At 53.9% G+C, this 60,948-nt stretch overlaps 2 protein-coding genes and 1 long non-coding RNA gene across 13 annotated transcripts, besides 8 other annotated features; 2 read left to right on the forward strand and 1 right to left on the reverse strand.

The window, feature by feature from the left end:
- Positions 948-1,057: a silencer, noted in NCBI's record as "silent region_19601". NCBI's record gives its function as "represses an Ori minimal core promoter by ATAC-STARR-seq in GM12878 lymphoblastoid cells {active_cell/tissue: GM12878}" and the evidence as "EXISTENCE:reporter gene assay evidence [ECO:0000049][PMID:35858748]".
- LOC101928087 (uncharacterized) lies at positions 15,409-17,461 on the forward strand. Its single transcript, NR_134305.1, has 2 exons — positions 15,409-15,701; positions 17,252-17,461. It is a non-coding gene; the product is annotated as an uncharacterized LOC101928087 (long non-coding RNA).
- Positions 20,495-46,780, reverse strand: JRK (Jrk helix-turn-helix protein). 10 transcript variants are annotated; one of them, NM_001279352.2, is made up of 4 exons: positions 46,745-46,780; positions 41,291-43,333; positions 35,635-35,757; positions 34,273-34,893 (listed from the first exon to the last, which is right to left on the reverse strand). In NM_001279352.2, exons 2-3 carry the CDS (start codon positions 42,869-42,871, stop codon positions 35,668-35,670), a joined length of 1,671 nt encoding a protein of 556 aa, NP_001266281.1. In that variant the 5' UTR covers positions 42,872-43,333; positions 46,745-46,780; the 3' UTR covers positions 34,273-34,893; positions 35,635-35,667. The 10 variants fall into 10 exon arrangements, with proteins under 10 accessions (XP_011515657.1, NP_001266281.1, XP_047278333.1 ...); XM_047422377.1 differs by adding an exon at positions 43,858-43,913 and having other exon boundaries at positions 34,273-35,757; XM_047422379.1 differs by lacking the exon at positions 46,745-46,780 and adding an exon at positions 45,029-46,492.
- Positions 38,451-38,971: an enhancer, noted in NCBI's record as "H3K4me1 hESC enhancer chr8:143743050-143743570 (GRCh37/hg19 assembly coordinates)". NCBI's record gives its function as "activates a minimal SCP1, AML or CMV promoter by ChIP-STARR-seq in naive H9 embryonic stem cells {active_cell/tissue: H9 hESC(naive)}" and the evidence as "EXISTENCE:reporter gene assay evidence [ECO:0000049][PMID:30033119]".
- Positions 38,972-39,489: an enhancer, noted in NCBI's record as "H3K4me1 hESC enhancer chr8:143743571-143744089 (GRCh37/hg19 assembly coordinates)". NCBI's record gives its function as "activates a minimal SCP1, AML or CMV promoter by ChIP-STARR-seq in primed H9 embryonic stem cells {active_cell/tissue: H9 hESC(primed)}" and the evidence as "EXISTENCE:reporter gene assay evidence [ECO:0000049][PMID:30033119]".
- Positions 43,693-44,549: an enhancer, noted in NCBI's record as "H3K4me1 hESC enhancer chr8:143748299-143749154 (GRCh37/hg19 assembly coordinates)". NCBI's record gives its function as "activates a minimal SCP1, AML or CMV promoter by ChIP-STARR-seq in naive H9 embryonic stem cells {active_cell/tissue: H9 hESC(naive)}" and the evidence as "EXISTENCE:reporter gene assay evidence [ECO:0000049][PMID:30033119]".
- Positions 46,437-46,726: a silencer, noted in NCBI's record as "silent region_19602". NCBI's record gives its function as "represses an Ori minimal core promoter by ATAC-STARR-seq in GM12878 lymphoblastoid cells {active_cell/tissue: GM12878}" and the evidence as "EXISTENCE:reporter gene assay evidence [ECO:0000049][PMID:35858748]".
- Positions 46,827-46,976: an enhancer, noted in NCBI's record as "active region_28065". NCBI's record gives its function as "activates an Ori minimal core promoter by ATAC-STARR-seq in GM12878 lymphoblastoid cells {active_cell/tissue: GM12878}" and the evidence as "EXISTENCE:reporter gene assay evidence [ECO:0000049][PMID:35858748]".
- Positions 46,977-47,126: a silencer, noted in NCBI's record as "silent region_19603". NCBI's record gives its function as "represses an Ori minimal core promoter by ATAC-STARR-seq in GM12878 lymphoblastoid cells {active_cell/tissue: GM12878}" and the evidence as "EXISTENCE:reporter gene assay evidence [ECO:0000049][PMID:35858748]".
- Positions 47,110-59,538, forward strand: PSCA (prostate stem cell antigen). 2 transcript variants are annotated; one of them, NR_033343.2, is made up of 3 exons: positions 47,110-47,381; positions 58,140-58,247; positions 58,734-59,538. NR_033343.2 is itself a non-coding variant. In NM_005672.5 (3 exons), exons 1-3 carry the CDS (start codon positions 57,352-57,354, stop codon positions 58,943-58,945), a joined length of 345 nt encoding a protein of 114 aa, NP_005663.2. In that variant the 5' UTR covers positions 57,308-57,351; the 3' UTR covers positions 58,946-59,538. The 2 variants fall into 2 exon arrangements, 1 of the variants encoding a protein (NP_005663.2); NM_005672.5 differs by lacking the exon at positions 47,110-47,381 and adding an exon at positions 57,308-57,376.
- Positions 58,053-58,699: an enhancer, noted in NCBI's record as "H3K27ac-H3K4me1 hESC enhancer chr8:143762658-143763304 (GRCh37/hg19 assembly coordinates)". NCBI's record gives its function as "activates a minimal SCP1, AML or CMV promoter by ChIP-STARR-seq in naive H9 embryonic stem cells {active_cell/tissue: H9 hESC(naive)}" and the evidence as "EXISTENCE:reporter gene assay evidence [ECO:0000049][PMID:30033119]".

Below are 60,948 nucleotides of genomic sequence, written 5' to 3' on the forward strand. Positions count from 1 at the left end.
CCATAGTGAATGACCGAGCTGCGATTTGTACTCAGGCTCTCCTGGCCCTGAGGCCGCCAGTCCTCAGCCTGCTGCCATCTGCTGCTCCCAAGAGCCGGGCCGGTGTCCTCAGGAAACCCTCTGAGCTGACCGTGGGGCAGCCAGTTGGGGAGGCTCAACTGGTGAGAAGCCTGGGTGGTCTGCATGGGCAGGACCAGGGCCATGTGAGCCCATGTCCCTCTGTTGCATCTTGGTCCTAAGGTGCATCCGGTGGCAGATCTGGGGCTTGGGAGGGCATGGCAGGCTGAGGGGGCTGCAGAGCCCTGGGCAGGCCGGGGGAGCCCAGGGGTGGAGAGGCAGCTGGCAGAAGCGCATCCATCTCTCTGACACCGCCTGGTCACTGCACGCTGGCGCTGAGCCTCTGAGCAGCCTGGGTGGTGGGTGGGTCAGGGAAGGTCAGGGTGGGGTCAGCACCCGCCCTAGCCACTGGACTTCTCTCACTGTCCCTGGAAAGGGTACCAGGAGGGGCCTTCTCCTCTCCCTTTTTCCCTCTCCCAGGCCAGTGACCTCTGAGGCCCCAAAGGGTCAGGAATTGCTGAGATCACAGAGGAGGGGGTGCACCAAGCCTGCCCTCTGCTCCCCACTCCAGGGACTATGAAACTCAAATGTCACAGAGTCCTCTAAAAATGCATTTGTTCCTTCCTGGGCCAAGTCAGACTGGGGATCAGATCCCCAGTGGAGAGGCAGCACCTGAGGGTGGGGCCCGCCCAAGAGAAGAGCAGGGTGCCTCAGGGGCAGCAGAGGAAACTGGGCTGCGAGTTCAGGCTGGGTCAGGGCACCGAGCCGGGCAGGGGCTGCTCTGCTCACAGCTGGCAAGCCTGGATCCACGTGCAGGTGTCTGAAGGAAGGGCTCTGGGACCCCCAGGCCGTCCTCAGGCTCCCCGGCCTTTGGCAGCTTGGGCTGTTCTCCTGGGCCTGGTCCTGCCAGCCCTCCCTCCGTACTGGGTCCAGGGCTTAGCGGACGCCTTGAGGCCTGCACGCCACCTGCTGGCCGCGCCCCGCCTCGCGCGGTCTCCAGCCGTCCCTGTCTCCCTCTTTCAGTGGTCCCTGTCTCTCCATCTCTCTACCTCTCCCCCCGCCCTGTCTCTCCCTGCCCCTGCCTCGTCTTTGTCCTGCCTCTCTGTCCCGCTCTGTCCCCCTCTGTCGGTCTCTAACCCTTTCTGTCCCTCTGTGGCTCCAGCCCTCGGCCCTCCCTAAGGACAGTGGCCGTTCTCCTCACCCCAGAAAGAGGAGGAGTGGAGAGGGGAGGCCAGGCCCTTTCAGGGCATCCAGACGGAGGCTGGGCCCACAGACTGTGGATCCCAAGAGGAGAGGGGGAGCAGGTGAGGGCCAATATGGGGGCAGTTGTCTCACCGCCACAGACACCCTGTCCCCAGAGCTGGCGGTCAGGGAGAAGGCACAGGGCGGGAGGGGTGCATACCCCTCCAGCTTCACCCTTGGATCCGCACCCCACCCCACAAGCATGCCCCACTGAGCTCCAGAAATGTGGGCCTCTCCACACCCCTCAGCAGCCTCTGCAGGCCCCAGACCCACTCCTGGAGACTGAACCCCACCTGAATGTGCCCCTTTCCTTTCCAAAACCTCCAGGACTAAAGCCTCAGCCCTCCTCCTGCCCTCCCTGCCTGAGGGAGCTGAGAACAAGCACCTGAGTGGCTTGGCTTCCACCCAGGCCTCCCCTGCCCTGACAGCCCCGCCCCTCATCCCAGGGAGCTCCTCCTTCCTAGAGCCCTCAGTCTCTCCCCAGGGCCTGCCTGGCACCCACGGTCTCCCTCAGATCTGAGATGCCCCGTTCCAGGGTCTGCACAGGCCTGGGAGATCTGGGGATCCTCAGGGTGGAGGTCAGGCTCCCCCAGACACTGAGCTCGGCCCTGGGAAGTCAGGTTTTCCATATGCGGGACAGAGACCCAGAGACTGACAGAGAGAAGGAGGTGAGATGGGCAACCGGGGGCAGCCAAGCGGCTTCTCAGTGCCCAGGCGTTGCCTGTCCCCCAAAACACAGGATGGAGACACGGAGACCCCAGGGCCCCCAGTTCAGCCTCAGGAGCCCTAGGAGCCCACCCTTGCCAGAGGCGGAAGGCTAAGGTATGCACATAGCCACTGGTGAGTGCACTGTTGCCCAATTTTCATAAGCAGGAGCTGCTCCAGGAGCCATGAATCTCCCAGGAACCCTGCTACTGGCCGTGGGAGGGGTGGGCCAGATTCTAGATGCCATTCTCACCCAGAGGCGTGCTCACCAAGGTCTACTGCTCTCCCACAAGGGGCTCAGGCTCTGACCTGAATGCTGAATGTTCCCACATGAATTGCCATAATTATTGTCACAACCACTTCCTCCAACCCCACTGTCAGTCATCACCTCCATCACCACCATCAAAACCACCAACTCTCCCACCACCACAACTATCACCACTACCACCACCATCACCCCCTCAACTGCCATCAACAGCATGGCCTCCTCGCACTATCACCACCATTGTGATCACCACCACCGCCACCATTATCATCTTAATTGCCATCAGCACCATCACCACCCATCTACCATCATCACCATGGCCTCCCATCACCACCACCCCACCGCAGCCCCTTCCACCACAGCATCATAACCACACTCTCCACACTACACCAAACCACGAGCAGCACCCCACGTTCATTCTTCACCAACATTTCCATCCAGGAACTCCGTTACATCCCCACCACACCCACCATCTTACTGGTAAACTTCCTATCATCATCTCCACCTCTACCAACCTCATTTTCTCCCCCACTACCCCAGGCAGTCCTACCACCACCAGCAAAACCACCACTTCAACTATTAATCAATGCAACTGTCATAGCCAGCACCACCAAAGATTTCCATCATCACTGTGTCCACTGCCATCAACCCATAATCGTGACCTCCCACTGTCACCACACCACAAACGTGACCTCCCACAGTCACCACCCCACAGCCATAGCCATGACCTCCCACTGTCACCTCCCCATAACCATGACCTCCCACTGTCACCACCTTCAAAACCATGACCTCCCACTGTCACCACCTTCATAACCATGACCTCCCACTGTCACCACCCCATAACCATGACCTCCCACTGTCACCACCTTCAAAACCATGACCTCCCACTGTCACCACCTTCATAACCATGACCTCCCACTGTCACCACCCCATAACCATGACCTCCCACTGTCAACACCCCATAACCATGACCTCCCACAGTCACCACCCCTATAACTGTGACCTCCCATTATCACCACACCATAACCATGACCTCCCACTGTCACCACCTTCATAACCATGACCTCCCACTGTCACCACCCCCATAACCATGACCTCCCACTGTCACCACCTTCATAACTGTGACCTTCCACTGTCAGCGCTTCATAACCATGACCTCCCACTGTTACCACTACTCATTGTTATTCCCATCATCAACATCTCAGTCACCATCACCACACCACAGTGCTTGCCACTTCCCCCTCACTACCACCACCTTCATTATGTGAGCACCCCAACTCCAGGTTGCTTTCTGGCTGACAATGGATTTTACTGATGAGGGTAAGGCTTTGAGTGTAAGGTATTGGGTTCAGATTCCGGTCATAGTCATTATTGGCTAAGTGTCTGTGGGCAAGTTTTTCAATCCACTTTCCTAAGGCACAGAAAGGACAGGATATCCCAATTCAGACCTTGTTTCCTGTAATAGGGAATCCCTGAAAATCATATTGGCTGCCTAGCTTTCCAGAGGCAATGGATTAGGCTGTGAGTCCCTGCAGCCCCATCTCCTCACCCAGCCATGTGGAGGGTCTCCCAGAGTGCATGGCTCATGGGATGGCTTAGTTGAGCCAGCAATCAGAATGATGATGCTCTGTCACCAAGCCTCTGGAAGATTCCACTTCGTTTCAAAGATCAGATGAAACCCCAGCTGGTGAGCAGCTCCTGCACCCAGAGCTGGGTGTGGAAGACCCCGCCACACTGAAGGCTTTTCAAGCTTGGCCTTGGAGGAGACTTGCTTCTAGCCCATTTCTTCAAACAAGCTGTCACTAAAGAGAGAAGTTTCTCTTTCTGGGGCTACCAGTGCTGAGGGGTCTGATGAATTTCGAAGTGTTTGCTGAAATAGCCATTTTGTGTTCTGACTTCTGACTCTCAATCTTCTCGGTGTGAAGTTGCTGAGCAACAATCAAGAACCTGCCTGTGCTGCAGTAATCATCGCAGTGGTGACAGCGCCCACCTGGCAGTCGGACAGCAAGGATTAGGTCAGGCAGAGCCTGGCACACAAAGCGCTTGTTCCACGTCACTCTTCGGCTGTTATTACAATGATTATCATTGGGTATGGGTTTGCACTGGCCCTGGGCTGGGTCTCCTATTGAGAAAACTCCACAGCCCTCAAGCCTCTCCCAGCCCAAGCAGGCATATGGCACAGGCAGACTGGCAGGAGGTTATGGGGGCGATGAGGAACACTTCAAGGGTGCTGCAGACCATGTCTGTTCCTGAGGCTCCTCCTGTGTCCGCCAAGGGCCAGCTCCAAGTTCCTGCATGGAGGATGCCCTCTGACTCAGACACATTTCCTGCCCTGGGCTCCCACAGACCTGGGGCACCCCTGAATGCTCATTGTGCCACCAGCCCGGGAGCACCTTGAGGGCATAGACCATGCCCTGCTCATGCCTGAATGACCAGCACCTGGCCCAGCCCCCACCGGGGATACTCAGTGAGCCTGCTGGGGGGCAGGTGCAGGTGTCATACCCATCTACCTCACCAGGGGCGAGAACAGCAGCTGCCCCACTCCCAGGCTGCTTTGCTGAGCCTCTTGCCAAGTTAGGGGGACCCAGAACCACCCAGCCTGAATCTGAGACTTAGCCCTGGCTGAGCTCTACTTCCAGGATGGTGAGGGAACCCAAGAGTCCAGGAGCAGTGGTGGGCAGCAGCAGCTCAGCCTCTGAAACCCACGCTTGTCAAGCTTCCCAAGGACAACACTTTTTTGCCCTTCTTGTTTCTAATTAAAAAGAATTAGTCAGCAGAGTGGCATGCTTATGGACAGTGCCGAGTGACATTACTGCATGGCTTTATTCATCAATGGGAGGGGCAGATGCCGTCCTACTGGAGACTGGCACAGAATCTTGTTCTCTGCGACTATCTGCTTGGAAGCCCAAGCCACCTACCAGCTGAACCAATGACTCATTATACTTTTTTCTGACTCCTTCTCCCTCTCTCTCCTTCTCTCCCACCCTCCTTTCTTCAGGTTTGGCTGGACCCGCCAAGAAAAGGCATCGTGCAGAAGCACTGTACAGGTATTGGACCCCCTCCCCCTTACAGGTGAGCCTGCTGAGGCAGGGAGGGGCCCCCAGAGAGGAGGGGGCAGAAGTGGGCACAGAATCCAGGAGTGTGACTCCTCAATTAGGGAAGAGCCTGCCACACAAGGTGGGCTTGCCCCAGACAGAGAGGTCCCTGGGAAAGGGAGGTCTCAGGAGCAGGGACTCAGCTTTGAGCTCAACCTGGTCACTTTCCCTCTCTGGCCTCAGATTTCTTCAATGGACACTGGGAACATTAAGCCATGTCACCTGCCCAGGGTACAATCTGAGGACAAGTGGAACATCCAGGAATGGGGTTGTCATCTCCACTCCATCCTGACTCTGGAGAAAACAACACTCTCTCTCCCACAAATGCCTACAAGAGGCCGGAGAGACGAAAACTGCCTTGGCAATGGGTCATACCGGCCCTCAGCCCTGGTCTCTCTTTCTGGGCTGATAGGGAGGGGCCTGAGTCCATTCCACAGCCTCCATGGAAGGCAGCCTTTCAGAAACTAAAGGGAATGTCCCCTGCCAGCCCACAACAGCCCCGAAGAAGGCATGGTCTAAATCTGTAGACAGTCAGCTAAGCCAGTTTTAGGAAGAGCTGTCAGTCCACTTGTGGCCTCAGAGCCTGACAGTCAATAGTCACTACCATCATTACCACCCATGACACCCACCTGGCCAACGCCCTCATTGCCTCCACCAAAACCAAATGTCACCACCACCACCAATTCCAACACTGACACAAATGCCCTCAATTACCACCCCCAACCTATCACCTTTGACATCACCATGATGGTTATTACTGTCATTACTCTCACCATCATCATCACTATCCCAGATAATGATATCATCATTGTCTTCACCATCATAACTATTACCATCATATGAGCATCGGCATCGCCATTATCATAATCATTACTATCATTATTATTGATAGTGATATCACCATCACCACCATCACCATCATCGTCATCACCATGACCATCATTATCTTCACCATCATCACTATCACCATCATCATCATCACCATCACCACCATCACCATTATCATCACCATTGCCATCATCACCATCACCATCATTATCTTCATCATCACTATCACCATCATCATCACCACCATCACCATCATCATCACCATCACCATCATCATCACCACCATCATCATCACCATGATGGATAATAATATAATCATTGTCTTCACCATCACAACCATCATCATCATCACCACCACCATCATTAACACTATGATGGATAATATCATCTTCACCATCATAACCATCACCATTACTATCATCACCATCACCATCAACACCACCACCACTATCATCATGATTGCCATCATCACCATCATCATCACTATCACTGTCATCATCACAGTCATTACTATCACTATAATTGATAGTGATATCAACACCATTATTATTAGCAGCAGCAGCATCACCATCACAACCATCATCACCATCATCCTCATGAGTTCAACAACACTATCATGATTATCACCATTTTTACCACTGTCATTCTCATGACCTTCATTACAACACCGTCACCATCATTGCTACCATTAATATCACCTCCACCTCAACACGATCATCATCATTATCATCGTCAGCGCTAGCATGGTCATCTTTCCCATCATCATCTTCATTAACATAATCCTCATTGCCCTCACTTTTATCTTTATCATCACCCCATTACAATGAAACTACAACCCCCGTCACTTTCAACACCAATACGCTCCAGGCCCAACTTCCCATTGTGGCCATACTCATCATCTGTGTAACTGTTAATACCATGATCAGTGTAATCATTCTCCCATCTACCCATCTTACCTACCCCTAACCTTCCACTCTCCCATCTAGAAATTCATCCCCCACCCAGCTTCTGCCCCACCCACCCATCCACCCTCCTAAGGCCCAAGAATGGATAAGCCCAAACTGCAGTCCTCCTAGAATCTGACATGAGCAGATCTTTAGGGCACAGCCCTCCAGGGGCTCTAGAAGTGTGCACCAGAGACTCTGGAGCCCAGAACGAGAGGTCACTGGTGCTGCTGGGGTCTCAGGACAAAACCTGAGCGACTCCTGAGGAGTGGATGGGGAGGTGATGGGCCAGTGGGCAGCTGTGCAAGCCCGGAAGACTCTGTTCCTTTCCTCTCTGTCCAGGCAAGGGTCAAGAGGCTCTGAAAGGAATACATCCCTGGGATCAGAGATGGGATGACTCTAAGGTGTGAGGTCCCAGGGAGTCAAGCTCCTCTGCCAGACCCTCAGCTAGTGAGTCGGATTCCTTGCTCACTCTTAGTTTGCTTAGCAAGGAGCCCTCATGTTGATTTATCTTTTTTTGCTCAACAATGCTTTATTGGAGACTTCCTTTGGTGACAGGGGGCATTGGGGAAGTCCATAGGTGACTCATCACACCTTGATGTTGAGGAGTTCCTGGTTTGTTTGCAGGTGAACTTTGCCGGATATAGGAAGTGCTGAGAGCTGCAGGGGTCCAGGGATGGCTCAGCCTCAGGGAGGGGCAAACACCCTGAGAACTGGGACACCAGGGAGTGGGGAGCTGGGCAGGGACCTTCCAGCCACCTCACAGAGAAGAAGACTGGGGTCTAGGTGGGTGCCCCGAAGGAGCCCCATCAACAGTAGCCTCCTTCCAGTGTCTCTAGCACCCAGGACTCCCACCCTCTGCTGGCATTGGTGCTCCCAGCCTGGTGAGAGCAGGGACCCAGGTCCCTTGATTCCAGCTGTGATACAAGTTGGGAAGCAAGTCCCCTTCTCCACCTGTCCCCACACTCGCTCTCTCAGCCTCCTCCCAAGGAAAGCCCACCTCTTGCTCTGGCAGAACAAGGGTGGAGGGCCTGGGTCTTCAACCACGTTGACCATGTTTATTCTGCTCAGGGCCTGGCTCGATGGCTCGATGCTACTCGCCCCCCACCCCTACCCCACTTCCATTTCTGCGAGGGGAGTGCTGGGTCCAGCCCTGAGCAGAACAAACTTGGCCATGTGCAGAAACATGAGACACCCACGAGGAACCATCTCTCAGCACCATTTCAGAGGCAGACCCCAGAGGGAGACCACTCTCATCATCCAGGATCCTGCAGAGCGATGGTCAACCCTGCCAAGAACAGCCACTGTCTCAGGTCAGACTCCCTGGAAGGAGAGCATACAATGGGGCCTTTTGTTCAAGAGCTTTACTAAGGGAGTCTCTCAGGAGAAGCAGAACCGGGAGGGGGGAAGAGCTCGGCAAGGCTTTGTTCTTAGCCAGAAGCCAGCTTCAGTTGGTCTCACAGGGGGCTCTGGGGCATGAAACCACTGAGTGAATGCCCCTGGAGGTGGAGGGTGGCCTACCCGATCCCATGCCAGTCAGTGCAACAAATTTCCCAGAACCAAGGAGTGCCAGACAGCAGGAACTGTTTGTACCCTCACTTGGTCTCTGTGATCAGGAACTCAGAAGGGGCTCAGCTCAGGGTGGCTCTGAGCTACAGTAGAGGTGCCAGCTGGGCTGGGTCATCTGAGGGTTCCACTGAGGAGGCGTCTGCTTCTAAGCTTATTCACACAGCGTCTGGCAGAGGCCTCAGTTCCTCACTGGTTGTCGACTGGGACACACACACACACACACACACACACACACACCAGCTCCCCAGGGGGGCCCAGGGGCACTCTCAGACCCAAGTCGTTCCTGACCCTCCCTGGCCCTTGCGGGGGCATCAGTGAGCAGCAAAACAGCCGAGGGATCAGCGCCTCTCCTTCAGCACCTGGGACAGGGCTCGCCCAGGGCCGCCGGGGCGCTGGAGCTGCCAGGGGCGCAGGCGACAGCCCTGCCCCGTGTGGGCAAGGGGCAGGTGGCAGGGGCCCACCCCACCAGGCGTTTCTGGACAGTCTGAGGGCCAGACCCCTCTCCCCTGGTGGCCCCAGGACAAATGCCCCTGAGAACCACGAGCGAAAGGGGAGTGCAGGGAGGGCGGGGAGACGCAGCCACCTCGCTCTGGGGTAAGGGTCGCCTCCGCCCCTTGCTCACTCAGGCTCCTCACGGAAAATGGGGAGGATGGGGGGGCCTCCCCTCAGAGGCTTGTCGGGGGGCCTCCCCTCAGAGGCTTGTCGGGGGGCACTGCAGGGATGTGGTACAGTGGGGGCCACCTCTCTCTGGTGGTCAACCCACCCCCACCCCTTGCCAGGTTCATCCGGTGAAGCCCAGGATCCCTCTTCTCTGAGTGTGATGAAGGAGGCCCCACCCACACTCATAGCCAGTGAGGCAGTGGCCACTCTCTGGGGCCATGGCCCTGCAGGCGAGGCTGTGGTACTGGTGAGGCAGAATTGTGATGCCAGAGGAGGTAGCACCATGGTGCCGGAGTCAGGGGACAGCATCGTAGAGGGCACTGGAAGGAGAAGGCTGCTGCTGTGGTTGCGGGGAGAGGGGCCACCCCATCCAGCACCATGGCCCCGCCTCATCCAGCATCATGGCCCCGCCCCCTCCAACACCAGGACTCTGCCCCATCCAGGACCATGGCCCAGCTCCAGTAACCCCGGAGAGGGAAGATCTATGCCTCTTCTCTGCAAGGTCCCAGTCCCTGGGCTCAGCCAGTGTCTCCACAGGGCCCCTTGATGCAGGGGCTGTCTGAATGGGTACAGGGCAAGGCAGAAATTTGCTTCCCCTGAGGGCCACCGCCAGCAGGGCGTTCTGGGGCCATCCCACCCTGGGACCTCTCAACACCCTGCCAGTCCTTCTTGCCATGTCTCAGGACAGCCTCCTGACCCCTGCAGTAGAGGCCACTGGCACTAGCTGGTGACTGAGAAAGACCAAAGTCCAGGAACCCATGGCCTCTGAGGGTGGAGCCTGGAGTAAAGGGGTCTTTGTTCTGGTGCCCAGGGGACCTCCCCACTGCTGGGAAGTTGTAGCCCTGGGTGCTCTCCCAGGAGCTACCTGGACAGGCTGGGGGTCCAAACTCCGGGGACTTCAGCTGTGACACCTCTCCTCCCACTACAATGAGTCAGCTCCCCGGTCCACCCCCAGGACTGCTGCCTGTCACCCAGAGGACCTGCACCCTCAGTCAGTGTGGAGCTGTGGTGGGGGCGAGAGGAGAGGAGTGTGACCAGGGACTGCACTGAGTCACCGTGGGGGAGGAGGCAAGAAGACAGCTCTTGACTTCTCTGGGTTAGGAGCAAAGCTCACACCTGCAGACACCCATCCCATGGTCTCACCCTCCATACGGTCCACAGGGGACGGGGCCAGGGCTCAGTGCGTGCCTGGGGTTGGAGTAGGTTTGGGGCCAGGACCGGGTCTGGTCCTCCTGTCCAAGCTGCCAGAAAGAAGCATCCGTTATTAGGCTGGAGTTCTGGTCTTTGGGCCTCTGTTGGCCCATACATGTCCACATTCCACACTTGCTGCCGGCACTCAGGTGTGCCCTCCCAGCATCCGTCCCTGCAGCCATGGCCTCCATTCATCCTGCCCATCATGTAGGAAACACACTGCCTGCCCTGTGCCTGGCACTCTGGCACCCCAGAGGAATTAGCCTGGCGTGAGCCCAGGAAGGAACAACTTTCCTGTTGACACCGAGGGGTCCGTGCTTGGGCACTGAGGTCTCCCTGGGGGCGGCGAGGAGCCAGAGGGAGAAGGGAAGATTTGAAGGTGGAGTGTTCTGGGAGATGACAGGGACCTGGGGTGGCCATGGGAGGGGACAGCAGAAGGTATGGGAGGGGGGCCATCGGAGGTATGGAAGGAGAGGCGAGCTTTTCTGAGCTGTCCCTGGGAACAAGGACAGAAAGGCGAAGAGGAAGAAAGCAGGCTGCACAGGCCCTCCTCCCTGTCCCCCGTGAGGCCTCAGTGAGCCCCTGCCCAGCGCCGGGCCCCTGTCCACCCAGCCCGTCCTGTGGCGCAACCTCTAATGCCTGCCCTTCCCTGCATATCCTGGGCTCTCCCCAAGAACCCACCTCCCCAGGATTTGGACCCAGGCCCCTGCTCCAGTGAGACTGGGGCCTTTGGGAGCCCCAAGGAAATGCGGCTCCCCCAGCCCTGCTGGCCCCTTGCTGCCCCAGGCCCCACCCTAGCCCCTGCCACAGAGGCCCCAGGCCCCACCCCAGCCCCTGCCAGGGGCTTCCTTGCTTCCTCCACTCCCCTCCTTTCCTCCGAAATTTGCATCTCACCTTCCTGCAGGGCCACTGCACCCAGCCTTCCAGAGGCCCTCTTGGATCCTCTGGCCCTGGCCCCGCTGCCATCCCACAGGTCACACAGTGCCTGTGGCTCACACACACCTTCACTGCCCAGATCCACGCCTGCCCGGCCCCTGGCTGCCCTGCTTCTGGGCTGATCCCGGAGGAACCTGCTTTCTGGGTCGGGGCACCTGCAATCCCTAAAGAGTCCAGCAGAGGGCACTGTTTGCTCCCCGAGAGAAAACACAGGAAGCCCAGGTCTGTGTGGAAGGGGGTCTGTGCCACCCACCCATCGGCACGGTCCACACCCGGCAGCACAGCCCCTGCCTCCAGCTGAGAGGCTATCCTGGAAGGGGCTGTGACCAAGGAGGCGACAGCCCCACCTGGCCATCTGGCCTCTGCCTAAGGGGCAGCCAGTGATCTCGGACACCGGGAGCCGCCATGGCCTCCCACCCTCTGGCCTCTGCCTCCCACCGGCCCACTGGCTGCCCGGGGCTGGTCCACAGCTAGAAGGTCAACTCCTGCCCACGGGCACATCCCCTACCCAGCTCCCGCCCAGCCCTGGGCAGTCTGGGCCACAGCTGCTCCCCCAGGGTGAATCCCTGGCTCTGCATCTGACACAGGGGGTCGAGGTGCGGAGCAGTGTGCCCAGGGCAGTAGGGCCAGAAGGGGACAGCCAGGCTGCCAGAGAGGGAGTGTGTGCAGAGGCTAGCATCCCCAGGCCCAGTTCCTGGCATCCCCTGGCAGTCCCAGGAGACACTGACGTGATGGGCATTTGCACCCACTGATGCTGTCAGAGACCTGTGGCAGCCCCAGGCTGGCTCCTCCCAGGGTCCGGAGCTCCAGTCTGCTCTTTGGCCGGGAAGAGCAGTCCAGGCTGAGGCCACTCCACAAGGGCATCCGGAGTTGGAGGCCTGTGGCGATCCCTGAGCTCCAACCTACTGTGCCAGGTGTGGACTTTGGGGGCATGAAATTTCTCAGGCAGGGTAGGCACCAGCCAGATTCAAGGGCTAGGGCACTGCCCAGCAACCCCTCTGCCAAAGGGCCAGAGAGTGGGACACACCAGCACAGCATCACCCAGAGTGAAGCCAGGGGTCCCTGGAGTGTCCCGAGTCCCCTGCGAAAGGGGCTGTTGTGGGGACACCCCACAGCCCACCACCTGGCCTTGCCCTCTCCACATCTGCTATGGTGCAAATGTGGCCCCTCCAAAACCCAGGTGTTACCACCATGACAGGATTGAGAGGTGATGAGTCCGTGAGGCCGCTCTCCTGCGGGACCAAGGCCCTTATGAGGCTCTACGCAGTGCCCCCACCCTGCCCTCTGCCTTCTGCCATGGGAGGGCGCAGCAGGAAGTCCCTCCCCAGACCAGACCTGGTGCCTAGACCTTGGACTTCCTGCCTCCAGAGCTTTGAGAAATATATCTCTGCTGTTTAGTAATTGCCCAGCCGCAGGAATTTGTCATCAGGGCACAAACGGACCAAGACACCCTCCCAACATCCCTGGCACCCCGCAGGCCGGAGGAGAGTGGGCAGGGAGGCAGCTCTGCCCTAGGCTTCGGCGGGTGTAGGAACCATGTGTTGGGAGGCCAGGACCGACCACAAGCGTCAGCCTTGGTCCCCCCACCTAGGCAGTGGGGGACAGGACAGGACTCTGCTCCTCCATTTCAGGCAGGAGAGTCTGACTTTTTTTTTTTTTTTGAGATGGAGTCTCACTCTGTTGCCCAGGCTGGAGTGCACTGGTGTGATCTTGGTTCACTGCAACCTCTGCCTCCCGGATTCAAGCAATTCTCCTGCCTCAGCCTCCTAAGTAGCTGGGATTACAGGCATCCGCCACCACGCCCAGCTAATTTTTGTATTTTTAGTAGAGACAGGGTTTCACCATGTCAGCCAGGCGGGTCTTGAACTCCTGACCTCAAGTCATCTGCCTGCCTTGGTCTCCCAAAGTGCTGGGATTACAGGTGTGAGCCACCGTGCCCAACCGGGAGTCTGACTTTGTCCCCAGCAGAGACCCAGCATCCTAGAGGTAGGTGCTGTGTGACCTTGGGCAAGGCCCTGCTCCTCTCTGTTCCTGGGGTATAACTACCTGTCCCCCCTGCAGGGCGGTGGAGAGCACTGACTGGGAGGAGGTGCTGGGGCTGCCAGTGCTCCAGAGGATTGGGGGGCCAATTAGGCAGGGACAGTGTGGAGGGGAAGGAGGCTGCGGGAGAACTGGGAACCCGTGGCCCAGCACCCAGCCCACAGCAGAGCCTCAAACCCTTCTCATCATCTTCCTGGCTCTGGGCCCCAGCTTCCTCTGTCTGAGGCCTGTGGGGTGCCAACACACACACACACACACACACACACACACACACACACACACACACACACACACACACCCCAAATCGCCTGCTCACCAGGGCCCCAGCTGAGCACAATTCCTCCAGCTGGCTGCGCAGCAGAGAAGCCCCAGCTCAGCTCAGAGGGGCTGGGCTTTTTCCCTCCCTCCCCTCCCACGGCGGCTGTTCTGCAGGTGCGGCAGCTATCGAGGCATGACGCAGGCCACTGACTCACCACGCCAGGCTGACTCACCTCCCAGGTACCCCGGCCCTCCTCAGTGGAAGGAGGGCTTTGAGCTTGGGGCTGTACGTCAGCATAGAGCAGCACAGAGCCCCTGACGTGCCAACAACAGTGGGAGGACGTCCTGGGCTGGGCACCTTTGGGGAGCCCTTTCCAGGTGTGGGGGGCAACAGTGTGGGGGAGAGCCTCCCCCTGCCACCCTTCCCCCATGCGCCCTCGTGGGTGGTCGCTGTGAGCTGGAGGGAGACAGTGAGGAGCCTGGAGGCTGGTTTTTTTGTTTTGTTTTGTTTGTTTGTTTTTGAGACAGAGTCTCACTCTGATGCCCAGGCTGCAGTGCAGTGGTGCGATCTTGCGGCCTTCACCTGCTGGGCTCAAGTGATCCTCCCATCTCAGTCTCCCCATGGCCCAGCTGGGACCACAGGTGTGAGTGACCACGCCTGGCTAATTTTTAAATTTTTTTGTAGAGATGGAGTCTCATTATGTTGCCCAGGCTGGTCTTGAACTGCTGGGCTCAAGTGATCCACCCACCCCAGACTCCCAAAGTGCTGGGACTACAGGCATGAGCTTTCGCGCCCAGCCTGAGCCCTGGAGGCTTTTGGCGGGTGGAGCAGCCCCTCCAAAGCCTTACTGGAAGGTATTTTACTATGGGAAACTGAGCACAGGCGGAAGCAGGGCCTGGGCGAGGCTCCCTCCGCCGCCGAGTGTGATCGACGCTCCCTGCCTTCTGCTCCAGTGGCCTGTCTCCCCTGCAGCTTCGAGAGCGAACCCACCCCTCACATCATTCCCTGGCGAAGGCTGTTATGAATCTCTACAAAGTAAAGCCTTTGGAGGGCATGGTCCAGCACCACTGCTGCCCCAATCAAACTGGCGCAAAGCCCCTGTTAGGATTCTCGGTTTTTCCCAACAGACTAAGCCGTGCCCTTTTCCAGGGGTTTTGTTTCCGCATGGCCTTGGGCTGATTCCCGCTGTCCTCCCTCATTCCCCCACTTTGAGGGCACAGCCTGGGGACTGCGCGGGCCCAGCCGGCGGAGCCCCAACCTGGAGAAGCCCGCTCGCCCCAGGAGGCCTCCATTACCAGCGTCCGCCCCCACACCCCCGAAACCGGCTGTGTCTGCCCACGCTGCCACAGCCATCCCAGAATCACACGTGGATGGCTTCATTTCCCACCTGGGCCTGGGGGCCAAGGATGCCTAATTCCTGGAGCGGAGATGGGCTGAGCCTAGAGAGCCCACCTGGGCTGACGGCTCTGGAAACACATCAGTCATGCTGAGCTGTGGGGACCAAGGGGGTGCCGGGAGAGAACGTGGCGCCGGAAACGGAAACGTCTGTGCAGACCAATGGGGTGCCGAGAGAGAACGCTGACTCCGGAAACGTCCTGGCTGTCTGGGGAGGTGAGTCGCTTCACAGGAAGCGTCCCCCGGTGGCCATGACCCCAGTGGCCATGTGGCTGAGGCCCTGGGCAGTGGCTTCGTGACCGAAAGGCCCTGAACCCACCCCGAGGCCCCACAGCTTTTTCTCCAGCTCAGACACTTTCTGGGGCTCAGTCTTGCTGCGGCCCTTGTGGCATTTGGCAGGCAGTGGGTGGACCATGAGTGAGTTAGGAGGCCGAACTGCCCACCTCTACAATGGGTTCCCAGGAGAGCGAACACGGGACCCGCTCCTCCAGGCCTCAGCCCCACTCTGGAATGAGGTGAGAAGACCCTCCGTCACAGGCTGCCCTGAAGAAGGGTGCAGGAGCCCTGGGCCCCAGGGAGCAGAGTCCGAATCCAGACAGCAGGAGAGGAGGGCTCCACACACTAGGGGAGGAACCAGGATCTCAGCTGGCCTGCTCCGAGGGTCATTCACACCTGCAGCCCCACCAATCTGCTCCCCCTCTCAGGGACCCTATCCTCCACCTCTAAAGTGGGGATGTCAGGCAAAGCGGGTATGAAGTCAGGGGGAGACTGACAAGGAGCACATTGTGAACTCTGGTACTGAGATCACCAGGAAGAGGCCTGGCCCCACTTCCTGTGGAGTGGGGAGACCTGGCCCAGTAGGTCCAGGAGGGAGCAGTCACAGCAGGCCAGCCAGTAAGGGCCAGAGTGCCAGATGGACAGGTGTATGGGTGCTGAACGGACAGGCAGATGGGTGGATGGACTGACAGGGGGACAGGTGGATGGACAGACAGGCAGATGGGTGGATGGACGGACAGGGGGATGGATGGATGTACGGACAGGCAGATGGGTGGATGGACGGACAGGGGGATAGGTGGATGGACGGACAGGGGGATGGGTGACAGACAGACAGGCAGATGGGTGGACAGATGGACAGCCGGATGGGTGGACAGACAGACAGGGGAATGGGTGGATGGACAGACAGGCTTCTTCCACTCAGCACTGCTTGGTTTTCAATACTCAAACGGCCTATAGATTTATGTCTACAGCTTCAACACTGGCTCAGCCCAGCGCTCATGGTGGAGCAGCAGACTGGGGATGGAGGGCCAGCACCAGCAGAGAAAAGGGAGGACAGGGCGGGCCACTTGGCCCCAAGAGACACACAGCAGCTGGAGCAGGTTTACAAACTAGATCTGGGTGACACAACCATCCTTTTTAAAGGTTTTAACGGAATCATAGTGACATTTTGATCCCATTTATGAACCGGGAAGCCAGGCTCACCAGCCCACTGCACCATTTAATGTCAGCAAATAAAATTCAGTCAGTAAGAAACCCCCATAAGCCCTTGTTGAGCTGCAATAAAGCAGTTCTTTCGACTTCTGTCCTTTGCAAGCCGTGGACACAGCCCTGCTCTTACATAAGCGACCCTCATTGGTGACCCTCTGTGAGGGGCAGGGACCCCACCACAAACAGAAAGCTTGTGTGTAGGCTGAAGGGGTCATGGGGCACGGGAGGGGTGCTGAAGTTTGAGGCTTTAGGTCCAGTGAGGAGCAGACTCTGGTTTTAGGAATAAACTGTGATGAGGCCACTGGCAAGGGTGGTGGGCAGAAGGCCTGAGACCACTTGCCAGAGGGAGACCCTGGCCCCAGGGTCCCACAGAGCAGGGGCTGGGCTGAGCCCTGGGGAGGCCAGAGCATTCAGCACCCATGAGGGGCCTCAGAGACCCCCGGTATGCCCCCTGTCACACAAGAATCCTCCAAGGCCTCCCAGCTGGGGCTCCTCCCTCTTAGAAGCTGCCCTGAATTCTGTCCTGCTCCCCTAATCTTGAGCCCTGGGGTGGGGGTTTTGAATAATGTCTGTCATTCAGTTCAACAGCAAGGTACGGTGAGAGCTGGCGGCTTCATTTTTGGAACCAGGGAGAGAGAGAGAGAGAGAGGTTTATGAGAGACCTCATGAGACAGCTCATGATGGAAGTGAGACTGAGTTGCAGTGAACCCTGTCACTGAAGAGACAGCCTTCACACTGTGTCTTGCAGGGGAAAATACAACTCTTTATTAAAATTTATTGCCCTGAAAAATGGGCAGTGTTACTTACTTATTCTGGGTAAAGTGGGTTGCAGGTGGCAGGGCTGAGCCTTGGGAGGGCAACCCTGTCCACAGGCCAGAGGCCCCTCTGTGCAAAGGAGCAGGTGAGCCTGGGGACCTGCCACCTCCCCATGCCTGTCATGGTTGCCACCCTGCCCAGTTCAGGGTGTCTCCTCACCAAGAGTCAGGGTCACGGGAGGATGAACCCAGCTCCTGGTCCCACAGATTTGGGCTCAGTTCTAGCGTCCCCTCTCCCTAGCTGTGTGTCTTCAGCGGCCCCTGCCCACTGAGCTCAGCCCCCACCTGCAATGAAGAGGTGACAGCAGCTGCCACCACCACCCCCAAGTCCAGATTTCTCCCCATCCCCAGCCTGGCCAGGCCTTCCTGCCCTGCAGATGGCTGTAAGGACGGCATGGCATCCAAGCCCAGGGCTTGGAGCCCACAGAGTCCCTGGCTTCCCTCAGGGACCCCAGGGGAACTGCAGCACCACATGGGCAAGATCTGGGCTTTGGCCACCCCCTTAAGAGAGAGGACCACCTGGCCCACTCGTGTCTGGGAGGAGGCTGCCAGCCAAGGGAGAGCCTGGGCAGTAGCCTTGGGGAAAGGTGGGCAGGTGGCTCTCCCACCCAGGGAAGGGCCGGCATCTGGGCCATCCTTATGGCCTGCAAAGCCCTGGACACCTCCCCTGCCCTCTGCAGGCAGCAAAGCCTTTGGCATCTGAGACCTGGGCAGGAGGAAGAGAAATGGGTGTGAGAAGAAGGGGAGGCTGGTGGAATGGGGGCATCTGCTCAAGGCTCATCCCAGGACCTCAGAAGGGAAGTGGGGAGAAAACAGTTCCTCGTGAGGCAGCCCCTTTCCACTGGCCCTGCAGCTGCACATCAGACCCAGCCTCTGCCTGCCCCTCCCTGTGTCCAGCAGAGCTGACCTCTGAGCCAAGCCTGCAGTCAGCTTGTCTAGGGTGACGATGCGGCTACGTGAGGGTGCCGGTGGCTCCTGTCAACCTTAAAAAGATCAGGAAATATGGAATATGGTTAAATGTAATTTATTTGCACACAATGCTTGAGAAAGGCCACCTGGGTACACAGATTCCAAAGAATGGAAGTTGGTGCTCCCAAGTGGAGAGGTTTAGGGGTCATTTATATAGATAACGTCTGGGAAGCTTAGTGGGGCTTCAACACTGTCCACACAGGCCCACACATCCAGTTAGGTGGGGCTGTGTTCCTTTCGGGAGAGGCATATTGAACACAGAGGGTAGAAGAGTCATGGGGTCTTCTGTGCCTTCTGGTCTGAGTTGGGTGCAAGATAATACAGAAAGGTCCACAACCGGGAGAGGAGGAGGGCTTCTCTCTCATGTCATTGACTATTAATTGTGAACCTCAAAAACCTGAGACAGGTCTCAGTTAATTTAGAAAGTTTATTTTGCCAAGGTTGAGGACACACACCCATGATACAGGCTCAGGAGGTCCTGACGACATGTGCCCAAGGTGGTCAGACCACAGTTTGGTTTTATACATTTTAGGGAGACATGAGACATCAACCAACATGTGCAAGATGAACATTGGTTCGGTCTGGAAAGGCGGGACAACTGGAAGCAGGGAGGGGACTTCCAGGTCTTAGGTAGATAATAGACAAATGGTTACATTCTTTTGAGTTTCTGATTAGCCTTTCCAAAGGAGGCAATCAGATATGCATCTATCTCAGTGAGCAGAGGGATGACTTTGAATAAAATGGGAGGCAGGTTTGCCCGAAGCAGTTCCCAGCTTGACTTTTCCTTTTAGCTTAGTGATTTTGGGGCCCCAAGATATGTTCCTTTCACATTTTCCCCCTTTTCTTTTTTAAAATCTTTTGGAGAAAGCATCTTAGAAGAAAATGAGTCTCTGGTCTCAGGTTTTTGTCTGGTCTTTCATGGCTAGGATGTTTTATTCCTGTACAGTTAGGTCCGGAATTATTAGAAAAGCTCATTTTTAGAAGGTTGTGAAATCTCTTGTCCTATGAAAAGAAAATAGGGGGAAGAAGGGAGAAAAACAACAACAAACAAAAGAACAATCTGGGAAAAATCAATATAGGCCACATTACTCTGAAGCCCATACATTAGTAGGCAGGTATGAAAGTGGCGTAAATAGTTGCTGTTGTTTTCTTCTGAAGTTTAAGTTGCCTGGCTTCAGTTCACAGGGCTTTATGAAAGCACAGCTTAGTTTTCAGTGACTCCAAATCAGGAAAAATGGGGGGAAAATACAGAAGAAAAAATCGAAAACATTATTTTGAAGCGTTGTAGCCAAGAAAAATTAGAATTCAGTCAAAACTGTAGAAAATAATAAAAATTGTAAAACATTAGGTAAGACTAGAGTCTAACAACAGGTGTATTATAGGTTTTGCCCATAATTTTTCTTTCTCCAGTTTCCCATTTTTAATAAACACAAATCATGGCAGGACTAGTTTGCTTTATTATACTTGGCCTAATTATTTGTATTCAGTGCAGCAAGAATAATTATTTTTTACATAGGCTTTTTTTTTTGATGGAGTTTTCCTTTGTCACCCAGGCTGGAGTGCACTGACATGAACTCAGCTCACTGCAACTTCCGCCACCCAGGTTCAAGTGATTCTCCTGCCTCAGCCTCCTGAGTACCTGGGATTACAGGTGCATGCCACCACACCTGGCTAATTTTTGTATTTTTAGTAGAGATGGGGTTTTACCATGTTGGCCAGGCTCATCTCCAACTCCTGACCTCAGGTGATCCACCCACTTCGGCCTCCCAAAGTGCTGGGATTACAGGCATGAGCCACCATGCCCAGCCTACATAGGCTTTTAAATTGGCTTTGATGGAACTCTGTCTCAAATAAGACTTTTTTAAAGCTGAGTGCAGCCATGGATTCATATCACCAAATATCTATGAGTTGGGGGATCCTCTTCTCTTGAGGTTCCAAGATAAAACTTGGGGCTGGTGGGCCTGTCAGAAAGTGACATTCTTTACTTACCACAGGTCAGGAACCCTGTACAGGGGCTGTGTAGACAAACATGAGGCCAGTTTTCCCAAGGGGCTTTTATTGGCTCTGTAAGTCAAGTTTGATTCCTTAAAGGAAAGCACACCATTCCAGTCAAAGCCTTGGTAAAGTAACCAGTTTCTCCAAGTGTGTCCTCTTATACATAAAAAGAGATTCTTATTGTACTTATGTAAATAACTGTATTGCCACAAATAGCTTCCAAATTCTGGAGAAATCAGGTAGAGGAAAAAGAAATATGTTATAAATTTTGTTCATAGGAATATACTAAATTGTTAAATGCTGTTAATCACTCAAAAGAAAAGTTTCCCTGGTTCTGAAAAAGCAAAACAAATGATTAACAACATTTTAAGTGAAAAGTCAAAATGATTACTTCAGTCTTGTAATAGTTCAGTTGCTGTAGTTAATTCCTGTTCTGCTTGATATTCCTGAACATTTCAGTTCTCCATAGGTCCTGAAAGTTTTCCTTTTATTCTGATGTCACCATCTCCAAAGCTATTAAAAACTTGTATGCAAGAACAGCTGTTGCAGTTTTATAGCTTTTTTACAAAATCACCTTCTAAGAAGGACCAAAATAAGACAACAATTGTCTGTGAATGACAAAAGGTTTTAGGGCAGCCACAGTCAAAAGCACCATTGACAAGAAAATTTGTTACCTCTGTGGCACATGATAATTTAACATAATAATTATAATTATTACTGATAATGTACACTAAGTCTTATCAGAATTATAGAAGTTTCCTATGATTTGGGAACACATACCAATAACATATTTATACAAACACAGCCCAAAGAAACCCAAACACCATTTCATATTTGACAACACTTCCTATATAATTTTTATACCAAATAAGACAAATTATGTCATTTTTGGACTGTATGGAACTTAATATATTAAAGGATTAATTAGGTCAGAAAAAGACATAATTTATAATTTGATTTTGGAAAGTTTGTCAAATGTCAAAGGTTTAAAACACTTGATATCACAGGTTATTGTACAATAAGTCATTCATTTAACCAAAGTGCTAACTCGATTTCAAAAAAGGTGAAAACCTTCCTTCTTTCAGAGAAAACTTAATATTCCAAACAATAAACCCTAATAAAAACAACAGGAAGCCAATTACATTTGTTTTTCAAAATTTTATAAACAACTTATAAAATTTTAATCTTGACCATAAGATAGAATTTTCATAAGCCTTTTATAAACTTTATAGCCTTAATTTATTAAGGAGTTAGTTAATGCTTCCAGAAAACCTTGTTAATCTGACACAGGGGTCCATGTGCTGGTCTTGCATCAGTGTACTTTTGACATTAATGATTTATTTATAGAGAAACTGAACTTATTTTATCTCTCAAAATCAGCCCTTATAATCTCACACACCCACCTCTTCATGATAGTCCCTGGGCCTTGAGGAGTTGAATAGCTTTAATTTCTAGCCCTATGTCTCAGGAATGCAGTTTATTTTGAATGGCATCTTCTACTGGATCTGAAGATGGAGATTTAGTTCCTGTCAGTGTTTAAAATTTAGCAGGACTTGGTGTTCTTTTTAGATCCAGGAGTCAAAGCCCTGAAACTCAATGTCACAAGTACTTTAAATGCGCACACAGAGAGATACATGGATGTAATAAATTTAATTTTAAAAAACATTAATCTCATTTTTTTCTAAGCAAACCAAAACAATAATAGTGTAACAACTTGATTGCATAAAAGTTTTTGGTTTTTAAAAAAATACACCCTCTTAGGCTGGGCACGATGGCTCATGCCTGCAATCCTAGCACTTTGGGAGGCCGAGATGGGCGGATCACGAGGTCAGGAGATCGAGACCATCCTGGTTAACACAGTGAAACCCCGTCTCTACTAAAAATACAAAAAAATTAGCTGGGCATGGTGGTGGGTGCCTGTAGTCCCAGCTACTCGGGAGGCTGAGGTGGGAAAATGGCATGAACCCGGGAGGCGGAGCTTGCAGTGAGCCAAGATCGCGCCACTGCACTCCAGCCTGGGTGACAGAGCAAGACTCCATCTCAGAAAAAAAAAATATATATATACATCCTCTTACTGTGACTTACACAGACCATTCATGACATGCTTGGACTTTTTGGGTTGACCTGAATATCCCTCTTTCATAAACAACCACTCATTTTACTGTAGGACTAAATTGATCATACAGGATTCTGTCTCATATAAAATTACTTCTCTTTAAGCTTTCTTACCAAAGTAAAACCCTTTTATTTTTATAACTTTCTTTACATCTATTTCCTGGTTTCTTTTACCTTGTTTTATATATGACCTTTAAATAAGCTTTGAATGAGACAAAAATTGCTCACCTTTTTTTAAAAGCACACACTTTTTTTTAGAAAGAATGTTTTCCTATAAATATATTTATTGGAAAATACCCAAATAATGAAATATCTATTATTTAATTTAACTTTAGATGAGTTTGCCTACAAGTATTTATCCCATTACATTTACCTAATTATTTTAATTGTTCACCTAAATTATTTATGAAAACTACAATAGTCATCATTTAAAGTTACAGAACTGCCACTGCAAAATTATTACTAACACAGTGAAAAAGATTTGACCTAACTGACTCCATCTTGCCTTGAACCTCCAAGCTGTCCTTATTCATTCCTGAGTGTAGGTCAAACTAACATTGGGAGGAACTTATAGTTTAGCTTTAAAACAAAGATGATAACAAACCCTACTGGCTGTGGACTAGACCACCTAAAACCACAAGATTAGAAGTTAATGGTAATCTTGCTAAATTCAAGATGTAGCTGTTTTTATTAAATCAATATCAGTGTCTTATTAAAGATTACACAAGCAAAAAATCATTGTTTTGGGCTTGGTTTATAGTTTTGCAACCCCTATGCCAAATCTTGACACCTTACAGTATTTGGCAGGGAGAAGTATAAAATTGCTTTAAAAATGCAAACAAAAATGTATGCTGGCAATTCTCAAGACATTTCTAATATTACTTTACCAATAATTTTAAAGCTAGCTTATTTATTAAAGATTTTACTTAAGTTACATAAACTTCAAAAAGGGTTTGATTAGTATTTTTTTCCTGATAAAGTATTTGATTCAAGTGCTTTTATTTTCTTAAGCCAGTTAATCAGAGCTCTTTTATATATTTTCAGTAGTGAAACATTGTGTATACAACACATAAATAGTCATATTAGTCATACCAATAGAAGTACATCTTGTAGATTCCTAAGACCTCCTTTTTTTCCTTTATCTTAGACTTGCAAGCTCTTGATAACCTGTTTTATTACCCTGGCAGTTGTCAATTAAATAGCCCTAAGTCTGCATATTGAAGGAAATGACTCTTAGACGAAAAATCAGACGGCAGAATTTACATCTCAAGGTATAGGCAGAAAAAGCCTGGTGGTGCTAAGGGGAGATTAAAGATGCATGCCAAATCAAACATAAAATTTATAGAAATCTATCATATGATTGTGTAAGGAGACAACTTTTGTTTAAAGATTACCTACGTTCTTAACTGGATCTCTGAGCTCTAGACAGAGCCCACACTGAATCCTGGGTCTCCACAAAGGGAGAATTACTATGAGACTAAACCATATGATGCTTTTACAGTGCACTTAAAATTTTTTTTCTTAATGAAAAAAAATTTCCTCATTAAGAAAAAATGAAGGGGAGGCAGCGGAAGTTGTACAGCAAAATAAATGTTAAATCTCAACCAAATTTTGATAGGTTTGGCTATGTCCTCACCCAAATCTCATCTTGAATTGCAACTTCCACAATTCCCACATGTTATGGGAGGAACCTGGTGGGAGGTAATTGAATCATGAGGCACGTCTTTCCCATGCTGTTCTTGTGATAGTAACTCTCATGAGATTTGATGGTTTTAAAAATGGGAGTTTCCCTGCACAAGCTCTCTCTCTTTGCCTGATGCCATCCATGTCACACATGACTTGCTCCTCCTTGTCTCCCACCATGATTGTGAGGCCTCCCCAGCCATGTGGAGCTGTAAGTCCATTAAACTTCTTCCATTTATAAATTGCCCAGTCTGGGGTATGTCTTTATCAGCAGCATGAAAATGGACTAATACAGTAAATTGGTACCAGTAGAGTGGGACACTGCTGAAAAGATACCTGAAAATGTGGAAGCAACTTTGGACTGCGTAAAAGGCAGGGGTTGGAACAGTTTGGAGGGCTCAGAAGCAGCCAGGGAAACGTGGGAAAGTTTGGAACTTCCTAGACACTTGCTGAATGGCTTTGCCCAAAATGCTGATAGTAATACGGACAATAAAGTCCAGGCTGAGGTGGTCTCAGATGAAAATGAGGAGCTAGTTGGGAACTGGAGTAAAGTGACTCTTGTTATATTTTAGCAAAGAGACTGGTGGCATTCTGCCCCTGCCCTGGAGATGTGACGAATTCTGAACTTGAGAGAGATGATTTAGGATATCTGGCAGAAGAAATTTCTAAGCAGCAAAGCATTCAAGAGGTGACTTGGGTGCTGTTAAAGGCGTTCAGTTTTATAAGGGAAAGAGAGCATAAAAGTTTGGAAAATTTGCAACCTGACAATGTGATAGAAAAGAAAATGCCATTTTCTGAGGAGAAATTCAAGCCAGCTGCAGAAATTTGCATAAGTAACAAGGAGCTGAATGTTAATCCCCAAGACAATGGGGAAAATGTCTCCAGGGCATGTCAGAGGTCTTCACAGCAGCCCCTCCCATCACATGCCCAAAGGCCTAGGGGAAAAAGTGGTTTCATGGGCCAGGCCCAGGGTTGCCATACTGTGTGCAGCCTAGGGACTTGGTGCCCTGCATCCCAGCCACTCCAGCCATGGCTGAGAGGGGCCAACATAGAGCTCAGGTCATGGCTTCAGAGTGTGCAAGTCCCAAGCCTTGGCAGTTTCCACATGGTGTTGAGCCTGTGAGTCCACAGAAGTCAAGAATTGAAGTTTGGGAACCTCTGCCTACATTTCAGATGTATGGAAATGCCTGGATGCCCAGGCAGAAGTTTGCTGCAGGGGTGGGGCCCTCAGGAGACCCTCTGCTAGGGCAGTGTGGAAGGGAAATGTGGGGTCAGAGCCCCCATGCAGAGTCCCTACTGGGGCATCACCACTAGTGGACCTGTGAGAAGAGGGCCACCATCCTCCAGACCCCAGAATGGTAGATCCACTGACAGCTTGCACTGTGCACCTGGAAAAGCCACAGACACTCAACACCAGCCCATGAAGGCAGCTGGGAGGGAGGCTGTACCCTGCAAAGCCACAAGGGTGGAGCTGCCCAAGACCATGGGAACCCACCTCTTGCATCAGCATGACCTGGATGTGAGAAATGGAGTCAAAGGAGATCATTTTGGAGCTTTAAGATTTGACCACCCCGCTGGATTTCAAACTTGCATAGGGCCTGTTTCAGCCAATTTCTCCCATTTGAAATGGCTGTATTTACCCAATGCATGTACCCCCATTGTATCTAGGAAGTAACTAACTTGCTTTTGATTTTACAGGCTCGTAGGTGGGAGGAACTTTCCTTGTCTCAGAAGAGACTGGACTGTTGACTTTTGAGTTAATGTTGAAATGAATTAAGACTGCGGGAGACTGTTAGGAAGGCATGATTGGTTTTGAAATGTAAGGACATGAGATTTGGGAGGGGCCAAGGGCAGAATGATAGGGTTTGGCTGTGTCCCCACCCAAAACTCATCGTGAATTCCCACGTGTTGTGGGAGGGACCCAGTGGGAGGTAATTGTATCATGGGGGAAAGTCTTTCCCATGCTTTTCTCCTGAGAGTAAGTAAGTCTCACAAGACCTGATGGTTTTTTGAAGAGAAGTTCCCCTGCACATGTTATCTTTCTCTTTGCCTGCTGCTATCCATGTAAGACGTGACTTGCTCCTCGTTCCATTCCCCCATGATTGTGAGGCACTCCCAGCTACGTGGAACTGTAACTCCATTAAACCTCTTTATTTTGTAAACTGCTTCAGAGGATGCAAGCCCCAAGCCTTGGCAGCTTCCACATGCTGTTGACCCTGTGAGTGCACAGAAGTCCAGAATTGAAGTTTGGGAACCTCCACCTAGGTTTCAGAGGGTGTATGGAAACGACTGGATGTCCAGGAAGAAGTTTGCTGCAGGGGCAGGACCCTCATGGAGAACCTCTGCTAGCACAGTGTGGAACGAAAATGTGGGGTGGGAGCCCCCACACACAGTCCCCACTGGGGCACTGCCTAGTGGAGCTGTGAGAAGATGGCCACTGACCTCTAAACCCCAGAATGGTAGATCCACAAACAGCTTGCACCGTGTGCCTGGAAAAGACACAGACACTCAATACCAGTCTGTGAAAGCAGCCAGGAGGAAAGCTGTTCCCTGTAAAACCACAGGGGCGGAGCTGCCCAAGACCACAGGAAACCACCTCTTGCACCAGTGTGACCTGGATGTGAAACATGGAGTCAAAGGAGATCATTTTGGAGCTTTAAGATTTGACTGCACTGCTGGATTTCAGACTTGCATGGGGCCTGTGGCCCCTTTGTTTTGGCCAATTTCTCCCATTTGAAATGGCTGTATTTACCCAATGCATGTACCCCCATTGTATCTAGGAAGTAACTCACTTGCTTTTGATTTTACAGGCTCATAGGCAGAAGGGACTTGCTTTGTCTCAGATGAGACTTTGGACTGTGGAGTTTTGAGTTAATGCTGAAGTGAGTTAAGACTCTGGGAGACTGTTGGAAAGGCATGATTGGTTTCAAAATGTGAGGACATGAGATTTGGGAGGGGCCGGGGGTGGAATGATATGGTTTGGCTCTGTGTCCTACCAAAATCTCACCTTGAATTGTAACTCCCACAATTCCCACATGTCGTTGGAGGAACCCAGTGGGAGGTAATTGAATCATAAAGTCAGTCTTTCCTGTCTTGTTTTCATGATAGTGAATAAGTCTGCAGAGATCTGATGGTTTTAAAGATGGGAGTTTCTCTGCACAAACTCTCTTTGCCTGCTGCCATCCATGTAAGATGTGACTTGCTCCTCCTTGCCTTCCACCATCATCATGAGGGCTCCCCAGCGATGCCAAACTGTAAGTCCATGAAACCTCTTTCTTTTGTAAATTGCCCAGTTTCGGGCATGTCTTTATCAGGAGCGTGAAAATGGACTAATACAAACACATTTCTAAGTGTCTAAACTACAGTCTTCCTTAAAAAACAAGGGTAGTCTCTGTTGCAATAACTATTTTAGTTAAAAAAATCAGGTACACAATACAAAATTAAGTGGTTTAAGGACTGAAACAAACTTGTCTGTTTAAATTCTTGGGGTTCCATAAGGAAAAACAGAGGTTTCTCCCCCAAAGGGAGTCTAGCACCTTCTCCATTTTCTTTAAGGAGTTTCTTTAAGGAACTCCACACTATTTATAAATAATATAAACTATTTTAGGTCCCCCGTGCAGCAGAGGGTGCAAGAGAAAGGAGAGACAGCAGAAGTAAATGAAGAAACTAGAATTGAGTCAACTGAGAAGAAAAAAACCTTTGTTCAAAAAAAAGACAAGGTTCTAAGAGAGGAAAAAAACAAAAACAAAAACATGAAGGTCCTTTAAAAACAAACACATACACACATTTTGGATGTTAACTTTAATTTATCTGACTTTCAACCATTGAGCTCCTTTAAAAAAAAAGTTTTAAAATCTCATTACCATATTGCAGCTAGGACAAATTGCTGCTATTTCAGAAGTACCAAGTATCAAACCAGAAAGGACTTGATTTAGGAACCAAACCCAGCTGTCATGCTGGAAAAAAAAAAAAAAGGAAGGCAGAACCCTAGGCATTGAACTGCACTGTGGGGTAACAGCCATTGCTTTCAGTTTGGCCTGGCTAGCAAAAAGTGGTCTTGTTATGTAAATAAAGCCCCTTAAGTAATGAAAATCAAAAATCAATCTTTTTTTTTTTTTTTTTTTGGTGGGAATTTAGCCACTTCAGAGGCCTTGTTCCCCATAATTTGAAACTTTCCTTCAGATTTGATCAAGTCAGATAGAATTGGTCAAACCCAATGGGAAAAAGACTGAAACAACAAAAACAGAAACAAACAACAAAACAACAAAGAGCAAAGCAAAACAAACAATTGCACAACTTATATCATTACTGAGTGCTCTAACAGTAAGCAGAAATTAAGACCAGCTGGCTGTTAATTTTAACTTTAGCCAAGACAAACCTCAATTCAGTTACTTACCTAGGGATGGATCTCAGGCTGAAGACTGCTCTCCACCATCCTAGAAGCAGGAAAAAAAACCTCATCTTCCCTGTTGGAAGTGAGCTCAAACTCCATAAAGGAGTTACCTGCCTCCCATCATCATAGAAGCAGGAAAAAACTTGCCTGTCTTGTGTTGGAAACAAGTAAAACTCCAAAAAAAGGGGGGGTGGTGGGAGTTGTACAGCATAAACATTAAATCTCAACCAAATTTTGGGAGATCAGGGATTTTTTGGAGGGGGTGCTTCCAGGCCTCAGTAAATTGCCCTATTGGTTTGAGCCATAAAGATAACTCAAGCTGGTACTAAGCACTCATAGGAGATTTTTTCAAAGGTCAGAGGCACCTCCACTCAGAATCCCTTTGTGATTACCAAAATATGAACCCAGAAAATCTGAGACAAGTTTCAGTTAATTTAGAAAGTTTATTTTGCCAAGGTTGAGGACACACGCCCATGACACAGCCTCAGGAGGTCCTGACATGTGCCCAAGGTGGTCAGACCACAGTTTGGTTTTCTACATTTTAGGGAGATATGAGACATCAATCAACATATGTAAGATAAACATTGGCTCAGTCTGGAAAGGCGGGACAACTCAAAGTGGGGCAGGGGCTTCCAGGTCATAGGTAGATAAGAGACAAATGGTTGCATTCTTTTGAGTTTCTGATTAGCCTCTCCAAAGAAGGGAATCAGATATACATTTATCTCAATGAGCAGAGGGGTGACTTTGAATAGGAGACAGGGAGGGGCTCATTCCATAGGCCCCTCCCCACCGAACTTGAAAAATCCTCACCTCTGAATTTTAGGGGAGGCTGATTTAAGTAATAACTGCTCTAAGCAGTTCTCAGCTTGACTTTTCCCTTTAGCTTAGTGATTTGGGAGCCCCAGTGTATTTTCCTTTCACATAATCAATTTACAGAACAAGAAAAAAGAGAAAGAGAGGTGACCTATAGCTGGAGAAGTGGAAGCTGCAGCTGCATGCTGCACGGTTATGCCACACAGCCACATTTCCTTCTAGGCTCAACGTCATTTCTAGGGTTCCAAAAATTGATGATGTTCATTCATTTTTTACACCCCTCTGTGAAGGCCCCAGTACTGGCCCAGACTGGCCAGGTACCCCACGGTGCAGAGGGATATGCAGCGGCTCCCCACAGGCCTGGCTTGGGCCACATCCATCAGCAGGCAGACCATGGTGAAGAGACCTCTGCAAAAATTTTAAGTGCAAGAGATCTGACCTAACTGACTCCATCTTGCCTTTAACCTCCAAACTGCCCTTGATCACTTCTGGGAGTGGGCCAAGCTAACTTTGGGAGAAATTTAGTTTGTAATTTAAATGATAACAGCCCTTCCCACGACTAAGCCACCCTCGTAATACTAATGAAAGGCCACCAAGTTAAGAGGATGAGAGGGGCCTGGATTCTGCTAAGATGTAGGGATAAACAATTACTCTTGTCCCAGAGGTTACAAGATTTTCAACTTCCCCAATTACTCCTGCAGATAACATCACTATTGTAGAACCTAGGATTGGACTTTTAAGATGTATTTTCAGACAGGGTCTCATTCTGTCACCCAGGCTGGAGTGCAGTGGCAGAATCATGGCACAGTGTGGCCTTGACCTCCTGGGCTCAAGCAGTCTTCCTGCCTCAGCCTCCCAAGTACCTGAGACCACAGGGACGTGCCACCACTCCTGGCTATTTTTTTTTTAATGTTTTGTAGAGAAGAGGTCTCACTATGTTGCCCAGACTGGTCTCGAGCTCCTGGGCTCAAGCATTCCTCCTGCCTCAGCCTCCCAAAGTGCTAGGATTACAAGTGTGGGCCACTGTGCCTGGCCACACTTTTGCATTCCTGACACCAGATGGCTCTACCGGGACCAGCAGACCAGCAGCTCCTTGGTAGCTCTCACCCAAAAGTGGACTCAGTGCACAAGGACCTTTTCTACACCCCTATGATTGCATCCCTAGCCAATCAGCAGCATCCATTCCCTAGGCCCTGCCCACCAAACTGTCCTTGAAAAATTCTCACCTCTGAATTTTAGGGGAGGCTGATTTAAGTAATAAGAAAACTCCACTCTCCCATTTAGCTGGCTCTATGTATATTCAACTCTTTCTCTACTGCAATTCCCCTGTCTTGGTAAACTGGCTCTATCTTGGCAGTGGGCAAGAAGTACTCATTGGGCAGTTACAGTAGGGCTGACTGGCACATGAGAGTGGTGGGACTGAGAGGCCTGGGAGCCTCCACCCTGCAGGGTCTGCTGATTGGTATCAAACCAAATAAACCACAAGGTCGGGGGAAGCTGCAGGGGAGGAGCAGCAGGAAGGACACTGTTCTGTGGCCCAGCCCAGAGCACCCCCACATGGTGTCCATGGCCATTCTAGTGTACCCTGACCTCTCACACTACTCCAACCCTCACAGCACACCTGCTGCCCTCCTGGGGTGCTGGCCTCCCTTCAGGGAAGGGGAGATTCTGGGCTTACAAAGACCAGGACAATGGCCAGAGGAAAGATGTGACAGGCCCTGGCTCCCTCCCTGCTGATGTCTTCCCTCTGCAGCCAGACTCCAGCCACTCCTTGCTAAGGGTCCAGCCTGATTCTGCTGAGCAAGGAATGTTTGTGAGGCTCCCAGGCTGGAGGCCAATGTGGTCCCTGTGTCTTGGTGGGATCCTGTCACCCTACCCCCAGGGCTACCCCAGAACAGGCAATTCAAAGAAGAGGGCTGTACCCAGGGCTCAGGAGCACAGACTCCCACCAGCCCTCCTCAGCTGGCAGAGCCCACCTGACCTCCCTGGCTGGCTCAGCTCTCACTGGGCATCTGGAGTCCTCCCCACCCCAGAGTCAGGCACAGCCAGTGCAGGTGCCACCTGCTTAATGCTGTCCTGCCCAGGCGCCCTGCCCAAGCCCCCAGCCACTCCCCAGCTCAAGGGTCAAGGGGCACAGCCTCCTGGGTGCTGATTTGCTGCAGCCAAGAGCCTTGAGCTGCCCCAGGCCCTCCTCAGTGAAGATGAGGCCAAGAGCAAGCAGAAGACCTAGGCCTCCCAACTAAGTGCCTCTCTCAGCAGAGAGCTGCACTTCTGGAGGTCAGCTGCGGAAGCTCCTTGCCCTGCCAGCCTCGGGGTCCCTTCTGAGGCTCTGCCTGCCCCAAGGTGGCTTTGAGGAGGCCTCCCCTGCTCAGCCTCCTATGGCGGCTTCAAGGGCTTCTTGAGCCACAGCTGGAACCATGGGGGCTGCCCTCAGGTGACCACCCCCAGGCTGGATCCCTCTCTGCCTTTGCATGCCCCCTTGAGATGGGTCCTAGTAGTGCCAGTTCTCCTTCCCCAGCAAGGGCTGCTCCAGGTTACTGCCCACACAGAGACCCTGGGGACCAGCACTGACTTCAGAGGTGGCACCATTCAATGTCCTCTAGTGGTGACCTTGCTGTGACCGCTGGCCTGGGGCCCCTGAAGAGCTGACACCCCACAGACACCATGTGTTAGGCACTGTGTGAAGGTTGGGCCCTGCAGAGTGGCCCCACACGAATCAGACATTCTTGAGAGTGAAAGGGGTGTTATTAGCAATTGTTCCAGGACAACAGGTGCCACCAGGACTGCCCAGGGAAAGCAGGACACAGCAGCACCCTAGGCACATCCACCTCAGCACAGCAGGAGGCTGGCAGACACAGCCAAGGCAGATGTCTCCAGAGGCCAAGAAAAGCGGGGAATCACAGGCAACAGGCAGGGGAAGGGATGCAGTGAGATCCCAGGCTGTGGAGTAAAACGGCTCCGGACTCCAAACTGTGTCCCTGACCATCCCTGCTGCTCCTGAGCCTCAACTGCTCATCTGTACAATGGGGATGGCACTAGTGACCAGCCAGGTGTCAGGAAGATTAGATAAGTGCCACAGAATGTGGACAGCACAGGTCCCACTAAGCGCGTTCTGCCTCCTGTCTTCTTGGGTCCTCTCTTCCTCCTTTGCTGCTTTTACACTGGGTATTTTCCAATGTAGCGTTTTAATTTAATGATTTTTTCACTCTATTTTCTAAATTATTTCTTTAGTGGTTGTTCTAGGGATCACCATTTACATTTTATCAGAATCTACTGTGGATCTGCGCTAATTCTACCTTCTTAATCTCCATTTGAGGCAATATTGGCTCACCCCTTCCTTTAGTTTTACCACCTTTAGTTCTTCAATCATGTCCTTTAGTTCTCAGACCATATTTATGATGGCCACTTTGAAACCTTTTTCTTTTAAATCCAGCATCTTACTCTACATAGGTAGTTTCTATTACCTGCCTTTTTCCCCAGTGTATAGGCCATACTTTCCTGTTTCTTTGCATGCCTCATAATTATCTGTTGAAGAGTGGACATCTTAGGTAACCTATTGTAGCAATTCTGGATACTAGCCAACCCAATCTCAGACTATTTTCCTACTTTCTTTGCTTAGTGACCAGCTAGACTATTTTAGTGGCATCCATTTCCCACCCCACATCCCAGAGCCTCTGACTGCATCTCAGTTTTTCTCCTCAGGAGCACAGCCTAGGTTATGCCCTCAGTCACCCTGGATGACAGTGGTTTGAAAGTGTTGCAAAGCTCTTTGTTGTTTTCCCTGACCACATCCAGCTGTTAAGCTCCACTAATGATCAGCTGATTGTTCTGTTTAAACTGCTTCACAGGTTAATCCAATCAAATTTGGGCTCCTTTGAAGGGATAGTTCCTGAAGTTAGTGTTTGTGATACTTTTACCAGCCAGACTATATTTTTGGCATATATCTCCAATAAATCTACTGATTTACCACAGTTGCCTTTCTCCATCACTTCCACTGTTTTTGAGAGCACCCTTAGGCTTGAACTTCACATCCTTACAAATGAAGTCAGTTCCTGTGGGGAGGAATGTGGAGCTCTCTGTTCTATGGCCTGCTTCTCCAGTGGCTCTGCCGTTTGGGGTGGGGACAACGCTGTATCTCCCCAACTTTGGGAGCTGAGCGTTTGGTGGGAGGGGAATCAGCAATACCAGGTGTTCTGGGCTTGCCTCTCAGTGTAGACTCCCCACTCTACAGGTGAAGCCCACTAAGAGTTGTTGCCTGCCTCCATCCCTCACACCCACAGCTCACCTCATAAATCTATCTTGTGCCCAGCACTGCCATGAGGCAGAAGTTCTCCAACATTATGTCTCTGTGGAAGCCTCTGGGGAGGGCTTAGGAATTGCCAACTCCTCTAGTGAAGTCACTGCCACATCCGCGCAGCACACAGAACTTCACGGACCTGAAGCAGGCTGGAAACTCTGCTCTCTCCTTACAGAAACTGGAGGAGCTCAGACATAATTGCTGGAGAGGGCATGAAGGCACAAGGCCTGGGCTGACTTGCACTGCTAGATGAGTCCTATACTCACTCACCCATCCTCTACAATCATGCTACCCAGACCCCTTGTAACTAGTTGTACTCATATGACTGGGACCTGGCTCGAGGGACAGGAGCAGAAGTGGTGTGCTTTCTGGAGGCAGACACAGTGGTGGGGAGGCAGACACAGTGGTGGGGATTAGAGCAGGTGTCCTGTAACATCTTCAACCCTGTGGCTCCCTTCATGAAATACACATGGCATGTCTTGGTCTGTTTGCATGGTTATAAAGTAACACCTGAGGCTGAGTAATTTATAAAGAAAAGAGGTTTATTTGGCTCACAGTTCTGCAGGCTGTACAAGCAGCATGGTGCCAGCATTTGCTTCTGGTGGGGGCTTCAGGGAGCTTCCACTCATGACGGAAGGCAAAGGGCAGCAGCATCACATAGCAAGAGCAGGAGGAAGAAGGGAGGGAGGTGCCACCAGGCTCTTTTTAACAAACAGTTCTCACAGAAACTAATCAAGTGAGAACTCACTTGTTACCACAAAGATGGCACCAGGCTATTCATGAAGGATCCATCCCGATAACAGGAACATTTCCCACCAGGCCCCACCTTCAACACTGGGGATCAAATTTCCATATAAGATTAGAAAGGGACAAACATCCAAACTGTATCATGGCAGAAGGAGCCTGGCTCTGCCAGACAGTTGAGCTGTTTCATTAGCCCTGATTTCCCTTCTCAACTAGTATGTGTGCAAGCACTGAACTGCTATCTTGCGTACACAACTCCAGGGTCCCTCTGTTATTGGCGCTGGGTAGGGTATGGTGGGAATCCTCCAGGCCCTGGCCATGAGGTGCTCCGTATTTATTGCCTCTGTCCGGGTCATGGTGGGCAGGTGGGTCTGCCTCCCCTTCTGGACCAGGTGAACCTTAACAATAGGTGCATGTTTTACTCATTCCAAGTCCCCCAGGGGCCTGGCCCATGACTGGCACTGAGGAGTTAGGGGCAATGGCAGAACTGCCTGGACCTGAAGCAGGCTGGAACCTCTGTTCTCTCCTTACTGCCTGTCTCAGTCAGTTTTGATTGCGATAACAAAATACCACAGGCTAGGTGTCTTAAACAACATAAATTAATTTTTCACAGATCTGGGGACTGAAAGTCCAATATCAAAGGCACTGGCAGTCTGGTGTCGGCTGAAGGCTTTCTCATTTGCAGATGGCAATTTTCTATTTTATTTCCTTTTTTTTTTTTTTTAGCAATAAGGTCTTATCATGCCTAGGCTGGTCTCGAACTCCTGGACTCATGCAATCCTAATGCCTTGGCCTTCCAGTGCTGGGATTACAGGCGTGAGCCACTGCACCCAGCTTGAAGATGGCAGTTTTCTTGTATGCTCACACAGCACAAAGTGACCTCGCTCTAGTTCCTTCCTTTTCTTATAAGGACTCGATCTCATCGGCGAGCCCCACCCTCACGATCTCACCTAAGCCTAGTCACCTCCCAAAGGCCCCACCTCCTAATACCACCCTCCTGGGGGTCAGGGTTTCAACATATAAACTTTGGGGGGGGACACAAACATGCAGTCCTTAACACCATCGTCATGGAGATGGAGGCCACAGACCTACCAACACCCATAACCTCAAGGGCACTGGTGGGGACAGAGGGGTCTTACCCAGCACTGCCATGTGGCAGAAGTTCTCCAACATTATGTCTCTGTAGAGGCCTCCAGGCAGCACTTAGGAATTGCCAACTCCTCTGGTGAGGTCACTACCACATCCTCAAGGCCCACAGTCTCCTGAAACAACAGAACTTTGCTGCTTCATGGAGGAGCGTCAGTATGTCCACACCATAGGGGTGTAGTCACTTCCCTCTGCCAGGGAGAATGGTGGAGGAAGAATGGATTCCTAGTGTATTTTTTCTCTTCAGAACTGACAGCCCATCAAGGTACAATGAAATAGAAAAAAGGCTGGCCAGGTGCCAAGTCCCAGCTCAAGCCTGGCAGCTCCTCCCACTGAGCCTCATGGTCACCCCAGAGGACAGGCCTTCCTTTCACACACATCAGAAATAGGGAACCCAAGACCTCGAGAGAGGAAATGGGCCCAGGGACATGCCTTGGCTTGGGGTGGCTTAGGACCAGGGCAAGACGCCTGACCCCAGAGCAGACCATGCTGACACTGGGCAACACATTCCCTGCTCTGGACCTCAGTTCCTTTGGCTACTAAGGAGGCCCAACGATCCTCGCCTGTGTGGGACGGGGCTACCTGCAGACATAGAGGGCCTTTGAGCACCTCGTAGCTTGCTTCCCAGCCAGCCTGGGTGTGGAAATGGCCGTGCTGACAGGCTCTCTGCGATAGGGCCCAGCCATGGCCAGTGGGCCTCCCACAATCTGCCCCTGGGTGCAGGGCCTTGAGCAGGGAGGCCATCGTGCTGCCTAAGAGACCAGGACCCAGCAGGGGCCATACCCAGATTCAGAGGCTCAGGACCACCACGGAACTGAAAGGAGGTTCAAGGCCTCAAACAAGAGTGGCCCCTAAAACAGTTGGTAAAGGAGTGTTTTCACCTCTGTTTACAGTTGAGTGCACTGCTCAAGGTCATGCAGCTGGTGAACAGCAGGGAGTGAGCAGTGGAGAACGTGAGGCTGGTCATTAGGAGCAGGTAGCCCTGGGTCTCCCTCTGCCCTCAGCAACTTCACACCTGCCCCTCCCTGGGCCCCAGTCTCATCCCTAAACAGGAGTGACCCCACCTCATTTCATGTCATCATCACTGCCCTGCAAGGGAAACAACAGATGTGCAAGGTCTGAGGGTCCATGTGTAGAAGCAGAGGCCAGAGCTGACACCACATGGGCAAAGGAGTGGGCGTGTGGGGCTGGGAGCTGGGGCTCATGTGGGAGGCTGGTGGCTGCCATGGCTGCAGCTCCTGGCCCTGCGGACAGCCAGGCCTGGGGTCTACAAGAGCTGGGCAGGGAAGAGGACAAACAAGGTCTCACAGGTCCATTCTCCCCAGCCTCCCAGTAGGCAGCTGAGTCCAACGCAGTGCCCGAGAGCTCAGCCCTTGTCAAGGAGAGTCCTCGAACCCAGAGGGGGCTGGGTAAGCAGCAGAAGTGCAGAAGCCCTGCCCAGGCCCTGCCTCCCAGGCCACCACCCACCCCTCACGGCTGCCACACCCACCAGCCCATGACTGTCCACATCCTGACCCCTACCTACCTCATGACCTCCCCGACCCTGATCTCCACACCTGACCCCAAAGCACATTTTGTTATTTTTTGTTTTTAGAGATTAGGTCTCTCACTCTGTCACCCAGGCTGGAGTGCAGAGGCCATAACTCACTGCAGCCTCAAACTCCTGGGCTTGGGGATCCTCCCGCCTCGGCCTCCTGAGTAGCTGGGGTTACAGGCACATGCCACCACACCTGGCTCATTTTCTTTTACTTTCTGTAGAGATGGGGTCTCCCTATGTTGCCCAGGCTGGTTTCAAACTCCTGAACTAAAGTGATCCTCCTGCCGTGGCCTTCCAGAGTACTGGGATTTCAGGCAGAAGCCACCACACCCGGATCCCCAATAAGCACATTTATGTGGGGCGTGAGGTGAGGTCCCTGAGGTGCAGTGTGGACGGGTCTTGATTTGTCCCAAGTTGTCGCTGCCCTGTGCCACAGCCTCCCAAGAATGGATGCAGTCTACACCTTCTGCAAACCCCTGCCTCAAACCGTGTCCCTCCACAAGCACATCCAGCCACTGGGACCCTGAACCTCCTCCAAATGGACTTTAACTGGGGACAACTGATGACAGTCCTCCAACCCCAGCGAGCTGGGGAAGCCGTGGGCAGGGGCTGCGACTTCCTTTCTTCCAATCAACTCCACCACTAGCAATCAATCACTTGGCCCACTGGATAAGAACAGTGGCCTGCGACGTCAGGGGCAGTCCAGGTGCTCTCCATCGCATGCTCAGCCATGGCTGAGCACGAATGAAGCATATGGAAGTCACGCACAGACAGGCCCAGGGCAAGGTCTGCTCTAGACCCTCCTATGCAGGAGACAGACAACTTCCAGGACAGCGTGCCTGGGGTGCTCGCAGAAGGCCAGGCTGGCACAGGCAGGACAGGTGTTCTGTAAACCAACCCCAACGTAGAAGGGGCTGAAAGACCACCTACCCATCCTAACCCCTGAATTCACCATGCCACCCTGAAAGTATGGCCTCTCCTGGGCATCCCGAGGGATGGGAGCTCCCAGAGTGGAGGCTGCCTGTCCCGAGTGAGGACACAGGAGCGCCCTCAGGCCTGAGCACTCAGGGGTGCCACCCCAAAGATGAAGGCAGTGGTGGAAAGAGGTTCTATTAGCAGGCTGGAAGCAGCCACAGAGGTCCCAAACCATATGACGCAGCACCTGCTACCCCACGAGCCACTGGAAAACTGAGGCTGCAACTTGCAGGGGCACTGTGAGAAGACAGGGAGTGGCTCCAGCCTGGTGCTCACAGATAAAACGCGGAGGCATTTAAACAGGACCAGAGACTTTCTCGCTCTGCTCTGGCAAGCTCCAGGGCTTCCCAGGGGCCTCAGCAGCCCCAGAAACAGAGTGAAGAGACACAGCCTCACAGAGCTGTGCTGTGGTGTCTGGTACAGCGGGGCTCCACCTGAGAGGGCTTGGGGAAAAAGATTCTGAGGCTAAAACATTCAACCACTTGAGCTTCTGAGACGGGTCAGGAAGTGAAAACAAAGTGCTCGGAGGACACGGCAGTCTCCATAAAGCGTTCTGGGGGACAGGACCGAGGCAAGAGGTATGCACCAGGCAGCTGGGCCCAGCAGCTCAGAGATGAGTACGCTCTGGGCTCCCTAAAAACCTCACTCCAGCAGCGAGCCCAGGTGAGGAGGGGCTGCAGGAGGAGCAGGGCCCGAGTCCCCTGGGTGGCACAAGGGATTCCAGCCACAAGGGCTGCACCTAGAGTCAGGCTCCAGGCCTTGCTGCAGTTGGTCTGGAAGAGGGGCACCCTGAGGACACAGCCACTCACTGGGGACAAGCGCCTACCCATCAGCCCAGCACAGTCAGCACAAGAGCAGATCAAGAACGGGAAGAGCTCAGGTCCTGAAGAGCTACAGTCTGACAGGGACAAGCCATGTCCAGAGGACTCAGGAGAGCCAGCCAGGAGCTCGGCCAGCTGGCCTGCCCATGCCCTCCCCAGCTCCACCCACCCAGGATGTCCTACTGTTTCAGAGCCCTCGGGACATGTTCTAACCTCCTGTGTTGCCTCAAGCAGCTGCAATCCAGCAGTCTTGGTTAAGAGGCTCTATTAGGAGTGACACGTGAGCCCAGAAATGGCACAAAGTACATGATGTGCAGAAGTTCCCCAGACAATGAAGCAAACAGTGCGGGTGACACCACAAAGACAATGGGACACAAATGGGAACTGGGACTGTCGTTCAGCACCGAGATCTTTAAAAACTATTTGGCTTTTATAATCTTCACACATGCATTCAAAGCAAGAAACACACACTTCCAGGACATAGATAGGGCTCTGTCAGCAATGACTTTTGCCCCTGTATCTACAGAGATGTGAAAGTACGAGAAACCACAGCGAGCCAAATCCTCTCCTTCATGAGAACAGAGGTTTCAGTGGAATCAACAGCAGACGCTGGAATGCAAACTACGTGCTGACTCGGCCAAATGATATGAATTTAAGAGAGGAAAAGAATTCAAGGGCAAAGCACTGAAAATAACATAGCAAGAAAAACCTATTTAGGCCGAGTGCTGTGGCTCACACCTGTAATCCCAGCACTTTAGAAGGATGAGGAAGGAGGATCGCTTGAGGCCAAGAGTTCAAGACCAGCCTGGGCAACACAGTGAGACCCTGTCTCTACAAAAAAAATAAAAAGGCGCGGTGGTGCGTGCCTCTAGTCCCAGCTACTCAGGAGGCTGGGGCGGGAGGATCACTCAAGCCAGGGAGGTCGAGGCTGCAGTGAGCTGGGATCACACCACTTCACTCCAGCCTGGTCAACAGAGTGAGACCCTGCCTCAAGAAAAGAAAAGGACAATGCACCTATTTTATGCTCGCTGAAAGACGAGGCTAATCACTGTGGACACAGGGCGTTCTGGAATCTCAGCTGCAGGCAGTGAGTGTTGCCCGTGAAATGGAGATGCCGCAAAGCAACTACAGACATGGAGAAAATAACCACATCCTCTTACAACCGCCTCTGTGAAAACTGACCAGGACAGACAACTCCTCCCCAAAAGTATTACTAACGTGCTAACAGCTGGGGATAAGAGCACACATACTGCTAGAAATCTAAGCAGCCTGTTTTACTGTTTTCAGTGACTTACGTGCAAACCTAAGACTAATCTCTGAATGTCTGATCAAGACGTATTCATGTAAAGGCCATAAGTATGAAATTCTGGGCAACATGGTACATTGGACTCTGAGCCAAAATGCCAAAATACCACACAGGGTCCGTGTCCTCTATCCGGGTGATGAGCAGGGCCTGGTCAGCCACTCCTACTTTCTTCCCAGAAAGGAACTCTACCAAGTCAACTCTCCGTGGGGCCCCCCAACATCTTGGGGCCAGAGCCCATGGGACAGGATCTGCGGGTAACAGAGGATGGTTCCAGAGTCATTCTGCTGAATGAGGCCACAACTGAAGTGAGATGTGCGGCCTGTTCAGCCGCTAGCAGGCCAAGAACTGAGTCCCAGCTCTCGGGCCATCGGACCTCAGGCAACCGTGCTCGGGGTCCACCCAACACGGGGATGGCCGCCAGCCCAGCAGATAGAGCCTTCTGAGACGAAGCCTGTCCAGGGGCGGTGGGCATGGCCTCCTGTCGGCCTGGAGGGCAACTTCTCTCCACGTGGACAGACTGACATCTCCACCCTCTGATACTGCAATGATCAGCCAGCGAACACGAGACCAGATCGGCTCAGCCTGGCCCCCATTCCAGCCAGGGTGCGGCTCTGGCTTGTTCTAGGCTAGGGTGGACCCTTCCAAAACATTTCCTCACTTTCGGATGACACGGCAAGTGATAAAATAAAACCTGTATTGACAGGAACCTCGGGCACAGACCGTCCTGGGCACCCGAGCCACACCCGTGGGCGACCCACTCCTGGAAGGGCTCTTGAGTGTCTGCACATGCCCTCCTGCCTCAGGTGGGGTCGGGGCACAGGACCATGCCACTCCAGGGTGTGGGGAGAAACAGGGCCAGTGGCCAGGGCAGGGCAGAGAAGCCATCAGTTGTCACCTGCTGTGGATGAGCAGGGCAAGGGAGACTGAGCTGTGGCCCCACAGCCACCAGGGCCCTCCTGGAGGGCTTCAACCTTGACCACAGCCCCGAGGGCACCACGCCGCCTCCTCACCTGCTGCTGGCTCCGGAACACGGCACGCAGCGCCCGCAGCTGCCCCACTTCCTGCGCACTGAAGCATGGCTGCCGCTCCGCAAAGCGCAGGACTGCGTCAAAGGCCACGGCCGCCTGCTCCCAGGCCACCTCCTCGCCCTCACCAGGATCTCCTCTGCCGTCCTGGTCAGCTTTCGGAGTCTTTTCTGAACTCCACACAACCTCTGCTGGCGACGTGGCAGCAGGGGGCCGTCCCCCTTCTGCCTCCCTTCCCGCTACCCCCCAGCTGGCGGCCTGGCGCTGGCGAAGCTGGCCCGGGCAGGAGGAGCCTTCCTTCACAAGCTCCAGGATGTGTGCAAAGGACTTGTTGTGGGGCTTCACTGGGAAGCACTCTGCCTCCAACTCCTCCTCAGAGGAGGAGCCTTCGGCAAACGCAACCGACGGCCACAGCTTCCTCCAGGCCCGCCTGAAGACGTGGCTAGGGACTGCGTTCCAGGCACAGGCCACGCTGAATATGGCATCGTTCATGTTGTAGCGGGCGTGGGGGCCCTGCAGGGGGACCGGAGGGTTAATGAAGTTCCTCATGAAATCTCTCCGAATGCCCTGCTCCATGGGCTGCACCAATGAGGCCACGCTGGCAGGCAGGAAGATGGTGAAAACGTTACTGGACACCAGCTCGGCCTCCTGCGGGTGAGCCCGGGAGCTGTCCAGCAAGAGAACGGCTTTGCTGTCTTCCGGCAAACCTATGGTTCTGAAGTGCTCTCTCACCGAGGGCACAAAGATATGATGGAACCAATCGGAAAAAATCTCCTTGTCCACCCAGGCGTTCCCCTGGGCCTTATAGGCGACGGGCAGGTGCTGGATGCCTTTGAAAGCCCTGGGACCGCTGCACTTCCCGATGGCCAAGGGCTTGAGCCTGTGGGAGCCCGTGGCGTTGGCACACATCAGCACGGTCAGCCGGTCCTTGCCCTGCTTGGGGCCAGGCACAGCCCCGCCTTCCGGAGTGGGATTTGGCAGGCACCGCCAGAAAAGGCCGGTCTCATCAGCGTTGTAAACCTGCTCGGCGGACAGCCCGTGCTCAGCAGCCAAGCTCCTGAAAAACGCACAGAACTGCTCCGCGGCCTGGTGGTCGGCTGACTGCTTTTCACTGGATGCATCTAGCTTTTTAATGCCGTGTCTGGCCTTAAAGCGCCAAAGCCACCCTCCGGAGAACACGCAGGGCTCAGTGAGCTGCATCTGCTCGTAGAAGTCCTTGGCCTTCTCGATGAGCATGGGGCCTGACACGGGGACGCCCTCGGAGCGCTTCCCCAGGAACCACTCGTACAGGACGCGGTCCAGGTGCTCCAGCTTGGGCGTGTGCAGCGTGCGCCGCTGCTCCAGCGCCTTGTTGGAGTCGGAGCTGGCGAAGAACCGGAGCAGCTGCGCCTTGTGGGCCCTGATGTCGTAGAGGGTGGACATGCCCACATTGTACTCCTGCATCAGTGCCTTCCGGCTCTCGCCCTTCTCCAGGCGCGTGCAGATGTCAATCTTCTCCTTCAGTGTCAGCACCACCCTCTTCCGCTTCTCCCCTCTGCTCTTCCCGGCAGCCGGCTTGGAGGCCATGGGGAGGGGTGGCTGGTCCTAGCACTTGCAGGACACACGCCTGGCCTGGGCTGCTGCCACTACTTCCCTCTCCTCCTGCTCCCCTTCTGGGGCTCCGTCTCTCCCTCTCCACTCTGCCTGCCTGCTCTGCTGATCCTGAGCACAGGCCCCAGTCCCTCTCGGGTTTCTCACTCCACACGCTGCACCTCCTGCCTCAGGTATCCCTGGTCTTCCAGGCTCCACACACCTAGGCCTTGGCTCCTGGCAGTGCAGTCAGCTGCCAATTCTCTCTGTGGAGGAGGTGACCCTGTCAGACTCCCCTCTGCTGCTCCACACGGCTGGAACTCCGGCCTTCTCTGTGGATACTATGGCAGCGGCTCCCCTCAAACTGACCAGGTTTGGGGTGGTAGAGGTTTTACCGCATAAGCAGCAGGTGCCTCTCCAGGGTCCACAATGGTATCTCCAGGCACAGCACTTCAGGGGCTGGAAAGCAGAGGGAACAGAGAGGAAAGTGATGGGGCGCGCCCAGGACACACATGGCGTCCTCACGACTCTCCTCACCGGGACACTCCAGCTGAAACTCAAGGGCTGTTGAGAGGACCCATGCAAGTGCTGGCATGCACTGTGGGGAGAGGGTGGCCCCGGGAGCAGCCCAGCCTGCCCAGCCCCTGCACGTGCTGCTCAGGTGGACTCTGCCCAACTCCCACCAAGCAAACTGAAGCCATTCGCTAGGGCTGGAAACGAGACGTGGCTCTCATAGGAGCAGCCCGGCCTTTCCTGGGGAAGCGCTCAGGCAGAAGCCATCAGAGGAAGCCAGGAAGTCCGATGCTGGGCGGACCCAAGAACAAACCTCCCACCCGCCCAGCCTAAGCTTCTTGCTGTAACTGCTCGCTGGGCTACCTGAGCTTCTCAAATCCCTTATTCCTCCCTGAGGAGCAGAGGCAGGGGTGGAGGGATGCAGGGAGGAGGAACTCCTCACTACCCTCCCCGCCAAAGATCTTACAAACCCCATCTGGAGCAGGTCTCTAAACTCCTCTCTCCGACACAGAGCGCCAAACTGCCTCTAGAAAACAAGGCATTAGAAGTTTCTCTAGAACAGCAGGCCTCAAGCTCCTCCAAGGGCTAGGAGGTGCTGCCAGTTTCTCAATCACCCTCTGACCTCCCTGACTGCCACACACTCAGATGCGTCTACAAGGAGCCGCAGCAGACAGACAGCTGTGACCATTCCAGGCCTCTTCCAGAGGGGACCCCTCAAGCTCAGCTCAGGGTACCCTGCCCCAGGCAGCCACACTGAGCCGCTGGTCTCTGAAACCCCAGGCTCTAGTGCTGCCCGCCCACCTGGCTCCACAACCACGGCAGGGCCGCAGAGCCTGCCAGACATGGACGGACACGGAGACACACACACACACACACACACACACACACACACACACACAGCCACCCAACCTCACTCACACATACACGCTCAGAGGACACAGGAACAAGCTAGCCCAGAGCAGGAACTTCTTTAGCATTTGCTAATTTGGGAGGCTCTATGAACAAATGACTAATTTACGCCAGAAGCAAATGCCAGGAAACCTGATAGCCCCCTGGGAGCAAGGGTTCTTCCTGGGCCAGCTGTGCACCCTACGAAAAGCTTGCTTTTAAGTTTCACACACACCTTTGACCAATAGGAAGAAAAATGACATAGAAATGTCACAGCTCTAACCAAACACATCTTTCTGTTGGAGTTTTGAACTAACTTCTCACCCTTCTCCTATATAAAGACAATGCGGGTCATTCTCATCCCTTCTAGGTGGACAATTTCACCCTCTCATAACAACTCTGCGAAACACCCCACAACCCTCCCTACACCCGAGCCGACTGGCAGGGCACAGAGGGCGCACCCCTGTGAGGCCAGGGCAGCCTATGGAGTCAGGGCCTGCAATGCACTTCACCCAGTTAAGACACTGCTGAGGGTGGTGAGGGCTGAAAAGCTGTTTGCCCAAACACCGGGCAGCTCAGCTGGCCGCCTCAGTGTGGCGTGCGTGCTATGGGCAGGGGTCTCCCTGCCCTCACTCCTCCGCAGGCCAGCAGTACTTGAGGATGGACTCCTGGAGTTCCCACCTCCCTCCCGCGTCCTTACCATAGCTGCTTCTGCCAACTCCATGCAGAGCGTGTGGCCAAAGGCCTACTTACATGTGGAGCGCAGAAACGCAGCCCTTTGAGGCCAGAGCTCAAGGGAAAGGAGGAGTGCAATCAAATGCAGCAAAAGCTCCAAAGAAAAATTATAGGCTTGTTGGCTGCCACCTCTGGGTGAGTACTGTCCTCTTCCGGAGTCAGTTTCCTGGTCTGCAAAATGTGGGCTGGTCCCTTAAGGATCCTGCATTGTTCGCTGAGGGTGACGGTGTGACGTGTGTGCGGTCTGGCACAGCACAGTGAGCTATGTGCATCTCACCATGGGGAACAGGAGGGAAGGCAAGGCCACAAACCACCCTCCAGATTTTTAATATGAACCCGCTGTAGAAAAACTGGGGGAGACACGGAATCCCACAGTAGCTTATGAGGGACTAACTGGGGACTGGGATGCAGAGAAAAGCTTCCTGGAGGAGACTCAACACCAGACACAGCTCCTCGCGGACACGTCTCCATGCCTGACATGCAGGTGTAGCAGGATGACACAAAGTGGCTGAACTTGTTTCATAAGGAATATCTGAATTTTATTTTTAAAGGAAGTTTTTGGTCTTGCAAGTGGGACAACAGTGTGTTCTGCCAGTTTGTGTCATCCTGCCACACCTGCACGTCAGGCATGGAGACGTGTCCACAAGGAGCCCGTGTCTGGTGCTGAGTCTCCTCCAGGACGCTTTTCCCGGCATCCCAGTCCCCAGTCAGCCCCTCACAAGCTACTGTGGGATTCCCTGTCTCCCCGAAATTAGGGTGGTTTCTTGCCTTGCGACTGGAGAGGAAGCACTGATCCCCAAGGCCACGTGAACACGGGATGAAACGTGCAATTCTCCTGTGCCCAAGGCACAGACAAGAAACGGGAGGCCTGAGGGGCCAGCGCTGGGGCTGACTCCGTCCTGTGTGAGGCTAAGAGGCCCTGAGAAACGCGGGGGGAAAGCGGGAAACAACCTTCGCAGGGGCATAGTGTGTGTGTGTGTGTGTGTGTGTGTGTGTGTGTGTGCGTGTGTGTGTTGGGGGGTATGGAGGATATGAAGGAGAAATACTCAAAAAACAAGTCGCATTCTGGAGCTGGGGGAAGAGGTGAGCTGGGGGTCAGAAGGAGAGTATGGGACAGAGAAGGAGGGGACAGAAAGCCTGGGGCCGTGCGCCCCGCAGAGAGCGCCCGAGAGCCGGCGCCGAGTTCCGCTAGGAGCCCTCCACGCTGGGGGATCCTGGCGCAGAGACAGCGCTGGGCTACTGGCGAGGCTCGCTTAAAAAGCGTCCGTACCCCAGGGTCCCCGTTTGTGGGTAGAAATTCAGTCTGGGACAAGAACAAGAACAAAAACAGAAATGGAGAAAAAAAAGTCTCGGTCTGGTTTTTTAAGGGCAAGCGGACCTCGTGACCAAGCCTCTCTGAGAGTGGAAGCGCAGGAAGGGTCCGGGCTGGGGCGTCAAGGCCAGGCCTGGCGGCAAGGGGTGGGTGCGGCTCGGGGGCCGCGCGCTCAGGCCGCGGGGGTCGCGCGGGAAGCACAGGGCTTCGGGTTCCGAGCGCGGCTCCCGGGAGGGGGCGCTGCCGCCCGCGGCTGGGTCCGGCCCCGCAGCCTCGCGACCAACCCCGCCCCGCCCCGCGCGCCCGCCTGCCCAGACTGCGGCTCCCGCCCGCGCCGCCCGCGCCCACCAGGGACCGGAGAGCGCCCGCACCCATCCGGCCCGGCCCGGCCGCCCAGCGCCTCAGGCCAGGACCCTACTCACCCTGCTCACCCGGAGCAGCCGCCGCCGGCCGGAAGTGCCGGCCACTCGGTTCTCCTCCAGTCCGCGCCTCGTCGCCTTCCCCCAGCTACTTCCGGGACGCTCTAGACAGGCTGGAGGACTCAGCACTCGGTGGTGTCTGGGAGCCAGACGCAGGCTTTCAAAGAGCTGGGTGGCCGCGGAGGGCGTGGGAGGAGAGGAGGCCTGGAGGAGAGGAGTGGGGGGGTCCCAGGGTGGGGGGAGGCGTGGGAGGGGAGAAGGCGCGGGCAGGGAGGGGAGAGGGGAAACGGGGCGAAGGCGGGGCGCGCGGCCTGGGCCCCGGGCTCCGCCCTGCTCTCTCCATCTGTAGAATGGGCGCAGGGCGTCACATTCCTTTCATGACAGTGAACCCTGCGCTGAAGGCGTTGGGGCTCCTGCAGTTCTGGGGCAGCCACAGGCGCCCAGGGTTTCGTGCCGATCAGCCCAGGACGGTCTTCCCGGTGCAGTTTCTGATGCGGGGAGGGCAGTGCTGCCTTCCGGTCACCAGGACCAGTGCTCAGCCCGCCTGCTTGACCCCCTTACTTAGCTGGGGTCCAATCCATACCCAATTTAGATGATTCAGACGATGGGATTTGAAACTTTTGAACTGGGTGCGACTTAAGTGAGTATGGACCTGAGTTGGTGCTGTAATGAGTTGAGGCTGTGGAGGACCTTGAGATGGGTGCGTGGATTTTGCCCATGGGACCTATGCAAATTTTGGAAACTGGAGGGTGGACTGTGGTGGGCAGAATAATGGCCCTCCAAGGATGTCCACATCCTAACTTCCAGGTCTTGTGAATACATTACTTACATGGCAAAAGGGACTGCAAATGCAATGAAGTTAAGATTCTTTAGGTGGAGAGATTCTTATGTTTATCAGGGTGAGCCCAATGTGCAGTCGTCCCTGGGTATCCATAGAGGATTGGTTCCAGCACTTCTCAAGGATGCTAAAATCCTTGATGCTCAAATCCCTTACATAAAATGGCTTCGTATTTGCATATAACCTACACACATCTTCCCGTATACGTTAAGTCACTTCTAGATTACTTATAATACCTAATACAATGTAAGCGCTATGTAGATAGTTGTTATACAGTATTGTTTAGGGAATAGTGACAAGAGAAAAATTTGTACATGTTCAGTACAGACACAGGTTTTTTTCCGAATTGTTTGTATCCTCGGTTGGTTCCATCTGGATGCAGAGCCCACGGGTTCAGATAGGAGGGCAGGTGCCATATCAGGGGTTCTTGTGGGAGTTAGGAAGCCAAGTGAGAGGACAATGGGATGAAAGAGGAGAGAAAAGGAAATGTGACAACAGACACAGGGGTTGGAGTGATGTGCTTTGAAGATGGAGGAAGGGGCCACAAGCCAAGGACTATGAGCGGCTTCTAGTGGCTGGGAGAGACAAGGAAACAGGGCCTCTCCTGGAGCCAGCAGAAGGAATGCAGCCTGCTGACCCCTTGATCTTAGCCCATGACACTCATTGTGCCATTAGACTTCTGAACCCAGAGCTGTAAGATATAAATTTGTATTGTTTTGGATCACCACGTTTATGGTAATTTGTTAGGACAGCAATAATAAACAAATACAGATTTGGGTAGCTCACTCCTCCTTTTTCCTTTTTTGAGGTAGGGTCTCACTCTGTTGCCCAGGCTGGAGTGCAGTGGTACATTCTCCTCACCGCAGCTTCAACCTCCTGGGCTCAAGGGATCCTCCTGCCTCAACCCCCAGAGTAGCTGGGACTACAAGCATGCACTGTCTCACCTATCTTTTTAATTTTTTGTGGAAACGAGGTCTAGCTGTGTTGCCTAGGCTGGTCTCGAGCTCGTGGACTCAAGCGATCCCAAAATGCTGGGATTCCAGGCACGAGCCCATGTGCCAGCTCACTCATCCTTAGGTCCGTTGTTACCTGGGCTCCCAGCACCCTCCCACCCTCTGGTTCTTCTCTTCCTCACCCTCCCTTGCTGGTTCCTTACTGACCAGGCCATTCTTTGGCTCTTTTTGTTCAACCAGTCCCCACTCCCTGGGTGATCTCCTCCAGTGTCATGCCGTTAAATACCATCCAACACTGGCAACGACCAAATTCATGTCTCCTGCCAGGGCCCCTCCCCAGAAATCCAGACTCCTATGTGCTAGCCAATGTCTCTGCTTAGCTTTGATCCTCCAGCCCAGCCTTGCTCCATCTGCATTGCCCCCACCTTCATGAACGGCAGCTCACCTTGCTATTCACTCAGGCTCAGCCTCAACAGTCTCCATCCCTCATATCCAGATCCTCTACCCTCAAAATCCAGCCAGTGTTTGGCCTCTTCTCACTCCCTCCAACTGCCCTCCCCAATCCACACCTCTGTGGTCTTGCCTCCTCCCCAGTCTCTGTTTCTGCCCTTACCCCCATACAGCTATCAACTGCTGCATCAAAAACCGCCCAAAACTTAGCAGCTTGAAACCAACTGTTTTTATTGCAGATGATTCTGTGGGGCAGGAATTTGGCCATGCTAGAGTCAGATGTGTTTCACAGAGGAGGCTGAGTCACGGAGCATACCAGGCACATGGCAGGACTGGAACCCAAGGTCCCTGGACTGGGGCTCCCATGGCAGGGTCTCCTGGGACAGCAAAGTCCTCCCTCCCCCGGAAGGCTGGCTCCATCCCTGGTGCGACTCTGCTGCTGAAGCAGCATCATTGGGGTAAATACCTGGGGTTCATTGTCTCACACCAAGAAGATTAAGGACATGGACTCATGTAGATGGGTTAAGGAGCAGAAAGTTTAATAGACAGAAGAAAGGAGAGAAGAGAGCAGCCCTCTCTTTCGAAAGAGGCGTCCAAAAGAGAAAAGCCAGCCTGCAGCAGACCCCAGCAGATTTTATAGGCAGGCTTGAGGAGGCAGTGTCTGATTTACAAAGGGCCCACAGATTGGTATGACCAAGGGTGATGTTTACATATGGCGTGGGGAAGGCTGGTCGCCCCACCCTAATCTTATTATGCAAATGGGCTTCTACTTGGCCAGCACCATCTTGTCTGCTCCTTGCTGTACACATGGCTGGCAAAGAGAAGGGAAGATGGAGCTGCCATTTTGATCATGCCTAGTCTCAGGTAGCTTTTTCCCATTGGCACAACTGCTGGCATTCACGCGTGCAAGCTTCCAGCTTGCTTGTCTTATGTTTGCGGCTCGATTTTACAGGCTGCTCTTTGTTAGAAAAGAAAATGATTTGGAGCCTGCTTTTCATTAAAAGGAAAACCTTACTGAGGACTTCCTTACCCTCACTATCTGCCTAAATAATTTATTTTTAACTCCTATTTTTAACTGCCACCTCAGGGACATGGGATCACGTGGTCTCCCAGGACTTGGACAGTGCTGGTGGGCAGTGGGGATTGGCATGAAACTGGGGCCTCATCCCAAGATGCATGGGGCTCCTCCAGGTGCTCCTACCATTACTCACGGAACCTTGGGCCTCTTCTCGAGGACCAAGTCCATTCTGACACTGGGAGGGGTCAGAAAGAGAGGAAGAAAATACACTAGCGTGTAATCACCCAGTGGGTTCATTTTGACCCCTGGCAAGATAGAGCTGATTTAGCAAGACAGGGGAATTGCCATAGAGAAAGAGTTTAATTCATGCAGAGCCAGCTGAACGGGAGACCAGAGTTTTATCATCACTCAAATCAGCCTCTCAGAAAATTCGGACGCTAGGGTTTTTCAAGGAGAGTCTGGTGGGCCAGGGAATGGGTGCTGCTGGTTGGCTGGGGATGTGGAAAATGGTCCTCCTGTGCACTGAGTTTGCGTCCAGGTGGGGCCACAGGACCGGCTGCGGGGTTGGTGGGCCTCGCTAGAGCCATCCATCAGTCATTAGACGTGCAAAAACCTGAAACGACATCTCACAAGGCCAATCTTAGGATCACAATAGTGATGTTACTTGCAGGAGTAATTGGGGGAGTTGCAAATCTTGTGGTCCCTGGAATAACGGCTGGGAGTCGTTTCAGTCTAACCTCAGCAGAGCTCAGATCCCCTCATCTTCCTAATGAATAACGGCTGGGAATCGTTTCAGTCTAACCTCAGCAGAGCGCAGATCACCCATCTTCCTAATGAATAACGGCTGGGAATCGTTTCAGTCTAACCTCAGCAGAGCTCAGATCCCCTCATCTTCCTAATGAATAACGGCTGGGAATCGTTTCAGTCTAACCTCAGCAGAGCTCAGATCCCCCATCTTCCTAATGAATAACGGCTGGGAATCGTTTCAGTCTAACCTCTGCAGAGCTCAGATCCCCCATCTTCCTAATGAATAACGGCTGGGAATCGTTTCAGTCTAACCTCAGCAGAGCTCAGATCCCCCATCTTCCTAATGAATAACGGCTGGGAATCGTTTCAGTCTAACCTCAGCAGAGCTCAGACTCCCCTCATCTTCCTAATGAATAACGGCTGGGAATCGTTTCAGTCTAACCTCAGCAGAGCTCAGATCCCCCATCTTCCTAATGAATAACGGCTGGGAATCATTTCAGTCTAACCTCAGCAGAGCGCAGATCCCCTCATCTTCCTCATGCAGTGGTGGCCTTTCGTTAGCTTTACAAAGATGGCTGAGTTTTGGAAAAGGGCTGTTATGCCCAGAAATGACTAAGGGCAGTTTGGAGATTAACTGGCTGTGGGTTAGATCAGATCTCCTTCACCATCACCATTTTCTCACTGTTAAAACTTTTACAAAGGCAGTTTCCAGTGTCTCCTGGGGGCTGGCTCTGAGGACTCCCTTCCCCCAGCCATGCCCCAAGTTCGCAGAGCAGAGCCCCCAGACTATGCCTGGGCCACTGCACCAGCCTGCTTCCCTACTGAGCGGAGCCTCCAGACCATGCCTGGGCCACTACAGCAGCCTGCTTCTGCACTGGCTTCCCCATCTCCACCCACAGTCAGAGTGGCATTTGACAGGGCCAGTCACTCCCCCTGCCCAAATAAGCCTGTGCACTCTGAATACAGCTCAGGTCCTCGCTGGGCCACAAGGCCACGCCGGAGCTAACCCCTCACTGTCCTCTCCGAAGCCCATGGGTCATCCCCCGTGCCTGCTATTCCCTCTGCCTGGAGGTGGGCTTGTATCCGGCAGTGTCCTTTGCTCAGGTGCCGGAGGCCTCAGGTTGGGGCAGTCCCAGCCAGCCCTCCTTCTGGAGGTCTCTGGATGACAGGCCTCTCATAGCAGGGGTGGCTGGGGGTGCTGGTGAGGCTGTGCCCAGCTGGAAGGGAAGGGTGTGCCTTGGGTCTCCTCCCCAGTCTGAGTTCACTCCAGGAAGGGGGAGTGGCAGGAGCAGAGGGTGCAGAGTGGTGGGGGTGGTTCTGAGGGTCATTGGAGGCCAAGGGGCCTGGCTGGTGGGGCAGGGGCTGGGGCAGTGCCCATCTCCACCTTAGTGCCCAGGCAGGAGGGGAGCTGGTTTGGGGCAGGGCCCTGATGACGCCTTTGTGAGAGCCAGGAAAAGGCACCTCCTCTGGGAACACAGGGCCCTGGGGGAGTTAGAGATGGGGAGGGCCTGTGGGCCCCAGCTGGGTGGGCTTGGGGAAGAACGCCTCTGAGGGGCTCCAAGCTGCACAGCCCTCAGGACTTGGTGGCCCCAACACACCCACATTTACACACATGCTTTTGCTTACACAACACACAACCGGTGCACACACCCACACTCACTTGCATTTACACACATGCCACACATTTGCACATTTGATCCACATGCACAGACAAGCATCCTCTCTCACACTCTCACACACACTATGTGGCACACTCCCATGCCCACATAGTTGGCACATACAAACCCTCACAGTCACATATCACACACACACAGCTTGCAAGTCATGGCCTTAATTTCCAGAACCCAAATGGGGGCTTGGCACTGAGTGCCCCCAGCCAACCCATGTGCATCAGTGGGTTTTCCTCCTGATCTGCAAGGGCGTTTTTCCAAAGCAAAGATGCTAAAAACTGACACCAGCGTGGCTTTGCAAGTGACATGCTATCTTTATTTTTTTAATTAATGCTGCATGAAATAAAAAAAATTACACACAGGGATGTGTGTTCCAGCATGGGACCGTGTGGGGCCCCAGAAGGTGGTGGTGGGACTCCCTGCAAGGTGAGTCAGCTCCCAGAAGCCCCAGGGCCTGGTCCGGCTGTCCTGGCCCCGGCCTCATGCCCTGCACTAGGTGGAAGACAGGATCTCCAGGGAACCCGGCTGCTTTGGGCCCATGGCAGTGGGGTGGGTGGGCAGAAGGCCAAGAGCAAACAGGAAAATCTGGAGTCCCTGGAGGCAACTGGCAGAGAAGAGGAAGGAGGCCAAGGGTGAGTCACACTGAAGCCACACTAACTGTTGTTATTGTACATGATTCTGTGGGTCAGGAATTTGAGCATGCTAGAGTCAGATGTTTCACAGTGGAGGACGCTTAGTCATGGGGCATACCAGGCACATGGTGGGACTAGAACCCAGGGCCGCTGGATGGGGGTTCCCAAGGCAGGGTCTCCTGGGACAGGAAGGCTGGTTCCATCCCTGGTGTGACTGCTTACCACCTCAGGGACGGGATCACTTGGTCTCCCAGGACTTGGGTGCTGCTGGTGGGGAGTGGAGATTGGCATGGAACTGGGGTCGGAACTGGGGCCTGATCCCCAAGATGCATGGGGCTCCCCCAGGTGCTCCTACCATTACTCAGGGAACCTTGGATCTCTTCTCAAAGACCAAGTCCATTCTGGCACTGGGGAGGGATCAGAAAGAGAGGAAGAGAAGGAAGAAAATACACTAGTGTGTGATCACCCAGGGGGTTCATTTTGACCCCTGGCAAGATACAGCCGATTTATCAAGACAGGGGAATCACAATAGAGAAAGAGTTTAATTCACACAGAGCCAGCTGACCGGGAGACTGGAGTTTTATTATCACTCACATCAGCCTCTCAGCCCCTGTCCACCGGATGAGGATCTGCAGGAAGCCATGCCCCTTGTGGCAGAACTTCCCAGAAAGGAGAACTGCCAGAAGATCCAGGCTCAGTTTAGGCTCAGGGGCTGCATTCAGTGTATGGCCAAAGTGTGAATGACAGGGGACAGGGATTCGCCTGTGACCAGGGTCAAAAATCAGAGGGTGACCACAGTCAGGGTTCATTCTGTGACCAGGATCAGGGCTCAGCCAGTGGCCAGGGCCAGGGCTCAGGGTGGGGCCGTAACCAGGGCTCGTTAGGTAACCAGGATTAGAGTTCAGACTGACCACAGTGAGGGCTCAGTTTTGGGGTGAGGTCAGAACCCAACCTGTGGTCAGGGGTGGGGCTCTAGGAATGTCACAGCCATGGTCTTCCGTATAGGAGCCATGACCACGGGGCCATCCTCAGACCAGCCACACCCTCAGTGCGGCGGATGCTGGGGCTGCGGATTCTGTGGTGGGGATCCTGTGTGTTGCCCCCTCCTTGGCCTGCACCCACTAGAGGCCAGCAGCACCCCTGAGCTGGAATAAGCAGAGATGCCTCCAGACATCACCAAACATTCCCTGGCGGTGCAGAGTCACCCACGTGAGAACCACTGCCTTACAGCAATCACTGTGTATCAAATCAGATCAACAAACACTTACACACCTATAAATATTTGAGGACGGAAAGTTCCAGGCTGGCACCTTGAACACAGAGACAGATAAGAAAACGTCTTGTGCGGGAGTGGCCAGAGTCCGGGCGAGCTGGGGCGGGGGGCGGAGGGAGGATGGGACAGGGGCTGTCAGCCACACACGGAAGCAGTTCATGACTGTATGAGGCCCCTTGTCCTGAGCTTACAGGACATGGGCTGGAGGGCGTGTCCAGAGGGAAAGTTCTGGGTGGGCAGAGTGGGCAAGCAAGGAGTCTGGGGGAGGCTGCAGTCACCCTGCATGGCCTCCAGTAAGTTCCTGTCCCTCTTGGGCTCAGGCTCCTCACTTGCCAGAGAAGAGACAATTTCCATGGAAAAGAGCCCAACCCAGTGGGTTCCAGGGAGGCAGGCAGGAGAGACCTCAGAAGGACAGGGGCTGACCTGGAGCCCCGGGGGAAGCCCAAAGGCAGATTCCTGGTGCCACTGAGTCCCAGGGAGGTCGGGTCTTGCATCGTCCCTGCCCCCATCAGTAGTGTCACCTTGATCCCAGACTCAAGGTGAGACAGTGGGAAGCTGATGTCCCCTGAACACCCCAGAAACATCTACCAGCCTTCCTGGACGGTGCAGGCCTTCCTGGACGGTGCAGACCTGCTGGGAGAGGGTCCGATTCCCCGAGACTTTTCCTGACTGCAACATCCTCACCACCCCCTAAAATGTGCCAGAGCCTTTTCAGGGGCAAAATCGAGGAGAGGAGGTAACAATGAAGGCCGGACAACCATCAGCGGGGACGAGAGAGCGTCAGGGGAGAAGGGGCCGGTCTCCCTCCAGACACACACTCGGCAGCAGGCAGGGCCACGGACCACAGTGGACCTACCAGCTTCCGGCAGGAACAACAGCATACCCAAGAGGGTTGCCAGGCAGAGTTATCTAACTCAGGGTCCATGTACAAAGGCAGGGGTCAGGTTGAAGGAGACAGCAGCGGCCACAAGTCCCCCTCAAAGCCAGCCAGCAGCAGGAAGCCACCAGCCCCTCGGGCTTGCAGGGATGAGGGGGAGAGCACAGTGACCAGAGGCTGGCCAGAACCCGGGGGACAGGAGAAGCCTGGCTGACGGGACCTGGGCCTTCTCTAGAGGGCCATAGCCACTGCCACCACCACCCAGCCACTGGCAGGAGAGCCTGGGCCTGCTCTAGAGGGCCATAGCCACTGCCACCACCACCCAGCCACTGGCAGCAGAGCTTGGGCCTGCTCTAGAGGGTCCTAGCCACTGCTACCACCACCCAGCTGGCTGGCAGGAGAGCCTGGGCCTGCTCTAGAGGACCATAGCTACTGCCACCAACACTCAGCCGGCTGGCAGGAGAGCCTAGGCCTGTACTAGAGGACCATAGCTACTGCCACCAACACTTAGCCAGCTGGCATGAGAGCCTGGGCCTGCTCTAGAGGGCCATAGCCGCTGCCACCACCCACCGCCCAGCTGACTGGCATGAGAGCTTGGGCCTGCTCTAGAGGGCCATAGCCACTGCCACCACCGCCCAGCGGGCTGGGCCTGCTCTAGAGGGCCATAGCCACTGCCACCACCTCCCAGCTGACTGGCAGGAGAGCTGGCCTGAACTTGCCTCTTCCACTCTCTCATCTCCTGCCTGTGGGAGCTGGACCAGCCTCCCAGGACATGGAGCAGGACGGAGAGGGGATCTGGGGCAAACAGAGGCCATACAGCCCTGGGCCTAGCCGCTGCCTCCTGCTACTGCAGAGGCTGCTAAAAGCTGCACTTCCCCGACTCGTTTGCAGCTAAAGTTCCAAGCTGAGGGGGTCACTCAAGGTCCTGAGGGTAAAGCACCTAGCCCAGGGCTCAGCCCACACTGAATGCCCCATAAATGAAGGCCCGTCCAACAGGGTCTCCTCCCCAGGGAGGCTGTCCCCTGTGTCAACAAGAGCCAAACTCTGTAAAATATTTGAAGACATTTATTCTGAGCCAAATATGAGGGACCATGGCCTGTGACACAGCCCCCAGGAGACCCTGAGAACATGTGCCCAAGGTGGTCAGTGCACAGCTTGATGGTACCCATTTTAGGGAGACATGAGACATCAATCAAATATATTGAAGATATACATTGGTTTAGTCCAGAAAGGTGGGCAGCTGGAACTGGGGGCTTCCAGGTTATAGGTGGATTTAAACATCTTCTGGTTGGCAATCGCTTGCAAGAGTTATCAATAGAAAGGAATGTCTGGGTTATACGGGGTTGTGGAGACCAAGGCTTTATCATCAGATGAAGCCTCCAGGTAGCAGGCTTCCGAGACAATAGATGGTAAATGTTTCTCATCAGACTGAAGGCCTGTGTTGATGTTAACGCTGGCTGTTCCAGAGTTCTGAAGGGAGGAGGGATAATGAGGCTATCCAACCCTTTGCTGTCATGGCCTGAACCAGTTTTTCAGGTTAACTTCGGAAAGCCCTTGCCAAGAGGAGGGTTCCACTCAGATGGCTGGGGGGCCTTAGAATGTTACTTTTGGTTTATACCGGAACAGCCCCTGCCCCTGTCCTTTGCAGCACCTGCTAATGATCTGTCAGTGACGCTGTGACCAAGGCTCATCACCCTGCGGGCCGTGGGCCCCAGAGGGCGGCACAGCTTCTATAGGAGCACAGGGCCCAGGGAGGTGCCCTCATCCTTGGCTGGAAGGCCGAGGCCTGGAGGAGTCTGGAGAAAGGGTCTCCCTTGTCTGGCCTTGCACTGTGAGGTGGGGGAGGTGGGAGAGGCATAATCTGGGTCTTGAGGACGTTTCAGCCCTCAGCCCGGGGTGGCTGAGATATGGCCCTGGGTAGGCTCTGTCCTCCAGAGGTGGAAAGAAGGACAAAGGGAGAGGGAGGTGCAGGTCGCTCAGGGAGGAGACTCGGACCTGCCCAGCCCCGGGGCCCTCACTGGCTCCAGGAAACCCGCTGGTGTTGACTGTGGGCAGTCCAGCCTCTCCCCATTTGAGGCCATATAAAGTCACCTGAGGCCCTCTCCACCACAGCCCACCAGTGACCACGAAGGCTGTGCTGCTTGCCCTGTTGATGGCAGGCTTGGCCCTGCAGCCAGGTGAGGCCTTGGCTGGCCCCCAGCAGGGAAGGGAGCAGGGGTGAGCCGGGGAGGCCAGAGGGATACCTGCAGGGCACACGGAGAGGAGGGGAAGGAAGGAGGAAGGGAGAGGAAGGGGGTGAGGCTCTTGCCCTAGCCTCCGCTCCTCCAGGGAAGCTCTTGGCACGACCAGGCAGCGACCTGTTCCCTGCCGTCCCCTGTGACCGGGGCTTGCAGGGGCAGCACGGAGTCACTCTCCTTCACCACCGTGGGGCAGGGCCTGGCTCCTAGGGGGCAGGTAGACAGACTGACGGATGGATGGGCAGAGATGCTGATGAGGAGCTGGGAGACATGGGACAGGAAGCCTCAGGCTAAGAAGTGGTTTTTGGGGCACAAGGGGGAGGTGCTGGGGGTGTCCTGCGAGGACCCGGGGGTCTACATCCGGCCCAGTCCCAGCACTGCAGCTTCCAAGGGTCCCAGGGAGCTGCTCTGCTTGAGGTGGGACCCTCCCGACCCAGGGTCCCGGGTTCAGTCACCCCCACAGCCGCAGCTTCCTCTTCTGAAACACACGGTCACAAAAGCAGCCACCGAGGGACTAAACAGGGCAACATTTCGGAGGCACTGAGCAGGGGGCCGTGAAGATGGGGAGGAGACATTGAGGGTGACAAGAGGGCGCCGAGGACTTCCTCAGGCCACCGCCATGGAGGCCCACCTGCCTGGGAGCCCCCATTCCTGGGGAGTGCTATGGGGCAGCCTCTGAGGCCCCTCCCACTCCACCCCACAGGCACTGCCCTGCTGTGCTACTCCTGCAAAGCCCAGGTGAGCAACGAGGACTGCCTGCAGGTGGAGAACTGCACCCAGCTGGGGGAGCAGTGCTGGACCGCGCGCATCCGTGAGTGGGGGGACGACAGCCGCCAGGCCTAGGTCTCTGCCACTGAACTATTAATCTTTCTGGCCATCTGTCCGCATCTGTGTGCTGTTTTCCTTCCACCTGTCCCCGACCCGTCCCGCACCTGCACCCCCAACAATCACCCAGCATCTGTCCCTCCAGCCATCCTCCTCCATCTGCCACTCCTCCACTCATCTGTCCCTCCCCATCCTCCATCTTCCACTCCTCCACCCATCTGTCCCTCCCCATCCCTGAGCTCACTTACTCACTCACCCCATTTCTGACGCTCAGCGGGTGGTCCATCTGCCTCGGACATCTGGATAGGGCTGAGACCAGGGCCGAGACCAGGCCCTCGCACTGCTTGCAATCCTGAGGCCAGCCCAGGGGGACTCTAGAGCATTAGGCAGGGTGGGACAGGAGGAGGCCTGGGGCAGGTCAGGCAGGTGAGCACACAGGGCAGCCCCATCCCCGGATCCCGCTGCTCCCCAGGCGCAGTTGGCCTCCTGACCGTCATCAGCAAAGGCTGCAGCTTGAACTGCGTGGATGACTCACAGGACTACTACGTGGGCAAGAAGAACATCACGTGCTGTGACACCGACTTGTGCAACGCCAGCGGGGCCCATGCCCTGCAGCCGGCTGCTGCCATCCTTGCGCTGCTCCCTGCACTCGGCCTGCTGCTCTGGGGACCCGGCCAGCTCTAGGCTCTGGGGGGCCCCGCTGCAGCCCACACTGGGTGTGGTGCCCCAGGCCTCTGTGCCACTCCTCACACACCCGGCCCAGTGGGAGCCTGTCCTGGTTCCTGAGGCACATCCTAACGCAAGTCTGACCATGTATGTCTGCGCCCCTGTCCCCCACCCTGACCCTCCCATGGCCCTCTCCAGGACTCCCACCCGGCAGATCGGCTCTATTGACACAGATCCGCCTGCAGATGGCCCCTCCAACCCTCTCTGCTGCTGTTTCCATGGCCCAGCATTCTCCACCCTTAACCCTGTGCTCAGGCACCTCTTCCCCCAGGAAGCCTTCCCTGCCCACCCCATCTATGACTTGAGCCAGGTCTGGTCCGTGGTGTCCCCCGCACCCAGCAGGGGACAGGCACTCAGGAGGGCCCGGTAAAGGCTGAGATGAAGTGGACTGAGTAGAACTGGAGGACAGGAGTCGACGTGAGTTCCTGGGAGTCTCCAGAGATGGGGCCTGGAGGCCTGGAGGAAGGGGCCAGGCCTCACATTCGTGGGGCTCCCTGAATGGCAGCCTCAGCACAGCGTAGGCCCTTAATAAACACCTGTTGGATAAGCCAGAGAGACCCTCTGTCCTTGCACACCCCAGGCGGGCACCGGATCCAGGGCTGTGTCTGGACCAGGGCCCTGGTCACATGGGCTGCAGCCTCCGCCCTAACAGGAGCAAAGCTTGGCCCCTGAAAGGAGGACGTCCCTGCAGAGGGTGGGAGGGCAGTTCCCAGGACTTGCACTTGCTGTGCTGCCTGGAGCATGTGGCCAGACCTCTCTGAGCCTTGCGACTCATCTATGACCCCTCCTTGCTGGGAGGATGGACCCAGAAAGTTCACAGGAAGGAGAGCGTTCCGGGGGGAGGGACTGCTACCATTCAAGCTCCTACCCATCCCCTTGGCCTGATTTGAGCACCCCCATTTTTCAAAATTTGTTTTAGAGCTGCACACCCACCATACAGCATTCAAACACTACAGCAGGGTCCCCGGTGACAGGTGGCCTCCCCCAACCCTGAACCCCAGCGCCTTCCCTCTCTGGGGTGCCCATTACACCTCCAGAGGCTTCTTTCTGGGAGAATCTGTGCCCCGTGAGCATCCCCAGGCCCCTGAGTGGGAGGACACCATCCACACTTGCCTTCTGCGCTCAGGGGAAGCCTTTTGCACACAGCCTGCTTCCCGCCCTAGGGCTAGGGGTGCAGCCTGTGACCTGGGTGGGGACCTGCTCAGGGTGAGGCCTCCAAGGGTGTTAGGGGTGGGGCTCGGGGGGCGGTTTCAGAGAAGAGGAGACAGAGGCTCAGGAAAGGGAACGGGTCTGTTGCCCACATCCCATACCGAGCCAGGATTGGAACCCTGGCCTGGAGCTCTGAGGGTGGGTCATGGAGCAGACAGTGGGCAGAGCTGTGCTGGAAAGAGCCAGGCCTCCCGTCTGACATGTGACTTCACGGGGAGACCTCCCTCCTGAACACTGGGGGCCCAGGGTGGCATTGTCAGCAGGGTGCAGCTCCCCAGGCCAGCATCTGAGTGACCCTGGGCACTGGTCACACCCTCCCCGCCTCGCCTACACCCAGCCCAGCCTGCCCGGCTTCCATGGTGAGCTCTGGGCTTCCATGGTGAGCTCTGCCCAACACCTACCCACCCTCCCAGGCCCAAGGCACACTCAGACCTGCCTTGGCCCAGGGCCTGAGTCCAGAGTTGAGGGCTAGGCCATTGTTTTCTGGGAGGGCCCTGCAGACCTGGGAGCCCGCACAGAACTCTCCACCCCTCAGGGCTCAGGTGCAGGAACTGGGGCCTGAGGCTCAGGCAGGTGCTTCTGGCCACACTGTGTCTCCTGAAGCTGCCGGCCCGGGCTTGCTGACCTGCTCTGGGGAGCATCAAGGACGCTGAGTGAGGGAGGCTGGTGCCCTGCCTGGCTCCATCCACTTAGCACACAGTTATCTAACCCTTGGTATGGTATGTTCCACTGCTGTTTCAGTTGCTCCTGGT

This window comes from Homo sapiens, chromosome 8 (assembly GCF_000001405.40).
Source record: "Homo sapiens chromosome 8, GRCh38.p14 Primary Assembly".
Lineage (NCBI taxonomy): Eukaryota > Metazoa > Chordata > Mammalia > Primates > Hominidae > Homo > Homo sapiens.

Excerpts from the sequence above, each read along its gene's own strand:
- JRK (NM_003724.4), bottom strand. The coding sequence starts at position 42,871 with ATGGCCTCCAAGCCGGCTGCCGGGAAGAGCAGAGGGGAGAAGCGGAAG.
- PSCA (NM_005672.5), top strand. The coding sequence starts at position 57,352 with ATGGCAGGCTTGGCCCTGCAGCCAG. Across the intron at positions 57,377-58,139 it reads AGGCTTGGCCCTGCAGCCAG|GCACTGCCCTGCTGTGCTAC; the intron begins GTGAGGCCTTGG and ends TCCACCCCACAG. Across the intron at positions 58,248-58,733 it reads GTGCTGGACCGCGCGCATCC|GCGCAGTTGGCCTCCTGACC; the intron begins GTGAGTGGGGGG and ends GCTGCTCCCCAG.